Here is a 72089-nt window from a genome sequence, read left to right on the forward strand (position 1 = left end):
ACACTCCCGATGCGATGCGATGACGCTTAATGATGACCAGAACTCCTAAAAAAAAAGGGTGATTATTTCAAAGCATTAAAGTTATATTTAAATCCGATTTGACAAAAGCACAAATTTCAAAATGTCGTTAAGTAAAGGGATAAGGTAATGCATGCGTATTTAAAGCTTTGCCCCTTCGAATTAACGAGCAATTACGATTAGACCTTTGAAGAAATCTATTGCACGCTTTAAGGGGTCATTCGGTTTAATAACTTAAGTAATGGTCATTTATGGAGCTGCAGGCTGTAAAATCACCATCATTGCATCTGCGGTGCCCTCTCAAATCATTAGATCCGCAGCCACTTTTAGAATTAATCTCACCACGCTTCAAGTTATATATCTATCCTGTTATGGATCGTCATTGTTATTTCTTTGTTACGATTTCTCTTGCATTTGTGTAGAATTCAACCGAGAGAAGTCTGAATATGATGGGAAAGAAGTTCAAAAAGGTGGCAGGTTCTACTCCAACACCTGTCTCAGGCCAAGCTGCTATGGTTTCAAAGAAAGGCTTAATCTCAGATACTACATGCACTGGTCTTCCTGGTACTACATGGCAAGCTACATACAATTTGCTAGAAGCAGAACAACCAGAAAAGACAGTAACGGAGGCTAGTGTGGATGAACTAAGAAAGTCTAAGGCAACTCTCAAAGATTTGGCTGACTCCTTTCTGCACAGAATAGCAGCCAGAGAACAAGTCTTGCCTTATACTGATGTGGTACGTTGGGCAATTGAAGAAATTACTCTCACTGATAGAACCTTCCATACTAAGGATGGAAGGATTTTCGGTTCCTTCAAGCCTGATGACTTGAGATGGATGTATCATTTGCCTCAACCCGAGCTAGTCTATAATAGAGCTTTTTTGGAAAAATTCGCGAAGGAGAATGAATCGCCATCCGAACCTCTCCGAGAGTGGAGGCAGAATCCAACTAAACACAAGCATGATATGTCGGGTAAGTACTCCAATGCTTCTTTGGCTTCACCTTATTGCTACGCCGGGATTATGATGTGTAGATTGTGGGGATTTCATGACTCTGCAAATATTCATATTGATATGGTTCCTTTAATGGAAGCGGCCGTCAATAGTATAATCATGGATTGGGCCACTATTTTTTCTGATAAATTGGTCATAGCTATTCGTGAGTTTAGGGCCAAAACCAGAGTCACTGAGAGAAAAATCCCACCCTTCTATTACTCTGCTTACATTATGGATACCCTTTGTTTTAATTCTGAGTTTCCTGTCCTTGGTTGGAGATGGACAACCCATGACCCAACACCCATTCACTTGTACCATCGGAAATTGTGGAAACCCTCCCACAAAGACCATCTGTATCAAATTTGCAATGGTTTTATGGTTCCCGTTCACTATTCTATTTTTGACAGACCTATCCCTAGAATTTCCTATGAAGCTTCTTTTGATCTCCCAGCCGTAGCCCATTGGTTCGGCGAAGAGCATTTTACCTATATTAGAGTTTTTGGAAGCAAGGTTAGGCCACATGTCCTCCCCCTGTACGTCCCAGATAAACTGTTAGCCCGGGAAATCTCCTACCAGATTATGTCTGAGAGTGTCACACAAACTCTCAAGGAGGAGAAGAAGAGAGGATGGCCCTCTTTTCCTTTAAGAATTGGAGTTTATACGCTGCTGAATTATAAACACGCAGAAAAGGAAGCAACAAAACTCCAATTGATATCCCTGGCTTCGATTCCAAACAGACTTTATGATCCAAAAAAGACTGCTTTCATTGCCTTGGAACAGGCCAAGCTGTCAAAGGTTGTTCATCAAGAAGACCAGTTTGACGACCTGTTCATGAGTGCCGATTCAATAAGCCAAGTCAGACAACTCGCTTCACTAAGATATGAAGATGTAGAGTTAACTAAATTTAATAAACTTAGAAAGCAAAGGTTGCAAACTTTGCCTCTAGATTTATTATCTACAACCCCAACATCTTCCTCAAGCGAGTCTGGTCAGCAGCAAATACACCTATCTCCTGTTACAACTAAAGAATATGATAGACAACAAGAGGAAAGGCAAAACAAGCTGCAAGCAGAGAAGCAAAGAAGAGAGCAGATAGAAAGGCAGCAAAAAGCACAAATTGAACAAGAGCAAAGAAAGCAAAAGGAGTTAGAAGAACAGAGGAAAAGAGAAGAAGAAGAGAAAGCAAAGAAAGAACTGGAAGATAGGCAGAAAAGGGAATTGGAGGAACAGCAGCAAAGAGCACAGGAGGAGCAACAGCGGAAGGCATTGGAGGAACAACAGAGGATTGAACGAGAGAAAGAACAAAGTAAAGCTCAAACAGAACAAAGTGAGCAAGTCTCTACTGATCCTGAATTAATTAAAGAATGGAACCAATTCGATTCCATCATAAGTGGTAAGGAAGCCTCCAAAGACTCAGACGCCTCTAAGACTCCCAATATTACTTCTTCTCCGGTTCTAGAGGGAACCAGCGGCTCACCCATGGTACAGAATGTAGAGGTAATCACTCAAGACCCATCCGATCAAATTGATCTTCAGGTGGAGGAAATTCCTCCTCTAGACATTTTCTACAGCCCAAAGCATAGAGCCGTTGTAAGGCGCTCGAGGAAAAGGCAAAGGCTTGATCAACCTTCTATTTTACCTGAGCAAACAATCACGGGCAATGTGGTCTGGAAGGGAGAATTGGATCCCTCTGAAGATCTCACAAAGCTATCGCAATTTGCGGGAGCTTATTCAGCGGCAACTATTGACAAAGCATCCGAAGTAAGTCTTCTTTTGAAGACTAAAGAGCATGAGATATACGCATTACAAGCAGAAGTGATAGAGGCAAGGAATAAGGCAGCACAAGCAGAGGAACAATTGCTGGCCCAACAACAAGAGAATCATTTGTTAACCCAGCAAATTGAACAACTGAGGATAGACCAAAGTGACATTCAGAAAGCAAAAGAATTGTCAGAGGCATTATCCCAGTTGAAGGCATCGAATGAGCTGATGATACAAGCTAAAGACGAGCAAATAATTCAGCTATCAGCTCAGCTTGAAGGTATTAAGAGCGCCAAGAGTATCAATGATTTCAGAGCAGAGGCAACTCGAATAAACAGCGCACTGATATCTCAAATCAGGATCTTATGCCAACAACTTGTTGAAGCTGAATCACTGTGTGAAACATCTACAGCAGTGTGTGAACAAATCGAGAAAGCCAGAAGTAAGTTGGATCAGGCTGAAGACGATATAACAGAGTATATTGAATGGCAAGACACTCCAGAAGGGCAAGCCGCAAATTTCTCCCGAATCTGTGTAACATACAAGGACATACTCTTCATCGAATGGAACACACAGATGATGAAAGCAGAAAGAGCAGCCTCCAGATGCAAAATGATTGCCAGTAACATGATCAATCTAGTCAATGATACATTGTATCTGGCAAACATGATTTCACAATGCACACCTGGAAACATAACAACGGCAAATATGCTGGAGCTCAGGAATTACCCTGATCTGGAGAAACAAGGGCGGTTAATTACTGGAGTAAATACCTTGACCGCCGATGCATACTGGCTTTTCCTGATTAAACCACACTCTCAAAGGTCGGCTCTTAATTGTCTAACAGATGCTCTCCGATACCTGATTGCCGATATTCGAGATGCCACATATGATGCACAGCTGACTTCACGCCTCAATACTCCACCAGAAGTAGAGCCAATGCTGGCGATATGTCAGCAAAGGAGTAAAGGCAAAGAGACCTCTGACTGAAACATCGCCGCCGACTGCCGAATCACCAAAATACAAAATGATATTTGTTAATGCCGATTTAGTTGTTTTTCAGTTTTAGATATTTAGATATTTTAGATTAGCATAGTATTTATAGACCCTTTCATTTTTTTGGAGAGGGTCGTAAAATTTTGTAAAAGACTTAAAGGCTGAAGTTTGCACTATTGTGCTTCAGTCTATATTCTTTTTGAAACTCGACCACTGGTTCTTAATTTTACTTGGAAGGCTGTTTTAAGTAAATTGTGCACTATTGTCGTTTGCTTGGAATGCTTTCTGGTCTGAAGGAAGAACCGCAACATAGCGATTAATATATTGGATTGATCAAACAGCTTGCATGGTACTATTATCTGTATCTGTTCTCTTTTCTATTATATGAATTGCTGTGTTATTACTCTTGCTATTGTTGATTACATGTATGCAATATAACAGCAAGTCTGCATTTCATATCACTATTGAATGTTTTGTGATTTGTTATCTCTTTTAATCATGCGCGTAACAATGATATAAATGACTGAGTACAGTAATTCGCTATTATCGCTCTGCATAACTACTTATGCAGAGCAATCTTAAATGATTTAAACATTTATGCTTATTGTTAGTGTCATCTATATGCCTGCCAGTAAGCCTAAATTATCAAACGTTGTATTCAAATGAATTGATAAGTCCCGGGATTAGCTTATAGTTATTATATTTCTTTTGTAGTTTAGTTATTTATTTATTATCACCTTACATCATAAATCATTCATCCATCCCGTTTACTTATAATCTTTGGGAAACTGGTCCCATTATCCCCAGTCGGAGCCACTATTCCAAACGGAAAAGGAGCTGCACTAAGTTCCGGACCGGGTGGTTTCCCCGATGTTGTTGCAACGAATTTCAGGGCATCAACATTTTTGGCGCTAGAAGGAGGGCATGAACTGTGAATGGCAAGTAGGTCCAAATCTGCAAACCATTCTAAGAGTAATTCTCCCTCCAAATCCTCTTCCCCTTCTCAATCACATGCTGGTTCTCCGGCACACAATCGAGAAAAAGAGGAATCAACCACCACTGCTCATACCCATCATATTTCAGAACATTTAAGTCTTGAATCCCCTGAAGTTCAGTCTCTTATCCATAAACTTCAGAGCTTCTCGATTTCACCTCAGAAATCTGAAGTATCACAAAGCAGTGTGACCTCACAATTAAACTTATCCCATCCACTTACCAGACTTCAGAGCGAAAAACTCGGTATCGAACCTACTGAGTTCCCTTTACCGAAAAGGAAAAAGGCTAAGAAGATTACTGAAGTATCTGATAGTGAAGATCTTTCTTCCATATCTTCCATCTCAATTCCTCCTCTGCGAAGTCAACCATCCACTCCTCCGTTACACATTGTTGTTCATCAGGGAATAAGTACTACAGCATCTCAAGCTACTCTCTCTCCAACAACTTCTTCTCCTCAGTCATCTGGAATACCAATAGTAGTAACAACTATTATCGCCAGCATAATGGCAGATCCATGGACTACGCCAGGTGCAGTCAATATGCCCGGACCATTACATGATCTACCTGATGCTCCCGAAAAATGGTTGCCTAAATTTAATCCAGATAACGGAACACAAGCTGAAGAACATATTAACAATTTCATGTTAGCAGTTAACTTAAAAGGAGTGACAGAACAAGATGTTGTTGTCAGACTTTTCCCTTATACCCTGCAAGGATCGGCAGGATCCTGGTACTTCTCATTACCTTCTGGTTCTATTACCAGCTGGACCACATGCCAAGAGCAGTTCCTTACCAAATATGGAGATGACAGGTCTCTGGCGACTTTAATAAACGACCTCTCCAATTTGAGAATAGAGCATAGGGAACCAATAAAGGAGTTTAATGCTCGATTCAACAAACTCCTAAATAAAATCCCCACCGCTTCGAAACCAAGTGAACAAATTAGGAGCGAATGGTACATTACTGCCCTCCCTTCCAATATAGCTATTTTTGTTGACAGGGCTGGCAAACCTACCTTAGCTGAAAACATGAAGGAAGCACTTGCAGTTGAAAAGCGTATTAATGCTCTAGAGAAGAAAGCTGCCTTGGAGGATAGAAAATCCAAAAAAGTTTCATTTAAAGAAGATTCTAAGAAAAAGACCCCAAAGGACCCATACGACATGGAAGGTTTACAAAAGGTCCTTAAAACATTGTCTAATGAAATGGTTGAAATTAAAAAACAGGTGGCCGAAACTTCGAACAAAAGACCATTTAGAACTTTCAAGAAAACTGAAACAAAGCCACCCAATGTTATATCTAATGCAGACTCTGAACAGGAAGAAGAAGAAGAGGAATCAACTTCTCAAACGGATGATGAAGAAGAAGTAGTTGAGTGTCACGGCATGTGGGATTTCATACTCCCAAATTCTGAAACCGAGAATCAAGAAGAAGCTTTTCCTGTTACTACAAGAAGTAAAATCGCTTCTGAACCTACTCAAACAACTACAAAAAAGAGGAGTGCAGGTGCTGCCACACCAAAAGAAAAAGTTCTTCCAAAGAAGTCTCCGGTAGCAGCCCCTCAAAACCAGCCTCCAATTTCTAACTCTCCTTCAACATCCAAGACACTAGTGGTATCTGACTCCATGGAGTATAATATTGTTGATGATATGAAAAAGACTAAGGCAAACATTACCATGTTTGAACTAAGTAAGTTAAAACATCAGCAGAAATTGCTCCTAAGAGAATTTAACGCTGTCCCCTCTTCTCCTCTTCCCAGTTCAAAAGCTGCTAATGATTCAGGACAACCCCCTCCAGATATGGTCGAAGCTACCGATTCGGTTCTGATCGGAGATAGATCCAATTCTCATACCCCACCTTTCTTGCTCACCTATGAAATCTATAATCGAAATCTGCATAACTGTTTAATTGATTCAGGGGCTTCATCTAATATTATGCCAGCTTCAGTTTGTTCTAAACTGAACATAGAACCCAAGAAGTCTGCAATTCATATTGTACAGTTAGACAGAACCAAAGTGCAGGTTATAGGAGAAATTAATTTCGTGACTATCAGGTTGTCTGCTGATCCCAGAATAGTACAGAGAATAGATATTTTGATTGCTGACATACCTGAATTCTATGGTTTAATTTTGAGCAGAGATTGGTCTGAGAAACTGCATGGATACATTTCCACGGATTGGTCACATATGTGGCTCCCCTATAAGGGTAAGCCAAATCAAATAAGGATCGACCGTGAGAAACACATGACTCACACAGTAACCGATTTCGAACAAGAAAACCAGCCTGTGGCCTTCAACAACAACATTTTGGGAAATTATTCCTCAGAATCATTCTTTGGCAACTTTGTTGCCCAACCTTCCCCTTTTTTAGTTAACCATTGTACATCTCAAGTAGAAAATTTTTCACAAACCAATTTATCCAAATGCTTCAACGAAAATCAAAAAGATGTAAATATTTTTGTTGATTCTCCTTTATTTTGGTCTTTGTATTTTGATGGCTCTAAGTCCAGTGAGGGATCAGGAGCAGGTTGCATCTTGGTTAGTCCGCAAGGCGAAAAAACAATGCTATCCTGTCGATTAGAATTTGAATGCACCAATAACACGGCCGAATACGAAGCTCTAGTGCAGGGACTATATAAGGCAATTGACCTTAAAGTCCAATATATAAAAGTATTCGGTGATAGTGAGATCATTGTTAAACAGGTAAGAAATACAATTCATTGCCTTTCAAGCCACCTTAAGCATTATCAATCGCTAGTGCAAGATCTTACTTTGCATTTCTCATCATTCAACATTTCTTCAATTCCAAGATCACAAAACTCGGCAGCTGATTTACTAGCCAACGTAGCTTCCAAACTCCTCCCTTCCGAAGACTATAGCCTTGATAGATTTTCTATAGAATTAATTTTTAGACCTTCAGTTCCCGATAACATCACTAACTGGAGGGTTTTCAACCATGACGAGGACATCTTGCAATTCTTAACCTCTGAAAAGTCTTATGACAATCAAATCATTGAAGAGCATGACCATGATTCTCAAATGAAAGAAACATCTCAAGATAACGCGATTCCTAAGCCTGTAGTAAAGCTCGAAGACCTTTATGACATTAAAGATAGGTTCAAACCTGTAATTAATGCAAAACTCCAAAGCTCTACTCTTAGGTTTGAATCAATCAATTTGGGAACAGATCAAGCTCCTCAAAATATCAACTTAGGACTAGGACTTTCTATAGAAGAAAAGGAAGCATTCATCAAACTCTTAAGGAAAAACAAGCAAGTTTTTGCTTGGAAGTATGACGACCTCAAGACATATGATACATCTATCATACAACATACTATTCCTATGCTTCCCGATCAAAAACCTATCCAGCAGAAGTTAAGAAAAATACACCCGAATTTGGAGAGCCAAATAAAGTCGGAACTAATAAGCTCCTAAAAGCTAAGATTATCTTCCCTGTCCGACACTCAAACTGGGTCTCCAATATGGTCCCAGTCAGGAAGAAAAACGGCGACATTCGAATCTGTATTGATTTCAGAAACTTGAATAAGGCAAGCTTGAAAGATAATTTCCCACTGCCTACCATGGAACAAATCCTCCAATCAGTAGCAGGATCTGAATTAATGTCCTTTCTCGACGGTTTCTCAGGATATAATCAAGTGTTGGTCCATCCTGATGACCAACTAAAGACTACATTCAGGACAAAATGGGGAACTTATGCATATCAAAAGATGCCTTTTGGACTCATAAATGCAGGAGCGACATTCCAAAGAGCCATGGATACAGCCTTTAGAGGGTTAATTAATCGGACAGTAGTCGTCTACCTCGATGATATTACTGTGTATTCTAAAAAGAGATATAACCACTTGCATGATTTAAAACAGATTTTTCAACGATGCAAAACATATGGTATCTCTCTCAACCCGAAAAAGTCTTTCTTTGCTCTCAACCAGGGTAAGCTTCTAGGGTTTATTGTATCTAAAGATGGCATTTATGTAGATCCTGATCGAATTAAGGAAATTTCTGAAATTCCTTTTCCGCACAACAAAAAATCGATGCAGTCGTTTCTAGGGCAGATTAATTTCGTTAAACGATTCGTTCCAGATTTTTCACAGATTGTACTACCACTACAAACGATGATTAAAAAGAATTCAACCTTCAGATGGGGAATAGAGGAAAAGCAAGCTTTTAATGATATTAAGCAATCAATAATCAATGTCCCAGCTCTGAATACTCCAAATCTTTCTAATCATTTTATATTATATACCATTGCATCCGACTTATCTTACGCAGCAGTGCTCACCCAGTTGAATGATGACAATTTGGAAGCGCCCATCTCGTTCTTCAGTTCAAACTTTCAAGGCGCCGAATTAAACTATTCCGATATTGAGAAACAAGCTTTTGCTGTCTTTAAAGCAGTCAAACATTATCGACCCTTTCTTTTAAAAACCCATACTAAAGTGATAGTTCCTTTCTCAGCAGTTAGGCAACTATTAATCCAAAAGGAATTGGGAGAAAAGAGGGCAAATTGGGTCGCAGCTCTCCAAGAATTTGATCTAGAAATAAAGCCAGCAAAGTTTGTTAAAGGTCAAGGTTTTTGCAGGATATTAGCAGGAGCATCAAACATTCCGGAATCAAGTGATACAGAGCAAACCCAAGAAGTTAATCAGCTAAGTATTCCTGATTCCGAATCTCAATATGCAGATCTGATCTTTTATTTAAAGAATGGTTATGCACCTACCAATTTGTCCTACAAAAACAAAAGAGCCATTAGATTGAAAGCTAAGAATTTTTCAATTATTGGCGATGTGCTCTTCAGAAGAAACTATGATTCTGTCCTATTAAGATGCCTTGAGAAACCTGAAGCTCAAAAGGTTTTGCAGGAGCTACATGACGGACCAGCAGGAGGACATTTCGGAGCTGATACAACAGCTCATAAAATCATTCATGCTGGATACTATTGGCCTACTTTGTTTAAGGACGCTCACGAATATGTAAGGAAATGCATCAAATGCCAAACTGCCAGTGGAAGACAACAAAAACCAGCTTTCCCTTTGCAACCAATCAACATTGAACAGCCTTTTGAACAATGGGGATTGGACATCATTGGAGAAATTCATCCTTCTTCTTCCAAGCAGCACAAATATATTCTTACAGCAACTGATTACTTTACAAAGTGGGTAGAAGCAGTTCCGTTAAAAACAACAAACTCTGAGGCGATCATTGAATTTATAGATCAGTTCATCATTACCAGGTTTGGTGTTCCAAACGCTCTCGTCTTTGATAATGCTTCTTACTTTTCAGGTAATGCAATGATTGATTTCGCTATCAAAAGGGGATTTAAATTAAAGTATTCTGCTAATTACTATCCTCAGGGTAATGGCCTAGCAGAATCAACTAATAAAAACCTAATCAAAATCATTAAGCGAACAATCGAAGAGAATCATAAGAATTGGCATAAATCCTTGGTATTTGCATTATGGGCTGATAGGATAACACAGAAAGCTTCCATAGGGACCTCTCCATTTAATCTTGTCTATGGAAAAGAAGCAATCGTACCAACCAATATTCTTTTTCCATCTCTAGCCCTAGTGCAATTTATTGACGAAACTCCTTCTTCCTCTATCCAGTTTAGATATGATCAAATTCTTAAACTTGAAGAAGAAAGGGAAAAAGCCAAGGTTACACACGCTAAACATCAGCAAGTCATTAAAGCAGCTTTTGATCTGGCCTCATCTAGTCCTAAACAATTCCAAGTCGGAGATCTAGTCGTGAAATGGGACAAAGCCCATGAAGACAAAGGTAAACATTCCAAATTTCAAAAAATGTGGCTCGGACCATTTCAGATCTGTGAAAAAGTAGGCCATTCCACTTTTATACTGCAAAATCTATCAGGGGTGAGGGATTCTCTCCCTGTCAATGGTCTGATCTTGAAGAAATTCTTTAATTGAGGAGGTAATCCCTTCTCTATGTAGTTTGATAGTTTTTATATAGTTTGTAGGATTTCTAGAAATAAGGATGTGGGACATCTTCCATTGACCTTTCGCTGTAATTAAAAGTTGTCTCGCCACTACACTATTAATATTTACTTTTAGATAATAGCGTCTTAAACCAAGAAAGATCATTTCTAGGAAATTAGACATCTTTTTATTCTGAACATCACAGTCTAACTTTTGTAAACTTCACTCTGAACGAAGTTCTATGAGTCATCTTGAGTTTTCAAAATAAGTCTCCAAAGGTTATCTATATTAAAAGAGGGGCTAATCCATCTTCAGCATCTTTAACTCTTAAACCTGTCATCCGTTTACTCTTAAGAAGATAGTTGTTCATCCCATTCACTAAAAGTTTATGATTTCTCAGAGTGTAATTCTAAAATATAAAAGATCAAAGATAAGAGGTCTTATTACAAGCCTGCTTACCATGTTCATAGGAAAATAATTTAACTGACATTACCAAAACTGCATACCAAACAGGGTAATGGCTTGAAATTTCAAGACAAGGGGTCTCATCACGAGCCAGCTTGTTCAGTTTGATTACTACCCGTGAATGGCATTGTCGTTATCTGGCCACCAAACCAGGACAATGGCTTTTATCTTAAGCAAAGAAGAAAGTGAAATTCAAAAAATACAAAAATATCTTTTGAATTCATTCTGTTTAGTCACACTCTTAAGTGAATGGAACAATGGACAATGACATGGTTAAAAGGTAACCCTGCCGAGACTATGAACGTTTGCTGGCAGCAGAGGCTCTACCTGTGACAGAGGAGTTTATTTAAAAAAAGCTGATATGGAGAAGTTTTCTATTTTACTTTTATGAACCAATAAGGACTTGTTTCAAAAACTCAAAGTGTGTTTATAAAAAGAGGAAGTCAAATGAAGAAACCTGTTTTATTCAGAATCAATAGACATCTAGTTATATTAGAAGTTTCCTTTCTTTATAAAGATTCTATTTGAAAAGGTGTAAGTATATTTATTAGTCCAGAGATAACTGGTTCTACCAGCGAATCGCCAATTGTTGTGCCCTACAACAACCCCCCATTTCATAACATTTTTATTACAAACAATTAACATATGAAATGGGTCCCTTTTAAAAATTTTAATTGGCATTAATGAATTTGTTCGTAAAAGGTATGATAATCAAATGAATTTGTTAACAAAAGCCTTTTTGAACAAATAATAAGCAATTTTTGGTTAAGTCCGAAAAAGCAATCGCAAGGCCGTTTGCTACCTTGGTTCTTTCCGATGCGATATCGCTATCGGCCATCGGCGATAGCCAATGCACACACAGAAAAAGCACACATCTTTTCCCCGATGCGATATCGCTATCGGTAGTCGGCAGAATCCCATACATCTTCATAAGACGTTCAGATCGTTTTCCCGATGCGATGTGATATCGCTATCAGTAGTCGGTAAATCAATTGATATGCATTTAGGGATTATGTTCGCGCGCTAATATGATACAATGTCGCAATCGGCATTCGCCAAGATCTCTCCCAAATGATAATGTCACTCACACTCCCGATGCGATGCGATGACGCTTAATGATGACCAGAACTCCTAAAAAAAAAGGGTGATTATTTCAAAGCATTAAAGTTATATTTAAATCCGATTTGACAAAAGCACAAATTTCAAAATGTTGTTAAGTAAAGGGATAAGGTAATGCATGCGTATTTAAAGCTTTGCCCCTTCAAATTAACGGGCAATTACGATTAGACCTTTGAAGAAATCTATTGCACGCTTTAAGGGGTCATTCGGTTTAATAACTTAAGTAATGGTCATTTATGGAGCTGCAGGCTGTAAAATCACCATCATTGCATCTGCGGTGCCCTCTCAAATCATTAGATCCGCAGCCACTTTTAGAATTAATCTCACCACGCTTCAAGTTATATATCTATCCCGTTATGGATCGTCATTGTTATTTCTTTGTTACGATTTCTCTTGCATTTGTGTAGAATTCAACCGAGAGAAGTCTGAATATGATGGGAAAGAAGTTCAAAAAGGTGGCAGGTTCTACTCCAACACCTGTCTCAGGCCAAGCTGCTATGGTTTCAAAGAAAGGCTTAATCTCAGATACTACATGCACTGGTCTTCCTGGTACTACATGGCAAGCTACATACAATTTGCTAGAAGCAGAACAACCAGAAAAGACAGTAACGGAGGCTAGTGTGGATGAACTAAGAAAGTCTGAGGCAACTCTCAAAGATTTGGCTGACTCCTTTCTGCACAGAATAGCAGCCAGAGAACAAGTCTTGCCTTATACTGATGTGGTACATTGGGCAATTGAAGAAATTACTCTCACTGATAGAACCTTCCATACTAAGGATGGAAGGATTTTCGGTTCCTTCAAGCCTGATGACTTGAGATGGATGTATCATTTGCCTCAACCCGAGCTAGTCTATAATAGAGCTTTTTTGGAAAAATTCGCGAAGGAGAATGAATCGCCATCCGAACCTCTCCAAGAGTGGAGGCAGAATCCAACTAAACACAAGCATGATATGTCGGGTAAGTACTCCAATGCTTCTTTGGCTTCACCTTATTGCTACGCCGGGATTATGATTTGTAGATTGTGGGGATTTCATGACTCTGCAAATATTCATATTGATATGGTTCCTTTAATGGAAGCGGCCGTCAATAGTATAATCATGGATTGGGCCACTATTTTGTCAGATAAATTGGTCATAGCTATTCGTGAGTTTAGGGCCAAAACCAGAGTCACTGAGAGAAAAATCTCACCCTTCTATTACTCTGCTTACATTATGGATACCCTTTGTTTTAATTCTGAGTTTCCTGTCCTTGGTTGGAGATGGACAACCCATGACCCAACACCCATTCACTTGTACCATCGGAAATTGTGGAAACCCTCCCACAAAGACCATCTGTATCAAATTTGCAATGGTTTTATGGTTCCCGTTCACTATTCTATTTTTGACAGACCTATCCCTAGAATTTCCTATGAAGCTTCTTTTGATCTCCCAGCCGTAGCCCATTGGTTCGGCGAAGAGCATTTTACCTATATTAGAGTTTTTGGAAGCAAGGTTAGGCCACATGTCCTCCCCCTGTACGTCCCAGATAAACTGTTAGCCCGGGAAATCTCCTACCAGATTATGTCTGAGAGTGTCACACAAACTCTCAAGGAGGAGAAGAAGAGAGGATGGCCCTCTTTTCCTTTAAGAATTGGAGTTTATATGCTGCTGAATTATAAACACGCAGAAAAGGAAGCAGCAAAACTCCAATTGATATCCCTGGCTTCTATTCCAAACAGACTTTATGATCCAAAAAAGACTGCTTTCATTGCCTTGGAACAGGCCAAGCTGTCAAAGGTTGTTCATCAAGAAGACCAGTTTGACGACCTGTTCATGAGTGCCGATTCAATAAGCCAAGTCAGACAACTCGCTTCACTAAGATATGAAGATGTAGAGTTAACTGAATTTAATAAACTTAGAAAGCAAAGGTTGCAAACTTTGCCTCTAGATTTATTATCTACAACCCCAACATCTTCCTCAAGCGAGTCTGGTCAGCAGCAAATACACCTATCTCCTGTTACAACTAAAGAATATGATAGACAACAAGAGGAAAGGCAAAACAAGCTGCAAGCAGAGAAGCAAAGAAGAGAGCAGATAGAAAGGCAGCAAAAAGCACAAATTGAACAAGAGCAAAGAAAGCAAAAGGAGTTAGAAGAACAGAGGAAAAGAGAAGAAGAAGAGAAAGCAAAGAAAGAACTGGAAGATAGGCAGAAAAGGGAATTGGAGGAACAGCAGCAAAGAGCACAGGAGGAGCAACAGCGGAAGGCATTGGAGGAACAGCAGAGGATTGAACGAGAGAAACAACAAAGTAAAGCTCAAACAGAACAAAGTGAGCAAGTCTCTACTGATCCTGAATTAATTAAAGAATGGAACCAATTCGATTCCATCATAAGTGGTAAGGAAGCCTCCAAAGACTCAGACGCCTCTAAGACTCCCAATATTACTTCTTCTCCGGTTCTAGAGGGAACCAGCGGCTCACCCATGGTACAGAATGTAGAGGTAATCACTCAAGACCCATCCGATCAAATTGATCTTCAGGTGGAGGAAATTCCTCCTCTAGACATTTTCTACAGCCCAAAGCATAGAGCCGTTGTAAGGCACTCGAGGAAAAGGCGAAGGCTTGATCAACCTTCTATTTTGCCTGAGCAAACAATCACGGGCAATGTGGTCTGGAAGGGAGAATTGGATCCCTCTGAAGATCTGACAAAGCTATCGCAATTTGCGGGAGCTTATTCAGCGGCAACTATTGACAAAGCATCCGAAGTAAGTCTTCTTTTGAGGACTAAAGAGCATGAGATATACGCATTACAAGCAGAAGTGATAGAGGCAAGGAATAAGGCAGCACAAGCAGAGGAATAATTGCTGGCCCAACAACAAGAGAATCATTTGTTAACCCAGCAAATTGAACAACTGAGGATAGACCAAAGTGACATTCAGAAAGCAAAAGAATTGTCAGAGGCATTATCCCAGTTGAAGGCATCGAATGAGTTGATGATACAAGCTAAAGACGAGCAAATAATTCAGCTATCAGCTCAGCTTGAAGGTATTAAGAGCACCAAGAGTATCAATGATTTCAGAGCAGAGGCAACTCGAATAAACAGCGCACTGATATCTCAAATCAGGATCTTATGCCAACAACTTGTTGAAGCTGAATCACTGTGTGAAACATCTACAGAAGTGTGTGAACAAATCGAGAAAGCCAGAAGTAAGTTGGATCAGGCTGAAGACGATATAACAGAGGATATTGAATGGCAAGACACTCCAGAAGGGCAAGCCGCAAATTTCTCCCGAATCTGTGTAACATACAAGGACATACTCTTCATCGAATGGAACACACAGATGATGAAAGCAGAAAGAGCAGCCTCCAGATGCAAAATGATTGCCAGTAACATGATCAATCTAGTCAATGATACATTGTATCTAGCAAACATGATTTCACAATGCACACCTGGAAACATAACAACGGCAAATATGCTGGAGCTCAGGAATTACCCTGATCTGGAGAAACAAGGGCGGTTAATTACTGGAGTAAATACCTTGACCGCCGATGCATACTGGCTTTTCCTGATTAAACCACACTCTCAAAGGTCGGCTCTTAATTGTCTAACAGATGCTCTCCGATACCTGATTGTCGATATTCGAGATGCCACATATGATGCACAGCTGACTTCACGCCTCAATACTCCACCAGAAGTAGAGCCAATGCTGGCGATATGTCAGCAAAGGAGTAAAGGCAAAGAGACCTCTGACTGAAACATCGCCGCCGACTGCCGAATCACCAAAATACAAAATGATATTTGTTAATGCCGATTTAGTTGTTTTTCAGTTTTAGATATTTAGATATTTTAGATTAGCATAGTATTTATAGACCCTTTCATTGTTTTGGAGAGGGTCGTAAAATTTTGTAAAAGACTTAAAGGCTGAAGTTTGCACTATTGTGCTTCAGTCTATATTCTTTTTGAAACTCGACCACTGGTTCTTAATTTTACTTGGAAGGTTGTTTTAAGTAAATTGTGCACTATTGTCGTTTGCTTGGAATGCTTTCTGGTCTGAAGGAAGAACCGCGACATAGCGATTAATATATTGGATTGATCAAACAGCTTGCATGGTACTATTATCTGTATCTATTCTCTTTTCTATTATATGAATTGCTGTGTTATTACTCTTGCTATTGTTGATTACATGTATGCAATATAACAGCAAGTCTGCATTTCATATCACTATTGAATGTTTTGTGATTTGTTATCTCTTTTAATCATGCGCGTAACAATGATATAAATGACTGAGTACAGTAATTCGCTATTATCGCTCTGCATAACTACTTATGCAGAGCAATCTTAAATGATTTAAACATTTATGCTTATTGTTAGTGTCATCTATATGCCTGCCAGTAAGCCTAAATTATCAAACGCTGTATTCAAATGAATCGATAAGTCCCGGGATTAGCTTATAGTTATTATATTTCTTTTGTAGTTTAGTTATTTATTTATTATCACCTTACATCGTAAATCATTCATCCATCCCGTTTACTTATAATCTTTGGGAAACTGGTCCCATTATCCCCAGTCGGAGCCACTATTCCAAATGGAAAAGGAGCTGCACTAAGTTCCGGACCGGGTGGTTTCCCCGATGTTGTTGCAACGAATTTCGGGGCATCAACACACTCTCAATATGCCCCTCATCTAGGAGCTCTCCCATAATGAATGTCACATCCAAGTCAATCAATTATGGGAAGACTTGATAGATTTAGAAATCCACCAACTGAAGAAACTATCTAATGTAGAGAAGAAGACATGGAGAAAACTAGAAAATAAATTCAAGAGGTTCTCCTTCATACGCCAATCAGGAAAAAAATAATGACATGACATCCTTCGATGGGGATGTCATAATCGAGGTAGCTTCACAATCAAGGAAGCTTACCATGTTCAAATTAAATATCAAACCATTAAAGCATAACCTTTCTGGGAAGAGATATGATCCATGAAACTATGCCCTAAAATATCTAGCTTCATCTTGCTCCTAATACGTTGATGAACTCTCACATGGGACAACCTAATCAAAAAATGCTTCTAAGGCCCCTCCAAATGGTACATGTGTAATTCTCAATAGGAAATTATAGACCACCCATTCAATTCCTATCTAATGGTAGAGAATCTATGGAGAAAATTGCCCACAAGTTTCCAACACCCAACAAAAGAGACAAACAACATCTCATGGTCCATAAATAACTAGGCCAAGAGTCCATTATAGAGAAATCTAATCAATATGCTTTAGACTCTAATTCCTAGGTTTTCGATTTGGAAATTATGGAAAGAAATGAACTACACGATTCTTAGTGACAAACATAATTTATTGCAGGGCATATTGCAACTTTACCACACTTAGAAGAAACTCTATCTCTCACTAGCTAGGAAGACATGTTGGGTGTGTGTTATATCCTTTCCACAACTAGCCTAACACGGGGTGATTAGAGGTTGGGGTGCTAGCTCCCGCTTTGTTGCAATGGGCACAGCAGGGGGGGGAGGAAGCTCCCCTAGTTGGGGGATAGGGTCGAGGGAAGCGCCCCAGGGAATTTTGTTTTGGACCCTATATTAGGTGGGTAGACCTACCTATGGTTTTGTGCATGGGTTTCACACATGGTTTTGGGCATGATGGTTTTCTGCCCATGGTATTTTGTAGATCCGGTCAAGGTAACTATGGTTATGTTCTAATCCAAAGTTGATGGATTGGGGTTTATAAGTGCTTCGACATGTATATATATGTATTGTAACATTGAAAGGAATATAATGAAAAATCAATATGGTAGTCCCGGTTCTGGGATCCAGGGGAAAATCTATTTGTATATTTGTTTTATGTTTTATGATATTGCCATTATTTTCTATTTTTTATAATTCGTCTACAGATATTTTTTGTATAGGATTAAAACCTATGAGACAAAGAATTCTAAGAAAATCTAAAAGAAAATGAATTCTTGACCTAGTGGAATTTCAAATTCAACGAAAGGAATGTAGCATCCACTCATAATTGTATTCCAGCTCCCTCATTTGAAATATGGCATCCCCCTCCACAACATCACCACAAAATCTAATTTGATGGTGCTTCCAAGGGAAATCCATGGGGGTTGGTATCATAGGAGTCATACGTGATCACACTTGAGAGATCATTAGGCTCTACAAGGTATATATTTGGAAGAAAACAAATAACGCAACAAAGTTTGAAGCCTTGATCCAAGGTCTTTGAATGGACCAAATCAGTCACCTCTTCCCACTTATAACTGAAGGGGACTCCAAAATAATCATTCAAGCCACCCTCAACATCCCCATTATCACACCTCCCAATAGCTATAGATTGGAACATAGTATGCATCAACTAGCATCCATCATAACTCAACTAGAAGCAATTAGCTTTACCCATACCAGACACAAATCCAACTCTTTGGCTAATTTCTGAGCTAACAAATGAGTGGAAGATCACACCTACTTCTAGGACTAGTCTCCACTCTCCCCTCAATTCCGAGTATGGATCTCCAAATGCAAAATTATTTCCCACCAAGACCTGAAACCCATAGATCTAGGTGGCATTTGAACACGGTTGTCCTTTCGGCATTTATCACCTCCATGCATGCTCTCCACAATTGGCACTCATGATCCTTAAATCTCCCATTTGGCCAACAAATCCATCAATCCCAATGAATCTATCCTTTTTTTCATATCTTCCACATGATCTTCCTATACTTGTCCCTATGGCAAATTTACTTCACAAGCCCCTTCCTTGGTTGGAGAACCTTCTAGTTATTTCACTCTTTCCTACCTCTTTTCTGATGTGACTTTTTCTTGAAGTGGATCTACCACTCACCTTGCTATCCTCTCATTCCCCCCTAGATAATTGTGGTCATTCCCTCTATTATTCTCACCTCCACTTCCTCATCCTCCCGCTAGGTACAATGGTCCGTGAGCATGGATGTGTCAAGCGTGGAGGTAGTGGACATCGTCATGGACATCCTCATCATGTCATAAGATTTGATGATAATTTTTATCTCTTTTACCCTGATATCCCTATGGGAATTCGATGCCATGTTCCTTCTTTGGAAGTTTATGAAAGAAGGAACCTTGGTGATGGGAATCAGACCCTAAAAAAATTACTGGACAAGGCACCTATGGAAGTAGTAGCAAGCCAGAGAGGCTACCATAAGTAAAGTTATTAAAGCCAATGCTCAGGTTAGCAGCCTCCGCCAATTTCTATGTTAATTGGCCTTTTACTTTGGCATATCCTTCCATCTTGTCCCACTCTGCCCTTCCTCCTCCATCTCCCAAGATGACTCTAGATCCCTTTACATCTCACTCACTTGTCCCTCCCCTTCCCTCTGGATTGATGACATGCAACTACAAGGTCAAGCAAGCAGGGATGTTGAGAAGGAACCTACATATCAAGCTTCAAGCTCTTATGGTTTCCTTATCATAGAGGAGAAAACAAAATAAGCAGTAGTTTAATTGCATACCAACAATTCTCTAGATGCCTCTACAACCTCCAAGGGTAAGCACACTATTTAAACTATCTTTCTTAATGGATTTTGTGTTCAGCTCTTAGGAAAAACGTCGCATGATCCTTTGTATTTTGATCACCATTTTTGTATGTTGCTCTCTTTGTCTCTATCCATGGACTGAATTTTCCCTGACTTATGTTTTCATGCAAGGACCTTCTGGTTTCCCCTTGGTGTGCAGTTGGTCCCAAACCTGTTCTCACTGGCATTACTATGGATCTCTAATTTTTAATCATTTTTACTAATATGAAGTTCACAACTTGTTTACAAAAAAAAAGGTTAGTTCTTTGATTTAGCATGGTGTGGGGTTTCATTAACAATTTCCATTTTCAATGGACAACAAAAATGGTTAGTTCATTGATTATAATAATGTTATTATTGAATATATTTAATTGTGATAATTAGATAGTTTTAATGTTTGTAAATTCCCTTAATTTATTTAATGTTGGAAATATAAATTTCCCATTAAGTCTATTTTTAATATCCACAATTTCATTCTTTACATTAAACTGTAGTTTTGAAATTTTATTATTGATACTATTAAATTTTATTTTCACTTTATTTTTAATTATTTAATAATAATATAAATTTGATACATTATGTTTATCCATCTTAGACATGATTTTTTATATATCCTATATGCAGGGCTCAGTGTTGGAGAATTTATGATTTTTCTTTTTCTGTTTTAATTTTTTTTAATTTTGTAAGATTTATACTGTCAAACTTTTTCACGTTGAATATTTTTTCCATATAATGGAATCTGAATCCGAATTCATAACTATTATTATACCTTCCCAAGAAGGTACATAGCGATCGGTAGAGCATTGACCTACATTAATCTGAGTTGAACAATTTTTATCTATGTGATTTAACCGAAGTTCTAAATAATTTTATATTTTAATAATATTTTAAAATAAATTGAGTGTTTTGATTGGGTATCATATTCAATATCTTATTTCAGAGTGAGGGACAATATCCTATGTTTTGATAGGAATTAATCCACTAAAGTTAGGATAAATAAGATAAACATAAATAGAAGTCTCAAAATTAAGACTAATGCTATCTCAAAGTTAGCATTAATTCATGAAATTTTATGTAATGCAAGTAGTATGAAAAAATACTTTGAAAAAATATTTTACACATTTATAATGATTTCTCAATTACTCCCAAAATTAAACTTCCTACTACCAGCTTACACTTGCCATCGTTGCTTACACCTTCCACCATCTCTCTCCAATGCGTTAAGACCATCTGCCACTTGCACAAGCTAGGTTCTTAACCCTCTGTCCTCGCTGGTTGTTTCCTTCTCAAACTTCATAGCTCCCATGCTCTGCCTTGGCTCGAAATTATTCTCCATAGATAGGTTCTTAATACCCTCACTAGTTGTATCATTCTCAACCTTCATAGATCCAATTCTCTACCCTGGCTCAACATTCTTCTTCAATGTTCTTTAAGCTGCCATCTTCAAACTGACAATTGAATGAACATTTGGTGTCAAGAACAAAAGGGCATACCTAGAGTAATAATACCTGAGTATAAGTGCTCTTGCTTACATTTGACTTGCTGGGATATTGTTCTCTTATTCTAAATGCTCCCACCTTTATACCTGCCGGGATATTTTTCTCTTATTCTAAATGCTCTTGGAGGAGATGAAATGAGAATTGAGAATCTCTTTTATGTTTGGCTATATAGGTAATAAGAGGAGTAATAAGTATGAAAAGCATAATTGAAACAACAACAACATACAAAGAAAGATGTACATATGTGTGTGGCTACATAGGCTATAAGAGGAGTAATAAGTAGGAAATGCATAATTGAAGAAGAACCAACAACATAAACAAGAAGAGGTATGTAAAAATCATCCTTAGTGGCTTTGCTTCATGTTACCATATAGAACTAATAACATTTATTTGAATTAGCTTAGCTCAATATTTTGGTACCGACTCTACCTCATGTTCTTATATAGAAATATTTTCATATCTTTAAATTAGCTCAGAGAAAGCTCTAGTATCACCTTTGTTTCATGTTCCAATATATAATTGTTTTGATATAGAATTGTTTTCATTTTTTTGCATTGTTTTCATTTCCATCCCAGGTAACCTGGTCCCATTCATGTATTGAGAACTTGTAGTAGGACAAAGTTAGTGGCATAGATGCAACAATGAATTCCTCAACAACAATCTCTCTCCTTTCACACTCTCATTTAGAGGATGGCATAGGATTAAAAGCTAAAACAATTTTTATGTTCTCCAACATGAAGAATGCATGAGTAAAAAAAATTTGGTAGTATTGAAATAAAAAATCATTATTGAAAGAATAGAGATGTATAACTATAGTTTTGAATAGAGTTAACAACTTGGTACAATGGAAGAAGTGAATTATTAAACCGTGGGGGAAGCAAAAAACTTCAGTTTCCAGAACTGTCTTAACTTACTATTAGATTATGATTGATATAAATATTAATGTGTATCTTGGAGGGAAAATGATTCATACAATATAATGTATCACTTGTTGTCTACTTCTACCATCATATTTTGTATTTCCACGACATGACTGTTTACCTCGTGTGTGGTGCACATCTATTCTACAAGATTTTGAGAGCTAAAATTTCACTCTTGCGTCATCGGTAATTTGTTGTTATGTTATTAGTTTACCCTCGATATTGCTCTACAATTGGTGTAGGTGTTGATATTTCTACAAGTGCAATATTTTGTTATAGGCACTAAGTATGGTACTGACAAAAATATATGAAGTTTTAACTGAAGTATCCATGTATTGGAATTCAAACATCTCCAAAAAACACCTTTCACACAGGGAAATCACTTTTCAAATAACTAACATTATGTTATCACTCATAATTATCCTTAGAAGTTATCAAAAGAAGGAAGCATCCAAGGTAACCACAAACCAATCTTTTAGGCTTAGGCTCTAGCCAACCTAAGTCCAGAGAGGTCTCTCTATTTATGATTTAACTTTGTTTTTATGGGATTTTAGGCTAGTTCTTAGTGTTCATGGGGCTTTGATTTTGAATTGGAGGTTGGGTGGTGGAATTCTTTGAGCATATGGATAGAAATAGGTCTTCAAGACATTGGGCTATGGAGTCAACAAATGGATAACATAACTGGATCAGATCATTAAAGGGAATGTTCACAGGGCAGGCTAGCAAAGCAAAAGGCAAATCTTTAGGCATAATGGGTGAAATGATTCTAACTAGGGTGAAAGGGAACTTAAGAATCCTTGGACCAGGATCAGAATGAAGAACAGAGGGTGATCATGAACAAAGGATGATTAAGAATCCTTTGCTATAGACCAAAGGGGAAACTATGGAGGCTAAGGAGCAATTAAGAATTCCCTAGGTAAGATAGTTTAGGAGAAAACATTTAGAACGTAAAACAATCAAGACAGAGTGCATTCAAGCAATTTTTGAAATATCATTGTTTGTTATACATTTAGATTTTTAGAGAATAGATAAGATTATGGAAAAATCATAAGGAAAACCAACATGGAACATGAGAGAATACTTATTTGTATTTCACTTTACACAAGAATCCTGTAAAATATCTAGTATTTATTCCTCGATCCAGCAAGCCAATTTAGTCATTGATATAATAGAATTTTGATTTGAGAGAAAAAATCTATAGAAGTGTCTTGGAATCCACCCTACATACTTCGAAATGTGAAGTATTTATACAAAAATATTTACAAAATATATCAAAACAACGTGAGGCTTAATCTAGGGAATAAGAATATCTTCTTACATGAAGATAGGGATAGATGTTAAACTGCTTCATGTTGTCCCTTTTATTATGGTGTTTCTAGTTGTTTTTGTTGAGTTAGATCCCTTTAAGATGGTTGATATTTGTAGCATTTCTATGCTGGAATATTCTTTACTTTTATCTTTCAAATGATACTCTTTGACCCTGCTCTCTACTTTTACATTTTGCACCTAGCTACCTTCATTTACTGTGTAGTAACTTTCTAAAGTAAATTTATTATAGTAAATCTCTCATATTTTGCCACCGTTTCACATTAGGTAGTTTTACATTCATCATCCTCCTTTAGATTTCATCTGCCTATGTGTATTTTGTGAAATTTGGTTTCCTAAGAAACAAATGTTTCACTTCATGCTCTATTAAAAACAAGTTCTCAAATGTATCATATAATACTTTGCCTATTGGCAGAGCTTTAATATCTGAAGAGTTGGCTTGTTCCTTGGCCAACTTCCTGAGTCTATCGATATAGTCAAGCTGAGGCATGAGTTTTTCATTGATGACCACAGGATTGGGAAGACCCTTCCCCCTGAAAATCTAAAACTTAGCCATGAATCTATCAATGGTTACCTGCATGTTATGGCACTTTTCTTCTAAGTTGTGCATAAGGTTTCTTTTGGAAAGAACCTTCCTGATTTCCAAAATCGCTTCAGTCCTATCTTCTATGTTAAGCTCTTAGAGCTCATATCTATTCTTGCTATTTAAGAAGTGGATGAGTCGATTGGCATACTCTGGATTATCTCCAAATTCTTCCTTCACATTTTGGATAGCTTCAATGGCTATCTTCACTAATTCAATCTTCTCAAATATAACCTAAATTGATGGCCAAATATCATTGACAGAGTCAATGATACTGGCCCAAAGCATTTCTTTGGTTTGTCCTAGAGGTTTATGTAATGTTAAATTCTTCTCCAGGATTTTGATTCTTTCACCCATTCTCTAGGCCTTCTGTGTTTCTTCTTTCTGTTGGAGTTGGGCAAGTTTGCAGTCAGTTTCAAAACTTGCCACTTTTTCCTTTAATCTCTTTAGCTCTATACCCTAGATAGACATATATTCCATAGCTTTCACAAGTTCTATTGCTTTATCTGTTAATGTACCTATTTCTGTAGTAGATTCTGCAATTACTAGAAATGCTATGGCAGATGGATCTGTGAGTGCCAGTGATGTTGCTAATGTGGAAGGAACTATTGTAGATACTGTGGGGATGACAGTTCTAGAAGTTGTGGCCATGTCACTTTGTTTCGACTGAATTAAAGTGTCCAAATCCTTCTCTGTCTCCTTGAGTTGATCGTTTAGTTTCAGGATCAAGTCCATGAGCTCTTGGTGTCCTTGTTGTGCTTCTAGGACTTCCAGTGTTTGTGGGTGATGCAGCTGGGGTATCTTTAGCTACTTCTTGAGTGCAACAATGTCTTCATTTTTCTTCTTAATGAACTGTTCTGCAGTTTTTATATCTTTGGTATCGTGTCCCAACTCAATCGCTAAGTCCTCTAAGGATTTGATTCTATTATGTTTAGCATGTGAGGAGGCTTTCTCCAATTGAAATTGGGTTGATATATTGTTTAGGGAGTCCTATAATTGATGGGCAGCAATGGCCTTCCCTATTAATGTGGAGTATATCATCTCCCCTGTTTGCTTGTGCAGTTCAATCTGGTCAATGGGATGAATATCCCTTGCTAGTACTTCAAAGTCCACTTTCTTAAAATCTGATGTTGTCCTTGGCTACTGAGTGGTTGGCTTGATGAAAGTCATTTGCATTTTCCCCTCTTTGACATCAAAGGCTGACATTAGCCTTGTTTGATTGGTGGGGGTCATCTTCAGATACTGTGCATATGTTTGGGCCTTAAGCCTCTCATTCCTAGCCTTGATCTCTTTGTATCTTTCCTTTATGTCTTGATCTTTATCTGCAGGCATCCTGAAGGAAGATACTTCAATACTTTGTTGCCTTTCCAACATCTGAGTTTGTGATGTGGAAGGCTCTGGCATGCCTCCAGATGGAGTAGCAGGCCTGCTCCTATTTCCTTCTGCACTAGTGACCTCTGCTGTTTCCTCTGTGTATTCCTGTTCAGAGACAAGATTCACTCTCTGTCTTTTAGCTTGGCTTGTTTCTGCATAAGCTTGTGAAGTTGCTCTTGTTGAAGTGGTGGCCCCTTCCCTATTTCTCTTTAGGTTTTTCTCCTCATTTAGAGGAGTCTGTACAACTGGGGGGGTGCTCATGGTTGTCTCTGGTCTGTCTGATTGCTCTGGTATGTCTGATTGGTCTGGCACCTTTGATTTCTCTGGTACCTCTGATGGTTCTGTCCTGGTTGACTGATCTGGCCTATCTGATTGTTCTGGCACCTACAGGAAAGAATCCCCATTAGCTTTTTTTTCCATATCAATTAATGTGTTTTCCACAATAGCTTCAATACTATCCTTGTCCTCTAAAGTGTTTTCCACCCATTGTAATTGATTGGCATACTTTTCTATCTCAAGGATATGGTGATAGATATAGGGATCCATCTTGTTTTTCTGCCTTCTTTTGCAGATGAAATCCAAGGGATCATATCTCCAAATGAAGCTCTGTTTTATATTTAATCTCTAAAGGATTAAGTCTGCCTCCTTTCCAACTTCTCTGCTATTACAAATAAAGGGACCCAATTGGTCTTCAATTTTGAGTTGGGCTTTCTTTTTGGCTTTAAAAAAGTTTACCTCATCTGAATTTATTAGTTTCCTGTAGTACTCCAGGGCAAATAACCTCATTGGGAGGTATTTAGGTAGTTTGTATGGGGCCATATCACAGCCATAAAATTCTGATTTCAGTGTGGTTTTGGTACAAGTACCAAACTCCCACATGATGATTGATGTTTATATGAAGGACTTTGCTAATTTTAGGATTGATTCTTGGTGTAGGGGTTCCAGTGAGCATGGTCATCACAAGGTGGACAAAGGAATCAATGAATTCATTGTATGAACAGGGGGAGGGATTTTGATGAATCTATGGGGTCCATAAGATAACTGATCTTGGTTGGCCCTTTGTGTCCAATTTTTGCAAGGTAAGTGGGAATTTGTCGGACTAGTAATATAGGAAAAGGTGATACAAGACCGAGGATTATTTGAAGACTCTCTCATTACTCATTCTGAGGAACTTTTCATGCATCCTGGCGGATATGAACTGAGCATAGTCATATATGATAGCAGGAGGTTGTCCTAGAGTGTATATGGACATGAAGGCTAAAATAATCTCATCAATATATTCATTGGTGGTATAACCCAGGACCCTAGATATCATATCTACAATACTTCTGCCCCAAGGAGAAAATAAAGCTGCTACATATGGAGGGGGGTCTTTGGGGGTATACTTCTCTTCTAGGATGAAGGTTTGGATTATTTGGGCCAATCTTGCAGGGTTGAGCTTGGGAAATAAGTCCAATAGGTCTCCAATGGAGAGGGGAGTCAAGTTTTGGCCAGGCTGGAGTTGTAGCATCTCATTTATAGATTTAGTAGTGATAGTGAAAAGAATGGCCTGGTTAGGGGACATGACTACTCTTTGACTAGAGACATAGTTGGCATGGCAATAATGTACAATTTCTGGGAAAATGTGGACTTTGGGGAACTGGTACTTAGGCAAATTGGACTCCCACAGACCAATTTCATCAGCCTGGTTCAAGTATCTATCCCTACTTTGGCAATATACTTTGAGCATGGATTCATGGATAGTGGTGTCCTTTATATGGAAATCCCTATCAGTAAAGAGGAGGTGGTCTAGGTCTGAATGGGGTGTAGAGATGGGTCTCACATCCATGGCAATTGGGGCAACCATTCTTAGTTCTTGTGGATTTGAGAATGGGGGAGGTAATTTGTAGTGTTTTTAGGGCAACGGTGTTTAACACCGAGTGGGTTTAAGTCCTTGAGCTTCTTTGATTAATTTTTATCTTTTAACAAAGGAAACTCATTAACTAGTTTTGAAATTTACAGGGTTTCTCAGTGAATTGTGGCTTAAATACCTGGAATTGAGGTAAACTAACTCTGAACAGGGTGGCTAGTGACCGCAAATGGTCGAAAATGGCTCTGTGTAGGCTGCAAGGTTGTCTGAGTGTCTTTGGAGTGCAACTGGGCATGGGTTGATGGCTTCAAATGTTTGCAAACGACATGCATGCATGTAGAGGTTTTACCATTGAAATTTCAGAAAAATAAATGATTTGGGGCTTTTGGCTTTTATGGGCGAAAAAATCAATTTTGGTGGGTACGAGGTGAACAATGATGGTTTTGTCGTGTAGCGGGTGGGTGGTAAATGGTTTCCATTGCATCGCTTATGGGCACTCAGTGGTATTGGGGAGAGGTCGCCCGATGCCACTCATCGGTAGACACGTAGCATCAGGGGCTGGTGGCAAAACCACTTTTTCAGGTGGGTATAGTTTAGCGGATGGGTTGGCCTGATATAGATAAGGGTTGTCAGATGTTGATGGAAGTGATCGCACAATGATTGGGCGAGGAAACTGCATGGAGGGTAGTGGGGGACCCAACGGGCAATTAAGTGTAGCGGTATCGGGTTAATGACGGATTAAGGCGGGATTATGCCATCGAGGTGATTAATGAAGGATTTAATCAGGGTTAACGATTGAGGGCGGGATTTTAATATTTTTGAGGGATAAGGGGTAGCAATATAGTTTATATTCAAACTAATGGGTGGGGTTATTTTATATATAAGAGCTATATATATATGGGAAAATGGGTTTTCATCGGGATTTAATATAATAAATTAGTAATTAATATGAATGGGCAGAAAATGGAGAATCGCTAAGTACATGCTTTTTTCGTGAATTTGATGTTTTTCACATTTTAACATTAATACTTAGGGTAATGTATTTTTGTCGGTTTTTTGGGAAAAAGGGGTTTTCCGTGGGGATGATTACTTTCCCTTGGAAAATAGTGTTTTAACCTTAGGAAAAGGGGTTTTATTGGGGAAATGAGGGGGAATAGAGGGAGATGAATTTTTATGAGGGGAATTTAGTACTTGATACCCATAAATCATTGAGCCGAGGGTCCAGTGCCTCCAAAAGTCAGAGAAATGCTCTAAGCCTCTTTGACTTCAAGTTTTTAAAGTACTTTGAACTTTATTATTGGAAATTAGTAAAGTAAAGGGGTAAAATGACTAGGGGGAAATTAATTAACTAGCTTTGTAAATCATTTGCATGCTTGATTGTTCATTGATATCTGGAACTTTTATGATGAGAATGATAAAGATGGTTTTGTCTAATCAATCATCAGACTTCTGCAACCTTTCTTCTACTTACCCATATACTCATCCTACCATTTTTACCTCTCTTTATTAGGGTGCATTTGAGCTAGAAAACCCTTATCAAACATTTTTCTTTCTCTTTACAATAGTAAACTAACTAAATCTAACCTTCCTACATCCAAGGGCTCAGATTAAACAGTTGAGCTCCTTTTATTTACGCTATCTATCTACTTATCTGTCAAGGTTACACTGTTTGGCCAAATTTTTATTCTCTATCTATAGACATGAAATTGAAAATGTTTTCAATTTTAAACATTTTGACCACCACAGATTGTGGCAAGGATTACAAGCTACACACAATCATTTATTCTGCACAAAAGGTAAATAGTAGTGGCATTTTGGCTTGCTCACTTTCGTGGTATTTTTCCTTTTCTTGGGGTTCGTATTTTTCATCTTTTTTGACCTCCTTATTCTTTTTTTACTTTCATTATTCTTTGAGGACATACCCTCTTTACATTTTTTAATTTATCAATATGGAACACATTTGCAGAAAGCAAAGGTATGTACATATTACAAGTTTTAATATCAGTCGTTAAAAAATTATGACTCCTATTGGTATAGGAACCTAACACATTATATAATTTGTTTGAGAAGACTCAACAATTAAATAATAACAAAGTATAGTCCATTAAATTAAATCTATAACTATGTTTCAAGAAAAGTATTTTCAACTTTTCTACGACTTCCTCTTCTTAAAGCAGGTAGAGATCTCAACCATTGAATTCACCTAGTTGCTTTCCAACCTCTCCCCAAAGGCCATTGGAAAAAGAGTAAAGGCCTCGAGGTTTTAGTAGTTGATCTACAATGCTGATAGTGGCAAGGTGGTCATCATTTTCTACAAGGAAATTGTTATCACTTAAGAATTCTAATGCCAAAATTTCTCACATTAGTTTGATGGCAAAGGTCGGTGCTAGTCTAAGTTTGATTTTTGTTTGCCTTAGAGTTTGAGTCTTAGGAGCCTTGAGTCAACTATGCATTCTCATTCATCACCGATCATTCTCATTCATCACCAGTCTCATAACCATGTGTCAGTTTTGTTCAAAGGTTACTATGTGCCACAAAGCTCTTTAGGTGATTTCGTAGCACATAAATCCTTTTTAGCAGTTTCGCAGCGCAACATGTTTTAGGTGATTTCGTAGCACATAATCCAGATTTCACACTGGCTGCGCTACGAAATCAGAGATTTGTGCAATCTTTCAAGTTTAGTTATGGTTGCATCATTCACTATTAGCTTATACACTCCACATATCATGTCCAACCACTTATCTCCATCATTACAGCTACTAGGTACCTTGGTACACACAGATTGCAAGTTCCAAGAAAAGCTAGGTATTCATAGTCTTAATGATGATTGTATTCATTGCATGAGGAACAAGTCTGCAAGTTTTCAATTTAAATGCATTGTTATCAAGCGAGGCAGTTATCAAGCAAAGCATTTATCAAGCAAGGCATCCATTCAAGCAAGGCAGAGATTGAAGTTTGAGCAGTGACAGTGTTTCAAACCTTCATGGAGGGATCAACAGAAAGAAAAGACCACAGATCAGGCAAATGTCTGAGAAACGAACCTGAAGGTGTAGACATTATCTTGAAATGCAAAGAAGTTGAGCATGCATTCAAGCAGGTTGGATGTTGGAATTTTTGTGAGAAACTATAGGGAGGTCATGCACAAATCACCAAGGAATTTTCATTGAATTTCACAGGGCTGAATTCAAAGGTTGGGATGCTCGAATTTCAAGTCTCACCAGAGGTAATATCCACAGTTACTGAGATTCCAAGGGGACAAGAAACTTGGTTTAAGAATTTCAAATTTGATATGAATCCTTGCAAAGAGTTTCTGAAGCTAGAATACATTGACTCAGATTTAAACAAGTCTGTACCTAGAAATTATGTCAAAGACTCATATGCCAATTTGCTTACTTGTATACAGAGGTACCTTACCTGTGAAGGTAGATAAAAAGGTGTATTCATATCATTTCAAGCTTCTGCTACATTTCACAGGAAATCTATCAATTGATCTACCTTTTTACTTATTCCGTAGCTTAAGTAAAATGTGTGATAAGGTGCAGCTAAGGAAAGAAGCCTGTGAGACCTCATTGTTTCACCACGGTTTAATTAAGTTGATTATTCTGCATGAACTCCAGAGAGTAGGTAGGGACTGTCCCACATTCATATTCATGTCTAGTTTCAAGAGCGAGACCGGTCTCAGTCCTCAAGCTGCAAAAGATCTTCCAACAACAACTGGTCATCAGGCAGAAACAAGATCCAAGAGGTTTTCAAAGTTGAAGGATAGGAAACAAGTAAGAGAATCCACCAAGCCAATGACTATCCAGGATACACCCCAGCAGTCCCTTAAAGAGAAAACTCAGGTCAAAGAAAGTGCACATGAATCAAGCACAGGTGAAGGAGTTCAAAGAAGAAGGACTAGGAGCTAGGTACCTAAAGAAAAAGGCAAGTCAGTGATTATTGAAGAAAGCCATGTTTCAAAGGGAGACTTAAATGACTTACTGCAAGCCATTGATATTGGAGAATCTCCCCTAGTTCAAGCAGATTTGATAGAGTCAGGAAAAGACAAGGCTAAGAGAGTCGAAGCCTCGAAAAAACTCAAGTTTGATGATCAGGTTGATCAATTTGTCTTTAAGCCCAGAAGACCCATAACGAGGAAGTTTAAACAAATACAGGAGGTATTGCCAAGAGCAGATGAAACAGGGGAGGTGACACAACCTCATGAAGGAAAAGATAAAGAAAAAGTAGTTACCCTTCAAGAAGAAGATAATGTGGAAGAGTTGAAAAGGAGGTTATAATTGGCAAACTTTGAAATTGCTAGATTGAAGAAAGCTTCCAGGAAATTTGCAATCAAGGAAGCTTATTTCAACCAAATGCAAGCTCGGTGGGAGGACAAAACATTTCAAATACCCGAGGTGGTTGATTTTAATGTTCAATTGCGTAGCTGGACTGTCCCTGCCATAAAGGAAGCACAATTCATCAGAAAGGTCAATTCAAACCTGAGAGCTGGGATCAAAGTCATGAAGAAACAAATTGAGGACTTAAATATACAATTAAGCCAACAGAAAGAATCTCCTTAAAGAAGTCCCACATCAAGTAAGGTTATGTTTCAAATTTTGATGGTTTTCCTTGTTATAATCTCTCTTGAAGAATCATACATGTTCACTCTATTTTGGAAAGCTTTGGAGCAATGGAAAAGAATGAAATAGAAAAATTTGGGTTGAAACTGTGTTTTTGGAATTACACAACAGTTTCGTAGCTTTGGAGCAGTGGAAAAGAATGAAATAGCAAAATTTTGGGTTGAAACTGTGTTTTTGGAATTACACAGCAGTTTCGTAGCGCGCTACGAAACTGATGAAGATGGTGACTAATGCACATCAGTTTCGTAGCGCGCTATGAAACTACTGAAGCTACATAATTTAAACTCAGTCAACCAATTTTGAGAGACCGAGGGAAAAGCTTTGAAAATTAAATATCTTCAAAGGATAATCTAAAGGTATCAACTTTCAACAAGGTCAAGACAGGTGGAGGAAACATATATTCGAACCCAACTCTAAACTTTTTGATATAAAGTGATCATATTTACTATAGTCCATGATATGTTAGACAACTTGGAGGAGCTTTTGTATTCACACATGGACAAGGTTGACACCACATCAAGGACGTGGAATTCTGATATATTTTGCATAATCAAAGATTAAGGGCATGGTTCATTGGATTCGAATATCTTTGAGGAAAACCAAAGGCAGATAAACAGGGGCAGTTCCCTACTTTTCAGAGGCAATGGAGAAGATGTGACATTGAGGATGAGTATGAAGCTTTGAACGTCTACCACAGCCAAACTAAAAAAAAAATACCGCTTGTCAAAGAATGAGAATGATTGTAATTAAGGCTATTATTAGCATGATATGGAGTTAGACTCCTATTTGATTTAGATCTCTAAAATGTCTAGTAGCAGTTTGTTACATTTAATAGATAGTTAAAATTTGAATAGGTGTCATAAGAAGTAGAATTCGAGTTCCCCTCATGTTGGAGGAGGAATCTCAGCTTTGTAAAAGAACTCTATATATAGGAGAAAGAGCAATGTAACCAGGTTTGGAAATTTATAAGTAAAAGCTCTGATATTTGGCTTATGTAAAGACTCTGTTTTTTTGGTAATACAGTACTGGCTTATGCTTCTCAAGAATCATAAAGAGTTCAATGTAATGAGTTTCTTTTGTTGTCTTTTCATGTTATCTACAGTGTTATGAGTATCTGATTACTTAGAAATCGCTTACAGTGCTCTAATTTCCTTCATATACTCATAAACTGCCTTCTATGTGTTTGGTGTGTTGAAATCTGAATCCATTGACTTCTATGCAAAGCTAACCCTGCTATTAATACTAAATCATATATGACTCCATAAGCCCAATGGATACTTGTTAGTTGTGTTTCCACCATTTTCATTTCTTAGTTGTTTCACAAGAGTTAGCCATCTTGATCATAATCAAAAAAACCTTTAATCCTTTGAGAGAGCCCTCTCAGGTTGGGGAGGCTAAACCTCAGCCTAAAGTAGGTTTGAAACAGTTACTTGAAGTCTTCCTGGTCTGCAGCCTTCCATGGCCTGATTTTGAGACAACATAAATGTTGAATGTTCTATACTAGAAACGTAAGTAAACTAAAACTCATCAAATCTCATATTGTTCCCTTAGTTTGAGATATCATAGTGTGCCCTCTTGTTTGTCCCTAAATGAAAATGGAAGGATATAGAGAAGCAAACAAAGAATAATGGATTCAATCTAGGATGACAGACTTTCTGAAACCAATCAGTTCAGTTACTAGAACCCTCTAGCGGGAGTATGAGGGATAGTGAGAAGGGTGTTGGAAAATGTAACTATGTTCAGTCTTCATTAATGTACTTGAGTCATTATGTAATGTTCTTGTCAAAATAATAAAGAAAATATTTTTTTATTAATATTATTTTGACTTAGTAAAGCATGGGTTTCATGCTTGGGTCACCATGTTTTAGGTCAAATTCCCCATTGACGACTTCCAGTATTTATTCTAAGTCAATAGAGTCATTTAAATTTAAAAGAGATCCTTCTTAGGCTTTTGAATCATGTAAGAAGGTTAAGTATTGAGTCAAATATGAATTATGTAACCTCCAGACCATGTCGAGCTAGAAGAAGATCAAGACCACCTAAGGACCCTATTTGAGCTCATCTTGAGCCTATAAAAGCAATCTCATTGAATTCATTTGGAGCACCATTCTCACACACAAGTTCGATATATCCTGTAGCTGGGAAAAATTGCGAAGTTCTCTTGTAGATGGAAAAAGGTGCGAAGTTTGTTTTTGGGAAGTCGAAGTGAATGCGAGTTTGGGAAGTCTAAGGAGAAAGGATAAAATAAAATTTTGGTGCCTCTCTCTCTCTGTTTCATGGTCTGGGTTAGGAGATCAAAGTCTCCTAATTTTTGTTGTTATGGAAGCAGTCTATTGCTGGAAGTTGTTGCCTAGTCAAAGTTGTTGGAAGGGAACATAGATCTATAAGGTTGACTTGGTGTGGAGGGAAGGTCTGGTCTGGGTCTAGGGTAAGGAATCTCAAAGAATACTATTGAAATGAAAAATTATCTTGACTGGGTTTTCCCCTCGAGGGGGATTTTTCCCTGGCATAGTTCCTATATCTTGTGTCTCTTGTTTTTTGATCTTCATACACACATACTATGGTAATTGCTTGATGAAAAATAAGACAATAAAGAGGTCAAAGAAGAAAACACATTCGCAAGTAATTATCAAGAAATGAGAATCAAACCCTAATATAATTACTTTGATTTTCCAACATGGTTTCAGAGCTAAGGTTAGGAAGAGTTGAAGATCACTTTGTTAGCATGGATTCTCCATCTATGATGAACTACATAAGAATTTGTTTCAACAGCGTTGGAAGCTAGATAAAGAAGGTCATCTACTACTTTTCAACAAGGTTAAGAGTCAAGCATTTTTTACTGCTCTTACAAGTTCTCTTACTAATAAGTATGTCGTTAGAGGCTTGTGATCAACATTATTGAAGTTGGATAATGGATCAAAGCTGCATTCTATATGTTCTAGGTTTCAAAAATAATTTTCTTTTTATTGTCTAGAAGATTAAAGAGAAAGAATTCTTTTTTGTTGATGGAAATGTATTGGCTTTGGAAAAAGACTCTAGTATTGATAATGTTAGGGTTATTGGATTTTGTGAAACTATGTCTAAATAGACATTAGACCTCATCCATTCTGATGTGTGTCGGCCCATGTTTGACAAATCACTTGGAGGTCATCTCTACTATGTAACATTCATTGACGACCATTATCAAAAGACATGGCTCTACCTCCTCAAGACAAAATATGAAGTATTTGATATGTTCAAGGAGTTTAGGGCTAAAGTTGAAACCCTAACCAAAATAAAGATAAAAACTCTGAGGTCTAAAAATGGTATGAAATAAACTTCTATGGAATTTCTTGCATATTTTAAGGAAGTTGATATTAACAAGGAGCTCATTATTCCCTATTATCCCAAACAAAATGGGTTGGCCAAAAGGAAGAATAGGTAAATGAAAGAAGGCATTCGAAATATTCTATTTGATCAATATCTACCAATGTTCTTATGGGAAGAAGCAGTGATGACACCCATATACATTTAAAATATGAGTCCTCATAAGAGTCTTGATAATACAACACCCAAATAAGTATTCACAGGAAAGAATCTGAGTGTGGATCACCTCTAAATATTTCAAATTCCATCATATATTCATGTTCTGTAAGACATCTTCTATATATTGAATAAGTATGAAATCAAAACCTCTCAAGACAAGGTAGGTCGAGGGACAAATGTATTCTTTAAATACATTGATTTCTTTATACTTAAATGATTAGTAATTTGACAATCTATTACTAACATTATTATGTCTAGCTATACTTAATGATAATGATTTTTGTTATTGGGTGATTCATCTCTTAATAAATATACCCACTCCCCTCTCATATTTTGAACTGATTTTGTAGAACCCTAGATAGGTTTTGGAAAACCCTAATCGAAGGGTATGCTAATGTGAATGTCTGAAACCCTAAACTACTTAGGGATATTGTCAAATTCTATTTGAAGTCTAGTACTGTCATGTTGTGATTTTGATATGATCCGGAAAACCTAACTTGTTAGGGTTAAATGATAACATTTAAAATATCGAAGCTTTGAATTTTTGCTAATGTTCGGTTTTCTATGTTTCTACATTGAAACCCTAGATGATTAGGGTTTGGTGGAATGTGTGAGAGATACCCTAATATTTTCCTAGAAATGATTTCTTTGATATGGGTGTGTTTTTTTTATCAAAACCTAGTATATCTAGTTTGACTCTTACTTGATCTTTCTGTAAAGTTGGGTTTGACTAACACATGATATCAAATGTATTTGCATGATGATGAAATCTAGGCATGTAAAGATATGTATTTTTTATTGAAACCCTAGCTTGGTCTGGGTCAAATATATTGATTTTCTTGGACATATGATGTGATTATGAATGATTATGGATTCATAGATATGTGTGTTGACCTGGTTATTGATTGTCATAAGTCTTATGATTTAATGGAAGTCCTTGTCCAAGTTTCTAGGATGATGATATTTAGAAATCTAAGGTTTTGTAGCTAAACCCTAGTGGTAGTTAAATGTTTCTAGTATGTGTGATATAACAATCTAAAACCTATAAAATGATTGTTGAAAATGAAAATCTATGATTTTCCAATTAAATATAGTAGTAACATTGTCTAGTGTGAAATGTAACGATCTCAGATTTATGTATTTATTGATTGTTGAGATTGTGAAAATTGAATTATAGGGTTTTGAAGTTAAAACTTAGTCAAAGTAAAATCTCTGAAATATGATGATTTGAGATATGTGTAAGATGGTTGAAATTTGAGTTTTGGATGGATGTGATGATTGATCAGAAATCTAAAGTTTTCAACTAACCCTAGTGAAATATGGAAAGGTTAATGACTAAGCTGTGATTGACTTTGATTGATTCTCTTATATGAAATCTAGGATTTGTATGAATCCCTAGCAAGAAGTCTAACATATGAATTTTGAAATTTTGTTAGATGCCTTGTAAATCTATATTTGTGTGAACTACTTATAGAGTTTGAAGTAAGGTATGTCATACCTTTGGAATAAACATTAAACCCTAGATGGAATGAAAATTGTTATGAAGTAGTCTAGGGTTTGTAACTAAGTCCCTAGCAAGATGTTGAAGAGTATTTATCTATTGTTTTGGTATCTAATATGTATAAAGTTGAAATTCTTCCGTGATTTTGATACAGCTAAGTTCACGCTTCTATAGATTTGGTTGTACTTTCTATCTAAGTTGTGCAGGTACCCAATCTTCAATTTGGTGAAGATGTTCCTTGATAAGCATCATGGGGATGATAGTAACTCTGTGAAATGGTTGGAAGCCACAAAATATTCTCTAATGATGAAAATAAGAAGTAGAACTCCCTAAGTTAAGAGGGAGTATAGATGATATCTCCCTAGGTTAAGAGGGAGCTTGAATGGGAGTAACCTCCCTAGGATAAGAGGATGGTCGAAAATATTCCTTGTATATGAATGATTGGATCCTCTCTGTTTAAGAGGGAGTGTCTGACATGACTCTTTTCTTCATGTTTCATGCACTAGACTAGGACTAGTAGTTGTAAGTTTTAGTGAAGTCCATGAGTAGGAGAAGGAAATTAGAGAGTGCATTTGGAGGTGTTGCTGAAAGAAGTAAAGATGATACAATTGAATAATATGTTGTTTCATATGAAGTAGGAATAATAACGTATGATTGAGGATTCTTTTGTCAAAGATTCGGTTGATAATCCTACTATGGAAAGTTAAGAAGCAATATTTGTTGTCTAGAAAACCCTGGAGGATTGTATTTGATTATGTACACATGAAAAGATTATTAATTGGGGTTGTGTTTGTACAAGTGCATCTCTCAAAGGTTTTTATAGCATGTTGGTTACCAATTAGTTTGATTGGCAGAGATTTGTCATCCTTGATATACTAGATCAAGGGGTGTTAAGGATTTGTGAGTGACACATTACCTGGGAAGATATCTAGCTAGCACTCAGTGTTGATGTCTCAGTCCCAAAGTTTGAAAGGTGGTGTTGGTTATTGAGCTTTTTTTTGGATACACATTTGGATTTTTGGGTTGATAGTTAGCAAGTAAGGATGATGGTACTTAGAAGGGGTGAAAGCTCGAGTCCATCTTAATCCCTCCTAGATATGTTTCCTTGGTCAAGAATCTAGTGCATGGCAGCGTGGTGCCTAAAGTTCTTCATGGTTCATAGAGTTTGAGATCTTCCATTGTACTTGTACATTATGAATACCTCCTTAGTTAAGAGGGTGTGTTGGAAAATGTAATTATGTTCGGTTTTCATTAATGTACTTGAGTCATTATGTAATGTACTTTTCCAAAGAATAAAGAAAAGAATTATTATTATTATTATTATTATTATTATTATTATTATTATTCTAACTTATTAAAGCATGGGTTTCATGCTTGGGCACCATGTTTAGGTAAAATTTCCCATTCAAGACTTCTAGGATTTATTTTGAGTCAATAGGGTCATTGTATTTTTAAAGAGACCCTTCTTGGGCCTTTGACTCATGTAAAAAGGCTAGGTATTGAGTCAAATATTAATTATGTAACCTCCACACCCTGTCGACCTAGAAAAATATCAAGTTGGCATAAGGAAACTATTCGACCTCACATGGAGGCTATAAAATCAAGCTCATTGAATTCATTTGGAGCATAATTCTCATACACAAGTTCGATATCTCTTGTAGATGGGAAAATGTGTGAAGTTCTCTTGTGGTTGGGAAAAGGTGAGAACTCTATTTCCAGGAAGTTGAAATGAATGCGAGTTTGGGAAAGTCTACGGAGAAAGGAAAAATAGAAATTTTGGTACCTCTCTCTCTCTTTGTTTCATGGTCTAGATTGGGAGATCGAAGTCTCCCAATTTTCATTGTTGTTAGAAGTCCTCTATTAGCAGAAGTTGCTACCTAGTCGAAGTTGTTGGAAAGGGTCAAAGATATGGAAGGCTTACTTGGTGTGGAGGGAAGGTCTGGTCTTGGTATAGGGTGAAGAGTCTCAAAGAATAATATTGAAAGGAAAAATTACCTTGATTGGGTTTCCCCTCGAGGGAGTTTTTTCCCTAGCAGAGTGCCTATATCTGGTGTCTCTTGTTTTATGATCTTCATACACACATAATATGGTAAATACTTGATGAGAAATAAGATAATAAAGAAGCAAAATAATACAACACATTCACCACTAATTATCAAGAAAGGAGAATCAAGCCCTAATATAATTACTTTGATTTTCCAAGAAAGGATCAGATGTGAGTGAGCATGATGAACATGTATGGATATAGTATGTTGGTGTGGACAAGTGGTTTGCAAACGAGCCCATGTTGTGGTGTGTTTTTCCATTTGTGCATGTTGATAGGCCATTATTAATGTCCTGTGCGAACAAGTTGGAAGACTGACACATGTAGTGGTTGTGTGTTTTACATGTTTCTAGTTGTCTGGCTACCTCACAATGGTAGGCTGAATGCTTGTACTTGGCTATTATAGAGCGTCGATTTATATAAAGAGCCCTATTGTGGAAACAATTATGCCTCTTAACTGGGTAGATACAGTTATGCTCCTGGTTGGATTTATTGATTGGACTAATGAAGTGGAAACAATTCTACTCAAGGAAGCAACACCACCCATAGAAGAGGAAGTAGCAGTACCGAAAGAAACAGAAAACTAGCCAAGCTCTATCCCAATTATGATTTTCTAACCTATGAAAACTATGGTGAAATGGGAAACTAATTCTTTATTAGTCATGTGTTGTATGCTTCTTCTGAAATGGGTCAATCGCCTTCGCTTATTATTTCAATCCAAGTTAATATACAAGATTTTATTTGGTAGGTATGCCGTGTGCAATACAAACTTGTTAGATCTTAGTTGGAGATGAACAAAATCCACATATTTCAATGTGTCAATGAATACTACATCAAGTTCTATGTAGTTGTTAGAGATGTTATCTGATCACTGAAATAATTTACAGATGATCGCAAAGGATAAACCGTATGGCAGTTTGTGCCACTGCGTAAGCAGAGATAGTCCATGGTTTTGCACAAGCTAGAGATAATTGTAACAAGATTGAGATTTAAAGATAACATCGAATCACAAATTCTTCTGAGCGTGGCACCGAGTTGAGGGACCATATCTCTAGTTTTAGATTCCGTAATTTCATGGAAAAGGTTCCAATGATCGTAGTAAAAGAGGTGGCAAGTGAATATTGTATAAGGATTAAAAAAATTCATTGCATGGAAGTGACCAAAAATATTTGGAACAATATGTAACCAGATCGTGAAAATAGTTCTAGGAGATCAAAAGAAGAATACGTTTTTGCTCAAGGATTATTCGAGGATATCACCAAATCCTTGAATACGAGAAGTTTCTTTACTAGATGTGGAGTAGGAGGTGAATGGATGAAGGCATACTTTATAAAAAAAAGCAAAGAAGACAATTTAGTCAAGGGGTTTATGACCAAGGTATCAAAAAGGCATTTCATAGTGAAGATACTTAGTTTTAATTACTATATTTTAGTTATATTTGTAAAAGGATTTAATTACTATAGTTTAGTTATATTTGTATCAGGAATATTAGATTTACTTGAAGGGATCACTTCTTGTTGGCTCAACCACACTCGACCACGAACCTTGACCTTGAAAGTGTTGAAAGAATTAAACCTGACCTCTCAATAGTAAAGGTGCTTTAACGACGCCGACTCAACCTATTAAACTAACTCTTCGGTCTAAGTTTATATACTTAGTTCTATTATTTTAGTTTTAGTTATAATTTAATTTTATTCAATTTGTTATTTTAAATTTAAATTCAAATTTAATTTTGTATATTCGATTTTAGTATTTTTTAATTAATAATTAGATTAATTTATATTTATTTTGATGAGATTTTTATATTTTGAAATTTGATTTTAATATCTAAAATAATTTATTGTTTTGTTCGCAATTTGTAAATAAAAAATTTAAAGCCTAAAACCAAAGAGAAAAACAAACTCACATGATTATAGAAAAGGCATGAGTATATAAACTTAAACATGGGAAACTAAACCGAAATAAAAAGATCTTATGCTATCACAATATTTTCTTTTCAAATTACAATCTCAAGGAGGTCAAATCATCTAAAGAAGAAAAGTTGTGCACTATCACGCTGATTTGTGAAGGACTAAAGACCTTTGAAGTGGTGGTTAGCAAAAAGAATTGGGCTGGTGTGCTTTCATCATAATTATTTTTAATGTTGATGTTTTACTTAGTGAATCTAATATTGCATTTTGTATAAGGTAGTTTTAATTTAGTGAAGGATTTGAAAAATGTTAATCAGTGAAAAGAAATATTTTGCATTTCTTATAATGTAATTTTAATTTAGTAAAGGATTTGTAAAATGTTAATTAGTGAAAAACATTTTTTTTAATATTTGGTAGAACATTTTTTTCCAAATGATGATGTTTTTCTTAATTATAGAATCTAATATTGATGTTCGTATGGATTTTAAAACTGTTAATTAGTGAAAAGACATTTATGTAGATTGTTTCGACACACCGATTTGTGAAGGACCAGAGACCTTTGAAGTGGAGATTAGCAAAAATAATTGGGTTGTGTGTTTTTATCATAATTATTCCTCTTGATGTTTTACTTAGTGAATTTAATATTGTATTTTGTATAACGTAGTTTTAACTTAGTGAAAGATTTGAAAAATGTTAATTAGTGAAAAGACATTTATGTAGATTGTTCCAACACTTTGCTAAAAATATGTTATATTTTCTATTATGAAAATGAGATTATTTTCATTTATTGAATTGAATTATCTTTTACCTTTACACGTTGAAAATGTTAATATATTATTCTACATATTAGGTTATACATTTTATTTAACAAATTATTAAAACAATAAACAATTTCATGTTAAATAATTTATCTTCCTCTCAAGATCTTATGGTTAAAGTGTTTTTTTCTCCCATTTAAGATATATGAACTATTTCTTTATCCTAATTTGGATATTCAGATTTAAAATAGAAAGTAAATTTATATAAATTAGTTACTTTTATTTTTATTATTAAATTTGAAAGTCTCTTTTTGATGAGCAATTCATTTAAGGAAACCAGACACACATACCATGGACAACACGATATGAAACAAAGATAGAGTTAACTAGGGCCTTGATAGGAATTTTTCCGCTTATCGAGAAATGGTTTTTCCCATTTTACACTGTGTCAAGTAACAATAGTGAATAACATTTTGACACGACATATCGTTTTTGATTGATTCCACTTTATCAAGAAAACACATATTTTTAAATATCTATTTCTTTTGTTTTCAACGACTGTGATTGATTCCATTTTATGAGGGAAAACAAATATTTTGATTATACTCGATGATATGTTATATGATTTTAATAAAAATTTTAGTCTTGAAATTTCTAAATAGATTCTATAAAGTTTATTAATATTTAGAAAAAAATAAATATTAAATAAAATATTTTGAAAATTAAAAATAACTTTTGAAATTTTTTAAATTTGAATTTTTACTTTTTGATTGATTTATTTATATGAAATGATTAATTTCTTGGTTTTTAAAATTGAATTGCTATAAAACAAAAGACAAAAAAAAATCTGGTATGCAACTAAGTGTCATAACATTTAATAAAGAATATACCTATCAAATATAAATATTTATAAAAATGAATTGTCATTGTATGAAGTACCAAACCAAGTGTCATAGCATTTAATAAAGAGTACACCTATCAAATCTATTTTAATATTTATTTTTACTATATAGTTTTACTAATAAAAATAAACAAGACAATAAATATAGTCATTCATATATTATATTTGTAACACTCAACAACACAACTAAGCATAAAAAAAATAAAAAAATAAAAAAATTGTTATTTACCTCTCATAGTTGGCCATAGACAATTCAAGGGTGTTGAGTTGCTTTTAGTGAGTTGTGTTGTGCATGAATTATTCAATTGGGCATCTCAAACTCTTATATAAATTTACACCTTTCTCGTTACACACTTATTAATACATATCAAAGTTAGATTTATGGTCTATGCTCTCAATATTTCTTTCTCAAATGAGGTGCACAACTACTTTGAGTCGACGATGAGTTGTTATTCTGATTGAAAAAACTTCTACTTACCGCAAGGACGGGTTCTGGAGGTTTCCATGGCACATGGCAGTGTAGTTTCCATACATATGGTTGTAAATCCACCGTTGAGTTTTGATTGGCACGATCCAACTAAGGAAGGCTTCAGGGTGGTTTTGGGGTAACTACCCTACACCCCCTGTGATTCCATTGGCTCATTCGAAGCCCTTGTTCCACCGAAGCAGTTCTGCGACATCTCCTCAAACCCTAATCCATGCCACATTGGAATAATCACTACATTGGCCTAACAACATGTACTCTATCTTCCAATCTACAAGGTTATGTTTGTTGAAAATAGCAACAAGAAATGCTAAATATAGGAGTGCTAAAAATAGCATTTCTATAAATAGAATTTCGGGATACATTCTAATTTTAGTTAGTTCCTGAACTAAAATTGAGAATTAAAATTCGAATTTAATCTTAGCAGTTGTTTGAAAAATAATTAATCAATTCATGTTGAGTTAATTAGTTGGAGAAAATCAAACATGAAGTCTATGTGAAGACATGCAACAATTATCCCTTTGATTGAGGAAGTTATCCCTTAATTAAGGAGATAAGGATGAGTTGTATTTGAGTTGTAATTAGTTAGCTCAGTTAACTGAGTTAATTCCAGTTAAATTAGTTCCAAATAGTTGGAGGAACTAATTGTGAGTTCAATCAGTTAATGCATGCATGCATGCAACTAGTGTTCTCCAGATAACTGAATATTCTCTCATAAATAACTCATGCATGCCAGTTCAGAGAAAGACCCAGTTGAGATTAAAGGAAGGGACAATGTACTATCAGTTGGAGGAATTTTCCTATATAGGAAACTCATCCATGCAGAAGGAATTATCTCCTTCAAGATTGCACAATTATTTCAAAGGTCAGTGTTGTGTGTGAGGTGATTATCACACAAGTTGCAGCTGGAGGACCCAGGAGAAACTGCGTAAGGAAATAGGAGGCTTTGAGGACATAGGAAGGCATATGTTGTGTCTATTCAGTATATGAGCAGCATTGAGGGATTGTATTGGGAGCTGGATATCTTGTGAGCTAAAGCTTTGTGTAATCTCTGAGATATTTCCACTTGTATGTTAATATAGATAACAGAATTTTTAGCTGAGGCTTTCCCTAGAGTATTCTTCTGTGTTCATGTGTGATTGATTTCTTATTCTCTGCTATATGTGTTCTAATTGATCTTGCTCAAAATCAATTAAGCTTCCGCAAGTTTGTTTGTAGAAGTAGATCAAGTAGTTTGCTTTAGTATATTGCATTATCAAGTGATCTACAGTGAGAATTTCTACATGGTATCAGAGCCAGCTGATCTATAGAGAAATTTCTACATGGTATCGAAGCAAAGGTGATCAAAGCAGAGAATAATATACAAAGAAGTTCGAAGTTCATAGTTTGAGGTTCCAGATTATAGAAATCGAATTCTTATCACATCTCAAATTTCACTAATGACGTTCAACAATTTGAGACTCGAGTATGCCTTGGATGGAAACTAGAATTATATAGCCTGGAAGGATCACATGGAAGTGGTATTAAAGGACAACAGTTTGAAGGACTTCATTGATCAAAAAGTCCCCAAGCCAGTAGCTGCTAATGCCCAAGAATTGGCAGAATGGAAGAAATGTGTGGCTAGAGCGAGGAGGACTCTTCTGGAGGGAGTTCGAGACCACATTGTCTCGAGTCTCCATGGGAAGGAGATACCATTTTCAATGTGGAAAACATTGAAGGATCTATATTAGAACAACAACGATTAGAGGAAGATGGTGCTAAAAGACAAACTTTGGAAAATCAAGTCTGAAAAGGACGACCTGATCTCTACATATCTGAACAAGATCACCACTTGTAGGGATGAGCTTGGAAGTGTAGGAATCACGGTAGATGATGATGACATGGTGAGTCTTGCTCTCCTCAGTCTTCCTAAGAGCTGGCATAACTACCAAGACTCAGTAAATGGAAGAGAGAAACTACCAGATTGGGAACGACTATGGTCGGATCTGATGCAGGAGGAGATAAGCAGAAGCACGAGAGATGGATCTTCATTAAAGCATGATGATGAAGAAAATATAGTCTTGGAAAGTAAGGTGAGGAAAGGGAAAGGGAATGATTCCCATTCCAAATCGAGTTCTTCCCATGGTGGGAAGAAGATTGACAAATCAAAAGTGCAATGCTTTCTTTGTAATTAGGTGGGCCATTATGCTATGAATTGTCGACAGAAGAAATCCAAGAAGGGATCCTCGAAAGGATCAGATGGTGGGGCACTGGCCTCACAATTCGAATTGGATTTTACCCTCATCGCATGCATGGTTTCATCGATGGTGGGTTGTGTTTGGTACCTGGACAGTGGATCCTCATTCCACATGACCAGCGACAAGATTTTATTTAGAACCTTGGAGGAGAAGGACCTCTAGATGCACATAGAGATGGGTGATGATGGAAAGTATCATGTTTCAAGTGAAGGCACGGTTGTGTTTCAAAGGGAGTATGGAACTCCTCTCACCCTGACTGATGTAAAGTATGTGCCTAGACTGAAGAAGAACCTGGTGTTCGTCACTATGTTGGAAGACAAAGGCTATGATGTAGTATTTAGTAAAGGAAAGGCATTCCTAAGGCACATCGGCACTAGAAAGACTAAGAGGATTGGGATTCGAGTAAAGAATCTCTACAAGATGGAGGTAGATGACTGTGCTATATTTATTTCCAAAGAAAAGTTAGTGCAAAACCAAGATATTGGCAAGCTATGGCATAGAATATTTGGCCACTTGCACCATGGGGCCTTGAAGATCATGCAATAGATTTCTACCAGACATCCCAAGGGTAAAATGGAGCAAGTGGATACATGCAAAGGTTGTACCTTGGGTAAGTATGCAAAATCTTCCTTTTAGGATCGAGACAGTCGAGCTAGAGAAATCATGGAGTGAGTTCATACAGATGTGTGTGGACCATTCTCAACAACCTCCACCACTAAACAAAGGTACTATGTTATTTTTATTGATGATTTTTCTCGTAGATGTTGGATCTAATTCATGCTAAAGAAGGATCAAACCTTCTCAAGGTTTTGTGAGTTCAAAGCCTTGGTTGAGAAAGAATCTGGAAAGAAAATAAGGGCCTTGCGAAGCGATAATGGTGGAGAGTATGTCTCTCAACAGTTTAAGGACTTCTGTGTAGAAGAAGGAATTAAACGGGAGTTGACGACACCCTATAACCCACAGCAGAATGGGGTGGCCAAAAGGAAGAACAAAATTATTGTGGGAGCAACTCGGGTGATGCTGCATGACCAAGGCCTACCACTTCATTTGTGGGCTGAGGCATGCAATACAACAATATACTTGCATAATAGAAGCTCACATTGTATACTAGGGATGAAGACACCAGTGGAGGCCTTCTCCGGGAAGAGACAAGATGTGAGTCACTTCAAGATCTTTAGATCATCGGTTTATTTCCATGTGACCAAAGATTCCCAGAAGAAGTAGAGCCAACAACTGAGTTGGGGATTCTTGTGGCGTACACTGATACATCCCATGACTATCGGGTGTTCTTGCCTAACAGTCAGAGGACAATGGTATGTAGAGATGTGAAGTTCGACGAGCAGAAGGCCATGCGAGTTTCCCTTGAGAGGGAACTCAAGTTGCATGCAGAGGAGGAACTTTTGGTTCCTAAGGAGGAGGAGACTCAGACTAATGTGGAGCAATCACATGCAAAGGATCCAGGAGTGGAGACATCCACTCATGCAAAGTCTTCCAGAGATGGGCGGAAACACTCAAGGGAAACTGACATATTGATGATTGATGTGAGAGAGAATGTGGGACAACCATCCTCTTAGTGAAGAGAGAGGAGATCACCTGAGCGGTACACTGGTTACATGGCCCTTGTTGGGGAGTGTGTAAAGACCAAACCATCTTCCTTTGAGGAAGCAATGTAGCAGCCAGTCTGGGTTGATGTTATGGGAGGAGTACGAATCCATAATTTAGAACAGTTTTTGGGATGTTGTCCCAAGACTAGAGGACAAGTCAGTGGTGAGTTCCCGATGGCTTTACAAGGTAAAGCAGGCAACTGATGATAGTGTTGAGAAACATAAGGCAAGGTTTGTTGCCCGTGGTTTTTCACAAGTCGAGGGGATCGACTATGATGAGACTTTTACTCCTGTAGAAAGGTACTCATCTATCAGATCAATGTTGGAACTATCAGCACAGATGAGTTGGAAGATCCATAAGATGGAAGTGAAGACTGTGTTCCTCAATGGAAAGATTGAGGAAGAGGTGTACATAGAGTAGCCGGAAGGATTTGAGACCTTCGATCATGAGTCACATGTGTGCCGACTCAATAGAGCTTTGTGTGGGCTGAAGCAAGCACCTAGTGCTTGGTACACTAGGATCGACAACTATTTCACTGGGTTGGGCTTCACAAAGAGTGAAGCGGATGCAAACCTTTACCACATCATGGTAGAAGGTAAGCCATTAATCATTGTTCTTTACGTTGACGATTTGATATTGACAGGTGATGATCAGTTGATCAAGTCTTGCAAGGAGGATCTTGCAAGAGAGTTCGAGATGAAATACATGGGTCTCATGTACTACTTTCTAGGCATGGAAGTGTGGTAGAAGGATGGGGGAGTGTTTGTGTCTCAAGGCAAGTATGCCAATGAGATACTCAGGAGATTCCACATGGAGAAGTGAAAGCCCATGCAAACTCCTCTAGTAGGTAACTGGAGGAAGGAGGATGTTACTTCAGGTGAGGTAGTAGCTTCTACTGTTTATTGACAGCTTGTGGGTTCATTGATGTATTTATTGAACACACGACCAGATTTGTGATTTGCGGTGAACCACTTGATTCAAGCTATGGTTTAGCCTACCAAGATATTTTGTAAGGCAACGAAGTAGGTGCTGAGATACCCTAGATGCACATCGTAGTATGGATTATGGTACAAACAAACAGAGGGAGTGAAGCTTCAGGGCTTCATAGATGCAGATTGGGTAGGGAGTCCATCAGATTGGAAGAGCACTTCAAGAGGAATTTTCAACCTTGGTTCAGTTGCAATTTATTGGTACAGCAGGAAACAGAGGTCAGTTGCACTTAGCTCAGTAGAGGTTGAATACATGGCTGCCAGTTAGGCAACATGTGAGGCCATTTGGATGCTGAAAATTCTTGTTGGATTGTTTAATCAGAGGATGGATCCAACTATGATTTATTGTGATAATCAGAGTTGTATCAAACTCTCTAAGAATCTAGTATTTCATGATTGGTCCAAGCACATCGATATCATGTGTCTTCATCTTCGAGGCTATGTGGTGAAGAGGATCATGTTGTTGCAGTATGTTTCAACCGAGGAGCAGGATGCAAATATTTTGACTAAGGCATTGTCAAAATGAAAATTCGAGTTCAACAGAGATAGGATCAGGGTGATAGATAATCCATTTCTTATTGAGAGGGAGTGTTGAAAATAGCAACAACAAATGCTAAATATAGGAGTGCTAAAAATATCATTGCTATAAATAGCATTTCAGGATACATTCCAATTTTAGTTAGTCCCTGAACTAAAATTGATAATTAAAATTCGAATTTGATCTTAGCTGTTGTTTGAAAAATAATTAATTAATTCATATTGAGTTAATTAGTTGGAGAAAATCAAACATGAAGTCTATGTGAGGACATGCAACAGTTATCCCTTTGATTGAGGAAGTTATGCCTTAATTAAGAAGATAAGGATGAGTTGTATTTGAGTTGTAATTAGTTAGCTCAGTTAGCCGAGTTAAGCCTAGTTAAATTAGTTCCAAATAGTCGGAGGAACTAATTGTGAGTTCAGTTAGTTACTGCATGCATGCATGCAACTAGTGTTCTCCAGATAATTCAATATTCTCTCATAAATAACTCATGCATCTCAGTTCAGAGAAAGACCCAGTTGAGATTAAAGGAAGGGATAGTGTACTATCAGTTGGAGGAATTTTCCTATATAGGAAACTCATCCATGCAGAAGGAATTATCTCCTTCAGGATTGCACAGTTATTTCAGAGGCCAGTGTTGTGTGTGAGGTGATTATCACATAGGTTGCAAATGGAGGACCCAGGAGAAAATGTGCAAGGAAATAGGAGGCTTGGAGGACATAGGAAGGCATATGTTGTGTATATTCAGTCTATGAGCAGCATTGAGGGATTGTACTAAGAGCTGGATAGCTTGTGAGCTAAAGCTTTGTGTAATCTGTGAGATATTTCCACGTGTATGATAATACATATAGTGGGGCTTTTAGCTGAGACTTTCCCCATAGTATGCTTTTGTGTTCACGTGTGATTGATTTCTTATTCTCTGTTATATGTGTTCTAGCTGATCTTGCTCAAAATCGCTTAAGCTTCTGCAAGTTTGTTTGTAGAAGTAGATCAAGTCTTTTGCTTTAGTATATTGCATTATTAGGTGATCTACAATGTGAATTTCTACATGGTATTAGAGCTAGCTGATATATAGAGAAATTTATGCAATGTTCTCTCAAATCTATTCCTTCAGATTGCTCAAATTTACACTTATTTCTAGGGGTTTTTGACATAGAATGAAAGGGACAATGTTCCAACAAGAGCATCTTAAAACTTTCAACTTCCTTTCATGATGTCTAACAAGTAGTAAGTCTAAATGTGAAGTTCTTATTCAGTAGGATTTTACATTACTCCCTTTGGATTTCCTTAATTAAATGCATATTTATATCTGGAAGGATTCATAGTTACTATTGGAAGAGTCTTTTTTTCTAGGTGAGAAATACAATGAGGCCTTCACTTAAGAAGGGAATATCCCTCCCTTAATTTGACAGAGTAACTAAATATCTTTTTTTTTTTTAACTTTTATTGGTGCAGGTGATCCGAATAGGATCATCATATTTTTTGTCATACATCTCAATGCATTTAGAGTGGAAAAGGTGGAGGAATCAACTCACAGGATCGTTTTTACTGGTGGGACCCAGTTTGGCAAAGCGAGGTATGAAACCTTCCAGGAGCATTTTGAGACATCAGATGACATTAATTCGGGGTAAATTTTTTTTGCAAAAGTGTAGCAAATTTTAATTCTATTTTACATAGAAATATTTCCAACAATGCAAGAATTGCATCAACCAGAGTCCATATGAAAAAGTTATGCAACTTAGAAGTTGACCTTCTTGTTTTCACACCCATAGTTCAGGAGGATGCCACGTCAGCCCCTGTTATTCATGGAAAAGCAGTTAGGCATGTGTTTGTGATGTAAAAGAATTTAAAAGAGTCTATTTTGTAACTCTAGCTAAGAGTTTATGTAGTCAAAATTAACCACTAGTAGGCTATCGGGTTGTGTTATAACTGGACCACTAGGGGGAAGAGGCATTCCATTCTTTCAAGATAATTTTGCTCCATAGCTAAGAAAATATAGCCAAGAGAGATAGGAGGTAGAGAAAACAAAGAGGATTTGTGCACTATAGTAGCCCATAGGCCATAAAAATTACTTCTTTGTATCTGCAGCGATATTTCTAGACAAAGAAAGAGATTGAACAACCTCACCTTCCAGTTGGGTTTTCTCCCAAAAGGCTTTCCCATAGAGCATATCTTCTGCATTATAAGTCTGTGATCTTATTTTTCTTTCTCTACTTTTCTAGTTGATTTAATTTTACATGCATGCACTAATTATAGTTAATTTTACAAATCTAGAAATTAAATGGAACTGTAATAATGTAGAACCTCATATTTTTAATATAATATTATTCGATTTGTTGTGATGAATTGTCTAGTGCAATATCCATGCCATTTTATAGATAATTTGGTATTGGAGCGGGTTTATTTAGGTATTTTGTGGAGATTACAGGGATCTATATCAATGAGGCCAAAAAATGTAAAACCCTAATCATGGGCAACGAAATTGTAAACGAACCTCGTGATCCTATAGAGGTGAGATTTTCGCATCTCGAAGAACAAGCCGTGGGTATAAACAACAATGTCAACCTCCTCATGGCGGCCCTAAGAAATAAGGTGGGGATATTTGGAGAAGAAGGATGTTTGAATGTAGAGGACAAATCAGAAGGGGGATTAGGATATTGTGAAGATGAAAATAACCAACTGGAAAAAGAACCTGAAAAAGATCAACCCAGTTTCAGTGTCGTGAACCAATCCCTATTTAAAGTGGAAGAAAAACTTGATATCAATTCATATGATGAAGAGATTGATGCTCTGAAGTTGAACCAATGGTTGCATCAATTGGAAGTTTATTCCAGTGTCCATCAAATCGAGGAAGGGTAGAATATCTCATTCGTGTGGCTAAAATTAAATGGCCATGCACTCACTTGGTGGGAGAGCCACACAGAAACTGTGAAGTTGGAGGGAGAACCTCCAATGAATAAGTGGGAGTATTTCAAAACCCTCATTAAGTTGTAGTTTTATCCCATTGGGTACGTGGAAGACCAGTGGATCCGATGTAGGTAAAATTTTAAGGGCTAATATTCACAGGTGGGTTAATTTTCAATGTTTTTTCTAAAAACAATATTCGTCAATTTCCATTTTTTCTAAAGATGATTCGCCCAAATTTTCTAGTCTAAAATTATCTTACCTTAGAAATCGCAAAAATTTTACATAGAAAAATATGAAAGAGTTATAAATATATATATATATATATATATATATATATATATATATATATATATATATATATATATATATATATATATATATATATATATATATATATATATATATAATACAATTATCATCAAACATTTTACAATTCGTATATTACGGACTATTAAGATTCGCCAAAGTTTCTAAACTTTAAGATAAAATTCCATCTTTAAAATTTTCTTTGTGTTCCGATGGCATTACTTCACGCAAAAGCCAGGCCAAAGTGTGTAGGAGTACACCATAGAATTCATAAAGATGGCTATAATGTTGGGTATCTCTCCAAAGAACCGAGATGTACTCATCAAGTATTTGGAGGGTCTACACCACTATCTATGTGAGAAAGTGATGTTGTTCAAGCCCAAAAACAGTGGATGAGGCTTGTGTACAGGCACAAAACCTAGAGAACATAAGCCTTAAAAGAGCGCAATCAAGTGGATAAGAGAAAAATGAGAAACAAGATGCTTCTAAGGATGGGCAGAAGAAGTAAAAAGGCAAAAGATAAAAATATGGAAGCCATTGCACACCAGTGAAAAGATCCTAGAAACCATTGCAACATTGATGGGCATACATAGGAGAAGTGCTAGAAGTTGCATCTAGAGCTAAAGCTGAAGAACAAGAAGAAATATAATAAGAATAAGAATGTCATGGCCACTAATTTGAGAGACCAAGTTGAAAGCAACTCAGAAATTGATGAGAATATCACATGCAGATTAGTTAGAAGGAGGTGAATCTTAGTAGGCTTTAGCAACAAGAAAAGATAGAAATGACCAATGTATTCCATGTAAAGATACAGGTCAAGAAGATGAAGGTTGATGCTCTATTTGATTGAGGATCATAGGAAAATCTCATTGCAGTGGATCTAGTCAAGAAGTTGGGGTTGGAAGTTTGTGATCATCCAAACCCATATCCACTGGGATGGGTACATAAGGATGAAGAGTTGAAGCTAACAAACCAATGTAAAATTATATTTTCTATTAGTGCTGATTTTATTGATGAAGTAGATCTGGATGTGGTTCCCATGATGTATGTGGAGTCATGTTTGGGATTCCATAGATGTACATGCATGATGCAATATTCATGAGGATAGATAACCAATATTGTCTCATCAATGATGGAAAATCATTAATCAACAACACACACAAATGAAAGTCGAAAATTTCACTAGTAAGTGCCAACCTAGCCAAGAAATTGATCAGTTTCAGCAAGAAGTATGTTTTATTGTTTTTAAGAGAAAATTAGTCTGTAAAGGAGTCAATAAGAGGCAAGGTATCCCTGGAGGGGTGTACTAAGAAAAAAACAGAAATTGGAAGAGTTGTTACAAGCATACAAGGACGTGTTCCAATAGCCTAATGAGCTACCCCCTTAGAGATAAGTGAAGCATGAGATCCAACTATTTCCAAACTCCCCATTTCCAAATATTGGGCTATATAGGTAGTTTGTTATAGAAGCAAGCAAGGTGAAGAAATAGTTGCAACATCTACTGGAACAGGGCATCATTCGACTGAGTACATCACAATGTGGGTCACCCATCATCATTGTGCAAAATAAGGACGGGACTTGGTGGATGTGTATAGATTACAGGGCATTGAATAAAATCTTGCTCAAGATAAGATACCCCCTGCCCAAGATAGACAACCTACTAGATTAGTGGTAGCAAGCAAATTATTTCACCAAGCTTGACTTGAAGTCTAGATATCATTAAGTTCGAGTCAAAGAAGAAGATGCATGGAAGACCGCCTTCAAAACCAAGCAAATTTTTTATGAGTGGTTAGTTATGCCATTTGGCTTGTGTTACACACCAAATACATTTATGAGATTAACGAATGATGTAGTGTGCCCTTTTATAGATTGATTTGTTATTATCTATTTGAATGATATACTAGTATATAGTGCTACATGGGAGGAGCATATTTTACATTTGATGCTTGTGCTAGAAACAATGAAGAAGCACCAACTACTTGCAAATCTCAAGAAGTGCGAGTTTGCACAAGAGCCCTTGGCATATTTGGCATATGCAATTGGTGGAGGAGAATTGAAGATAGATCCTTCCAAGATGGAGGCCATCATGAAATGGTCGGTACCTACTAATGTTATTGAGGTTAGAAGTTCCATTGGAGCAGCAAAGTACCTGAGGAAATTCATAGCATCATTTTTAGTGGTAGTAGTACCGCTCCATGCCATAACAACAAGTGGCAAGAGTTTCTAGAGGGGAAAAGGGAAGTAAAAGGCTTTTGATGAGTTAAAGAAGAAGATCAATGAAACACCTGTCCTAGTATTACCAAACTTGCAATGACCCTTTTAAGTGGATGAGTTACTCTAGAGGCTATATAAGTTATGTGTTCCTAAATGTGAGTGTTTGTATCTGATTAGAGAGGCTCACACCTCTAAGGTTGCAGGGAACTTTGGTGTAGGGAAGACCGTGGTTAACTTGCAGAGGTATGTGTATTGGCCCAAGATGAAAGAACAAGTAACTAGGTTCATAAGAGGATGCATGCTTTGTTGTACCAGCAAGCCTAGCAACAGGAAACAGAGTCTATATCATCCCTTACCTATACCTACTCATCGTTCAGAAATCATTTCCATGGACTTTGTGGGAGGTTTACCGTCAACCAAGAAGGGAGATGACTGCAGGTTCATGGTAGTTGACAAGTTCAACAAGATGTGTGCTCTGATGCCATGTAAAAATACCATCAACGGAGAAGAAGCAACACACTTGTTCTTTGGATAGGTTTGGGTACACATTGGGATACCAAGGAGCATCATTTTAGATAGGGATAAACTATTTCTCAATGCATTATGGACTACATTGTGTGAGAAGATGGACACAAATTTGAAGATATCTACAACATTCCATCGACATGCAGATGGGAAGATAGAAGTAGTCAATAAGACTTTAGTTTATCTTCTAAGTGGTTACAACCAGAAGCATTGGATGACCTGAGATGAAAATATGATATATGTACAACATTCCTATAATAGAGTGTTGGAAATAATACTGAGAGGGGGGGTGAATCAGTATTATCAGATCAATCAAACTTTTCAATGCTCAGAAACATATACGCTACTTCAGTTAGGTGAACCAGCGTGTACACGCTACTGTGGTTAAGTAAAACAGCGTATAAGAAGAAAACTCATAATTTAGTTAGCTTATTCTTTAGTTAAGTTCATCAGGACATTATTCACCACATTAACAGTAAGCAGGTGCAGTATACAGAACAGATCAAAAACCACACACATGAACACCAAGATATAAGGTGGAAACCCAATGTGGGTGAAAACCACCTGCTGCAAGTTGTCTCTATCTTTCTTTAATAAGAAACTTCAGTTTACAATATTTTGTACTGGTGCAGCCTTGTACCAGTACGCAGGCTACAACCTGCAGAAGGCTACAACCTTCTCTCGTTCTCCAAACTTCCTTGGAAGGGAGCTCCAACCCCCTTTGCTCTTGTACTAGCCAAGATACTAGTACGTAGGTGCTGGCCTACAATCTTCTTTCTTTCAGGTATCACTTTTCATACATTTTCAGACTGGATATTCCTGAAGCACATCATTCAATCTGTAGAACCCAATTCATTCAACTTTCATAACAGATCCATGAAGCATAAAACAACCAATACTAGAATTATCAAACTTTGAATCACTGAACCACTGAACCCTGTCAATCACCAGATACCAGAACCCAGAGCAGTCTACAGAACTCTGCAATAACAGTCAGATCCAACTGCAAAACCCAAAAATAAGCTTTAAGAGATATACGCTACTTCAATGAGCGAAACTCGCGTGTACACGCGTTTTTACGTAAGCCAATCTGCGTACAGATCTAAAAATAGATTCTCTCAACTTGCAGCTGTACCAGACATCAGTTAGATCCAGAACATAATATTGCGACAGTATGCAGATCTAGAAATACGCATAATCAACCATATCATAATAGAGCATTTCAAACCATTAGATCCCGATTTATCCTTAGATCTAGTCTTCCATCCGCCGATGTGATTTCTCCTTAGCTCATATCAAGCAACCCGAACCCTGCATATCAGATCTCTTTCTCTCTTAGATATTCAAGCCTTGTCGAAAGATGATATTGCCTAATGATCTTCTTCTCCTTATATAGCCTTAGGCCTTTCTCAATACCAAGAGCCAAAACCATAATAACACAATACCATCAACTTTAAAACTAAGGATCGACACGCCCGTCGAGACATAATGGTCCGAAATCATAGGCACAACTTCCAAGGACTAACCACCATGGACCAAAGGAACCTTTCCACATACACGCGCTTTTTCTGAATCAAACTAGCGTGTACACGCGACTTGGGCTTAACGAAACGGCGTGTATGAGGTTCCTTGGCATGCTGTACTGAGATCTGTCTTCTGATTAAGTTGCCATCACCTGTACCAACTTCTGAGTGAGTTGCCATCAAGGACAACACTTAAATCATAATGCCAACAATCTCCCCCTTTGGACTTGATGGCAACCACCACACCAAATCACTCTCCCCCTTTGACATCAAGGGCAAAGGGCTGTGCTCCCCCTGAGGACATGCTGATACCTCTGCTTGGCTGTGCTGACTCGTGCTCCCCCTGACAGTAGGCCAGATCTGCAAAAGATGTTCTTCAACAAGAACCAAGACTTATACACCATAAGGGACCGTCCTATCACCAAAAGACTCAATACATACATCCATACTCCCTACCAAGAGGGGACATATCAGAAACAACCAATTATATTACAGCATTCATCCCAGGCATAGTGGGGAAACCAACATAGGCCGTTACATGACCTTGACACCATAAAAGAAATATGACAAGAGAGATACATGACATAGAGACAACAGATCTAGACCAAGACTTAGGAAAGGCACCAGCAGCATCTGATAAACATCTTGTTAGATCAGCAACCAGGATTTCTTTCTGAGCTCCTTCTCCTGAAACCAACAACCAAAACATCTGAATGCCAACAATGCTTTATGAGACTTTTAAGCTGCTCCCCCTGAACCTGTGCCTATTGCACTCCCTAAAACTGTGCCTGAAGAATTCTGACATTCCCATTGCTGTTCAGAACTCCAGAGTTTTCCCTTGCTGTTCAGAACTTCATATACACGATTTTTCCTGTATAAAACAGCGTATGTACGCGGATATACTTTCTACAACAAGCGTCCAACATATACGCGACTTACCCATCATGAAACCGCGTGTATACGCGCATATCCCTTCCGTAACCTGCGTATACCAACTTTTCTGTAGAACAAACAAACTTCAACAACAGGATGAAGCATCAACTACTCCCAGCTTTTGTCTGAGATATTCAAAAGTTTCCCTGGGCAGTGGTTTTGTGAGAATATCAGCAACTTGCTCCTTAGAAGGAACATACTCCAACTTGACCTTCTGCTCAAGCACTTGTTCCCGAAGAAAATGGTACTTGATTGGTATGTGCTTGGTCTTTGAGTGCATGACTGGATTCTTTGAAATGCTGATTGCACTTGTATTATCACATAAGATAGAGACAGGTGGAGTGCAAGTGATTTGAAAGTCCTGCAAGGTCTGCATCATCCAAAGAAGTTGTGTGCAACAAGATGCTGCAGCCACATATTCTGCTTCAGCTGTAGATAAGGCAATCGAACTTTGTTTCTTGCTGAACCAAGATACTAATCTGGAACCCATGAAGAAAGCACCTCCACTTGTGCTTTTCCTATCATCCACACTTCCAGCCCAATCTGCATCTGTGTAAGCATGAAGAGTGAGATCTGTATTTCTAGGATACCATAAGCCATAGTTTTGGGTCCCTTGAAGATATTTGAAGATTCTTTTGACTGCCTGAAGATGAGTTTCCTTTGGGTTGGCTTGAAATCTTCCAACCATTCCTACTGCATGTGTAATATCTGGTCGAGTACCTGTCAAATAAAGCAAACTCCCAATCATGGATCTATAAGTGGGTTGGTGAACTGCTGCTGATTCATCATTTGCACTGAGGCTGCATCCTGTAACCATGGGTGTACATACTGGCTTTGACTCTTCCATGCCATACTTCTTCAAGATCTGCTTGAGGTATTTGGTTTGAGACAAGAAGATACCTCCTTCATTTTGTTGGATTTGCAATCCAAGAAAATATGTCAATTCTCCAAGAAGTGACATTTCGAATTCTTTCTGCATAACCAAGGCAAAGTTTTGACTCATGGTCTCTTCATTGCTGCCAAAAATAATATCATCTACATAAACAACAAGAATTAGCAATTTGTTATTTTCAACTTTTATATAGAGATTGCTATCTGCTGATCCTTTTGAAAAGCCTTGTTGGTGAAGATATTTGTCCAACCGATAGTACCAAGCCCTTGGAGCTTGTTTGAGTCCATAGAGTGCCTTTTTCAATCTACATACAAGGTTTGGGTCATTCCCAAGAATGAAACCATCTGGCTGCTCAATATATACTTCTTCTTCTAAGTCTCCATTCAGGAAGGCTGATTTCACGTCCATTTGAAATACCTTGAAATTTTGAAAGCTTGAGAGAGCAAGGAACATTCGGATGGCCTCTAGTCTTGCCACAGGAGCAAAGGTCTCTTCAAAATCTATTCCTTCTTGCTGTGCATACCCTTTACAAACAAGTCTGGCCTTGTTTCTAATTACTTCTCCATTTTCATTTAATTTATTCTTGAAGACCCATTTTGTTCCTATTACATTCTTATCTTTTGGTCTAGGAACTAATTCCCAAGTGTTGTTCTTTTCGATTTGCTCAAGTTCTTCATCCATTGCTTTGACCCAACATTCATCTTTGCATGCCTCTTTCACATTTTGTGGTTCAATGGAGGAGAGTAGTGCCAAGTAGCTTGAAGCTTCTGCAAGTGTCCTTCTTGTTTGTACTCCTGCTTCTTTCTGCCCCACAATCTGAGTTTCTGGATGATTCTTTTGGACATATCTGGATGGAGTCTTCTCTTCCGTTCTTGTCTGCTCCTCTGGTTCTTCTTGAGATTCTTCTTCTTCTTGAGGTTCTTCTTCTTCATTATTTCGCCTTTGAGAGTAACCTTCATCTTCTTCAATGTCTTCATGATGAACTTGCCTAGGAATATATCCCTTCTCATCAACCACTATATCAATACTGTCAACAATTCTGCCAAGTCTTTTATTGTAGCACTTGTATGCTTTGCTATGTGGAGAATAACCAAGAAGAATGCCCTCATCTGCTCTAGGTTCAAGTTTGCCAAGTTGCTCATCAGTATTCTTGATATAACATTTGCTCCCAAAGATTTTGAAGTGCTTCACGGAAGGAGTTTTACCACTCCAAAGCTCATGAGGTGTTTGAGTGTTGTTTACTCGGACATTTGTTTTGTTAAGAATAATAACAACAGCATGTGCAGCTTCACCCCAGAAGGTTGCAGGAGTACCTGATTCATCGAGCATAGCACGAGCCATTTGTTGGATAGTTCTGTTCATTCTTTCCACAACCCCATTTTGCTGAGGAGTTCTAGCTGTAGAGAATTCTCTTCTTATCCCATGTTCATCGCAGAAATCGAAAAATTCATTTGATGTGAACTCCCCACCTCTGTCAGATCTGAGGCACTTAATTTTGTGTCCTGATTCATTTTCAGCCAATGCTTTGAAGGATTTGAATTTTTCGAATGCTTCATCTTTGTGCTTCATAAGCCCTAACCAAACAAACCTTGAGAAATCATCAATGAATAATATCAGATATTCTTCTCCTCGAGGTGTCCTTTTCCTAAATGGACCACATACATCTGTATGGACTAGCTCAAGAGGCAAGCTAGCTGATCCTTCCTTCTCTGGAAAGTTAGTTCTGGTTTGCTTTCCAAACTGACAAGATTTGCATATGGTGTTGTCTGGAATTTTGATATCTGGAAGATCGCGAACTGCCTGATATTTGCATGCTTTCCTTATTTGTGAGAAACTTAGATGTCCCAACCTTCGATGCCATAACCAGTGCTCTTCATCCTTGCTAAGATAGCATTGTTGTTGTCCTTCTTCAAATATGTACAGATTATTTGGAGTTCTTTTGCCCTTGAGAACTGTTTTTCCTGTATCAAGATCACGAACAAGACATCCATTCGATCTAAAAATAACCTCGGTTTTTTGATCACACATCTGGCTGACACTTAGAAGATTATGCTTCAATCCATCAACATACAAAACATTTCCAGCCTTGACCTTTTCTTTCAAAGGAGCAATACCTTTTCCTTTTATAGTTGCAGGAGTATCATTTCCAAAAGAAACTTTCTTTCCCTTTTCTAAAGTAGAATAAGATTCAAGTTTTTCTTTATCACCTGTCATATGTTTCGAACATCCACTGTCAATGTACCATAGATTTTCCTGTCCTTCTGCATAAAATGCTATCCCACATCTTTCTGTTTGAGGTTCCTTTATTCTCCATGTTTTGGTGCTTCTGGCTTGTTCCTTTTTCTCCTGAAACCTGCTCCTGCATTCAGAGTCTTTATGACCAAAATTATTGCAAATAGAACATTCAACTTCATTTTCAAGAACCGAAAAGTTGTTATAGGTCCTTTTTGTAATCCCTGTCATACTTCTTTGTTTTTGAGCTTCCCTAGTCATGATTGTTTTATATGCAACACATTGAGCTGCTCTGTGACCAAAGTTGTGGCAAGAAAAGCATTGTCCATTGAAGAAGCTTCTGCGGTTATTGAATCTACCAGCCAACTGATTGTAATTTCTATTTTCATCTATTCTTGAGCCAAACTGAGAAGATTTTACCTGTGGTTGGTTGTAGCTTTTGTTCATCCTTAAGGAGGATTGTCCCTGATAGTTTCTGTTTGTAATTCGTCCCTGCTTTACCTGATTATCTTCATTGTTCTTCCGCTCATTTCTTCTTGCTGCATCAAGATAACTTTTTGAGGTGGATGCTTGAGAGGTTTCTCCATTATAGCCCAAACCTGTCTTGTTTAGAGGAGACCGCTGCACACTGATAATCTCATCCAAAGTTTCAGATCCTTTGACAAATTTAAGATTAATAGCTTTTGTTTTCTCAATTTCTTTTCTGAGACCAACAATTTCACCTTCTAGTTTTTCAAGATGTTTTTCCTTTTCATCAATCTGAAATTGCAAAGTATCAATGATCACATTCTTTTCTTCTATGCCTCTCTTGAGTCTAGTGATTTCATTATAGAGATTATCCACATCTACAGCATCCTCATAATCATCATCTTCAAATGCCATTAACAGCTTATATTTATTACCTTGTTCATCTTCATCACTGTTTGATAAGCCATCACTATCTTCATGGGTGTAGTAGCTTTTCTTATTTGCACTTTGTTTCTTGTTCCATCTAGCAGGTTCTTTTCCTTTATCCTTATAAGGACATTTTGCAGCATAATGACCTACTCTCCCACAAGCAAAGCATTTGAAAGGTAGCTTACCTCTGAACCTTCCAGAACCCCTTTGAAGATTTCTGACAAAATTTGATTCTTCTTCCTCTTCTTCTGGAACATGGCTTGCTTCATAGTAATCTTCTTTTCCTGATGCCTTAAAAGCAGCTTCCCTTCTGTCAGATGGACCTCCCTTTCTCATTTCATAAGCGGTTAGAATTCCATGTAGCTGAGACATAGTGAGAACACGGAGATTTTCTTTTTCTTCTATTGCAGATACTTTAGATTCAAACTTGGGGGATAATGATCTTAGAATCTTTTGAACTACTATAGTTTCTCTTATTTCTTCACCCAAATTTTTCATACAATTAACAATCTCATCTACCCGAAGAAAATAATTAGCCACACTTTCATCATTATACATTTTGAGAGTCTCATATTGAATCCTGAGAGTTTGAAGTTTAGCTTGCTTTACCTGTTCATCTCCTTCATAGCTAGTGATCATTTTGTCCCATATTTCTTTTGCTGATTTGAAGTGCATGACCTTCATGAATTCTGTTTGAGATATACTTCCTAATAGAGTACTGACTGCTTTTGCATTTGTTTCATACTTCTTTTTCTCAGCTGGATCTGTAGGAGTAGCTGAAGGAAAAGCATAGCCTGTTTCTACAATGTTCCAAACTTCTGTACCAAGAGATTGAAGATATGCAGTAACTCTTACCTTCCAATAATTGAAATTTGTCCCATCAAAAATCGGTGGCCTGATTGATGCTTCTTTCTCGTAGCTGCTCATGATGAATGATCTACCTTCAAGCGATCAAGCTTCTCTGAAGGACCTGCTCTGATACCAATTGTTGGAAATAATACTGAGAGGGGGGGTGAATCAGTATTATCAGATCAATCAAACTTTTCAATGCTCAGAAACATATACGCTACTTCAGTTAGGTGAACCAGCGTGTACACGCTACTGTGGTTAAGTAAAACAGCGTATAAGAAGAAAACTCATAATTTAGTTAGCTTATTCTTCAGTTAAGTTCATCAGGACATTATTCACCACATTAACAGTAAGCAGGTGCAGTATACAGAACAGATCAAAAACCACACACATGAACACCAAGATATAAGGTGGAAACCCAATGTGGGTGAAAACCACCTGCTGCAAGTTGTCTCTATCTTTCTTTAATAAGAAACTTCAGTTTACAATATTTTGTACTGGTGCAGCCTTGTACCAGTATGCAGGCTACAACCTGCAGAAGGCTACAACCTTCTCTCGTTCTCCAAACTTCCTTGGAAGGGAGCTCCAACCCCCTTTGCTCTTGTACTAGCCAAGATACTAGTACGTAGGTGCTGGCCTACAATCTTCTTTCTTTCAGGTATCACTTTTCATACATTTTCAGACTGGATATTCCTGAAGCACATCATTCAATCTGTAGAACCCAATTCATTCAACTTTCATAACAGATCCATGAAGCATAAAACAACCAATACTAGAATTATCAAACTTTGAATCACTGAACCACTGAACCCTGTCAATCACCAGATACCAGAACCCAGAGCAGTCTACAGAACTCTGTAATAACAGTCAGATCCAACTGCAAAACCCAAAAATAAGCTTTAAGAGATATACGCTACTTCAATGAGCGAAACCCGCGTGTACACGCGTTTTTACGTAAGCCAATCTGCGTACAGATCTAAAAATAGATTCTCTCAACTTGCAGCTGTACCAGACATCAGTTAGATCCAGAACATAATATTGCGACAGTATGCAGATCTAGAAATACGCATAATCAACCATATCATAATAGAGCATTTCAAACCATTAGATCCCGATTTATCCTTAGATCTAGTCTTCCATCCGCCGATGTGATTTCTCCTTAGCTCATATCAAGCAACCCGAACCCTGCATATCAGATCTCTTTCTCTCTTAGATATTCAAGCCTTGTCGAAAGATGATATTGCCTAATGATCTTCTTCTCCTTATATAGCCTTAGGCCTTTCTCAATACCAAGAGCCAAAACCATAATAACACAATACCATCAACTTTAAAACTAAGGATCGACACGCCCGTCGAGACATAATGGTCCGAAATCATAGGCACAACTTCCAAGGACTAACCACCATGGACCAAAGGAACCTTTCCACATACACGCGCTTTTTCTGAATCGAACTAGCATGTACACGCGACTTGGGCTTAACGAAACGGCGTGTATGAGCTTCCTTGGCATGCTGTACTGAGATCTGTCTTCTGATTAAGTTGCCATCACCTGTACCAACTTCTGAGTGAGTTGCCATCAAGGACAACACTTAAATCATAATGCCAACATAGAGTGGTCCACACTTCTATAGGAAAGTCCCCATTTGAAACTTGTTTTTTATATTTTCTACCTTCACCTTTGGATATTGCATATGGGCAACGAGGAGGAGTGAAGGAAGACATTACATGAGATTCTTTGAGGGATGAACAATTTGTAGAGAAGACCAGGAAGATCCATCTATAGGTACAAAAAACACTACAAAAGTCACAGGTTAAGTATAAGGCTAGGCATGACCAACACATAAGAAAGAAATCATTCAAGGTGGGAGACAAAGTATGGCTACAGATGAACAAGGAGAGGTTGCAGGGACCTGGTAAGAAAATCAAGGCTCCAAGGTATGGTCCCTTTGAGATACTGGAAGAGTGGGTGATAATGTCTATCGACTTAGTTTACCACCATATATGAGCATTTACTCAATTGTAAATGTGGAAAATTTGAATCTCTATGAGCGTTCCATGATAGATCAGGAAGAGGAACAAGTCTTACCTTCTGTGGAGTATGTGGCATCAGACGCTCAGGCAGAGTTGGCAGAAGATACAATTTTACAGAAGTGGTCCAAAACTATAAGACAAGGGCAACAAGACCTTTTGGAGATTGGGTGGAAGGGACAACTTCCAGGAAAAGCTAAATGGTACACGAGAGAGAAGGTGGAGGAAAATTTTCTTCACCCCATTCAATAAAATATTTTGCGGAACAAGAGCCTCACAGAATGGGGAGGTGTGATTTGAATTGGATCATCATATTGCTTTTCATCCATATTTGTGCATTTAGAGTGGAAAAAGTGGAGGAATCATCTCACGGGACTGTTTTTACTTGCGGGACCCAATTTGGAAAAACATGGTCTCAAACCTTTTGGGAGCATTTTGAGGCATAAAACGATGTTTTTTGGGGGTAAAACGTTTCCGATGAAGCATAGCACCTATCATGCTATTCTACACAAAGAAAATTCCAATGATGCAAGAATTATATCAATTAGAGTCCGTATGCAAAATTTATGCCACTCAGACGTTGACCTTCCTGTTTTCACACCTACAGTTTTGGCAGATGTCACATCAATCCCCATTATTCATGGAAAATTGGCTAGCCATGTGCTTTTTATGTAAAGACTCTAGAAGAATCTATTTTGTAACTCTAGTTAAGAGCTGATGTAGTCAAAATTAACCACTAGTAGGCTATCAGGTTGTGTTATAACTGTGCCACTAGGGGGAAGAGGCATTCCATTCTTTGGAGAAAATTTTGCTCCATAGTTGAGCAAAGATAGCCAGGAGAGATAGAAGGTAGAGCACACAGAGAGGATATGTTCACTATGGAAGCCCATGGGCCACATACATTACTTATTTATATCTGCAACCATATTTCCAGACAGAGAAAGAGAGTGGAATGACCTCACCTTCTAGTTGGGTTTTCTCCCAAAAGGGTTTCCCAGAGAGCATATGTTGTGTATTATGTGTGTGTGAGATTATTTTGTGATTCTATACTTTTCTGGTTGATTTACTTTTACATGCATGCACTAATTACAGTTAAGTTTACAGAACTAGGAATTAAATGAAACTCTAATAGTGTAGAATCTCATATTTTTAATATAATATTATCATATTTGTTGTGATGCACTGTCTAGTGGAATATCCATATCAATTTATAGATCCAAAGGTGAGACTATACATTATGTGGAAAGGGAAACTCATGGTTGGAATAGAACTCCTGGGCTTCCTTCTTATAGTTCAAGTCTTCGATGACTCATGGTTCAACTGCTTCAACTATGCAGGTGCTCCTTCTTAACCAATAAATTTGGCTCTTCATTGAAGGGGTAAAAGTACCCAAGTTGCATCGAACTTCTCCTGGGGTTGTATGTTATTTCTAATATTCCCTAGAGGTTGGCTTCAATTCCAAGTCTGATACTTCCAGGTTGTTTAATATATGCAAAGGAATAACAAATTTAAGTTTTACATTGTCTCTCCAACTAATAGATTGTAATGGAAGGGTTATTCCTTTTTCTTACTTTACCAGGGGTTGATACATTGAAAATGTATGGTTATGTTGTAACGACAACCCACATGTGACTAGTTACTTTCTTGAAAAACAACTTGTTTATTTAATAATTTGTATATTTAAAAAGAGGATTTTGTTTTCTATTTGTATAATGTTGATAATCAGATTTTTTTGATCACTATAATTAGAACCAGACTAGCTTTTGGTACAGTTTTTCCTTTTGGTTTTCTTCATACAATGTTTTTATTTGTACCTGTATATGTAAATAAATGTTTCTTTTATAAATATGACATATTCATCTTTTACAAAGCTTGTCGACCCAAAGAATTTTTCTTACTACTAGACACTTTACCCAATACACGTGTCTACCCATTAGGTTGTTGGGTTTCCAGCCAGGCCTTATGTCTAACCTAGTTCCTTCAAAATTTACCAGTATTTTCCCTTTACAATTTCTTACATGTACCTAGGTGTTTATGCATGCTTTCATTTTGGAAAAGGAGTTCGTTCTTCTAATTTACCCTTAGTCTTTCCTTCACAGTATTCTTATTAGAAATGTTTCTTATAAGGAAATCATTTGATAATGATAGGTATAATTACACTTGTGCTGGGAGAACATGTAGGTTATGGACTCCTTTTTAGAGCCTATAGAATCCGATCCGCTCCTCCCTCTCTAGCGCCTAAACATGCATCTTCAAGAGTTCAAATTGTTCTCCGACAAACTCCTGTTTGATACAAAAATTAACAACCTCCACTTGTCTCCTCTAACCTTCTTAAGTTGTTTTAATTAAATAAATAAATAAAATATAAAACCACAACTGAATTATTGGCATCTAACAATAATTTCTCTAAGTGACTACCCTCATGGTCAACAGATCAAATTCCATTCATTTGTTTGATGACTTTTATAGTTCCGTCACTATTATATTTATTTTTAACAGACCTTGAAATCTGGACAACCACCTTAATGACTTTTATTGAATTTCATTCCAAGATTACAATCCTACATAACTCATACATTCTTTTGTATTGAGGAGTTATAAATGAAAATATTTATGGAGACCTTTATTATACCGAAACACAATATTTTCTTTATGTATAGATATCATGCATATCCATAAAGTTCATCTCTATTCATAGAGATAGGAATATTATCATATAATTTTTCTACTTCCAACTAACATTAGGAAGTAATCCATAAGCATGTCATTCATTACTTTCCATATGTACATTGATAAATTTATAAAATAAATCACACAAAAATTCTCTTAAATAAATGCACATATATGTTACAATCTAGATAATCAGGTAATTCATCCAAGGGAAATACCTCTCCTCCCAACCAATGATATCGGCAATCAAGTTCAATTCCGTGCCCCCCCCCAAAAAAAATCCCTTTCCATTTTCAGAACAGTAGATGTACACAAAACTATAAGGTATGTTCTCTAGCATCAAGATTATTTACTCCATCCAAGAACATATAGAATCTGCAGTTTGTGTCAGGGCTTCCACTGGCTCTTAGTCCAACTCAAGAAAAATCATTCTAGTAGCATCTTGCCTCTCCTTAACAACATCTTGTTACATGTGTTTTCCATTTCCTCTCCAATATGCCTCCAAATTTTTTTTCTCTCCTTCCTTGGCTTCTTTTCCTAGTGATATAGTTATCTCTAGGGAGAAAGGAATAATTTCCCTCTAACTATCTGGTAAATGAAAATTTTCATCTAGGTTGTTTTCCATGTGAATTCCAAAACTTTCCATAACTATTTTCATATAAATTTAAATAAACTTTAGATATTAAATCTCCCCACTAAGGCTTTCCACATAGCCCATGATTTACCAAGTCTTTGTGGTAAAAGTAAATCAAATACTTACTTTTCACCAAGGGGTGTTAATTCTCCCCCTCCCCCCCAAGAGAAACACCGCCCTCCGTGCTTCTTTTCCTTCAAAACAAGTGAGAATGGGCCTCACACATAAATATCTATTTCATATCGCTAGGTAGTCTCTCATAGCTGAAATAACCTAAGTGAATTCTTATTTCTGTAGCACAATTTTTCTCTGATTGATATTGCGTAAAGGTACGACCAGGATAATTTTTTCCAATTTTACCTACATTCACAAGCATTATTGTGATTATTTTCCATCTTGCATCATTTAAGATTATATATATATATATATAACTTGCACTCGAAAAGAGTTAGCAACATCATTGTCAACTCATCACTATAAATTATTTTACCTACTCAATGTCTATGTCAATTGATAAGGACTGCAGCATATGGCTCCATTACAAGTTCTAGTCTACAAAGTTACCACTCTTATATGCACCATTTTCTTTAGCAGTATTAATATGTTCATAAACCATTTATGGTTCTTACCTTTTATGAAAGGTTACAACTAGTGCATTTTATACTAAATATCTTTACTATAATTTATCTTAATTAAAAGGTTACATACACATTATTCATGTATGAGTAAGTGTAATATAAGTTATGTTCTTTCCATATTCAAGATGGCCATATTATTTTCTACTTGTCCAAGTAAACTTAGTTATGCTTAGCTTAGGCTGCTTTACTATTTTTCCTTAGTGCCAACCGAGGGCCAACTTATAGGGTATTTATTTTTAAGCTTTGGCCCCTTTTTCATATTATATTACATGTCATTAATGCAAGTTATACACAATTCTACTTCCACATATAGTGATGGGGTTTCTCTCTCTCATGCTCACATGCATATTGACTATTTTATACTTGTCATGTTACTATAGTATGATTCTTTCTTATAAATAAAAACAAATTCACTTACTTCAACCAACAAATTATTTTAACATATTTGATGTGTAAGGTTCGATGGGATGCTAATATACAATAATTCTATTCCAACCTAAGAATAATTTGGTTATCTATTATACTCCCACATAGTATCCATTCTTGTTATCATTACAGGGGAGGATTTCTCAACTTCCTCCCATGATGACTTACAACCCATGATATGTCCCTTAGATGCCATAATATTTTATGATATCAAACATGTCAAATAAACATATTTCCAAGTTGTAGGGTCATTACTTCAACATACCACTTTCACATAATATTATCTTTTCATAGTTGTAAATATACCACCCAACCATGATATTTTTCTTTTCCACTAGTTTGTTTAGGGTCATAAAATCTTCCAATTCTATTTGGGGTTGGCCCAGGGAACAAAATAAACTTTTATCATTTTATATTATACCAACACCTCAATCATTCTTTAGTTAACTATCACACCAATATGTACCCCATAGAGATCCAATCACCATTATATTGATTTTTTTTTTAAATATTCCCCTATTAAGAATGCCACATGTATGTAGCACACAATATACATATGCACATGATCAATTATACATTAAATTACCTGTTACCCCATATAGTTCCATAATTCATATCATCTTCGTTTATGCAAATCAAGCCTTACTGCCTAGTTTGCTCAATGCAAGCGTCTGGTTAAGTAGGATATTTTTTTGTTGGATTCCTTTATTAATTTTATTTAACATATGGATTTGTTTGAATTCTATCTATAAGTAGTCACCTTTTAACCATGTCAGCATAATGACACTTCCATATATATTTATATATATTCAACTTATTATTTTTTTATACATAAATACATGTGAAATTTTTAAGTTAGGGTTAAGAGAGGATATTTGGATTTCACCTTACTACTTCCACCCTTAATACTGGATTTAATCATTATCACTTCACCCAAATTTTGTGTAAAATTATCATTTATAGTTCTTCTCATTACTTTTATAAGTGTCTCCAACTTTTCTGATTCTGGAAGCAACAAAAATATTATTACCACTATCACTTCTAATTTGGTAGGCTCCAAAAGCTTCACTCATTGTGTTATTTCAATCAATCATCATGATTATTATACCTCGGTTTACTAAGCTTCTTCATGTTTCTGTAGTAGTTTTAAGCGGGGACTCCTACTGTAGAACCTAAATTACCTTTTTTTTTATCATCATTCTTTAAGTTATTCAATATATGGAGCTGAAGATTTTTTTTGTTGGAATTTTTTATTGTGTCTTTTTTAATAAATATCTCTTTTCCAGAGAGGTGTATCTTTATTTCTTCCATTTCCATCAGTTCTGGCAGCTAGATCAACTCCTAATAACCATGGGGATTAGTCACAATTGCAAGTTACAACATTTAACAACCTTATGCTCATGTCGTGTGGCTTCCTTATATGTTCCTTCATTGATGCAGATATTCCCTTCATCGAGTTTAGGTGTAAACACAGGTTAACATTGCATTGTGTCATACTTCATTCTTCCAAATATAATGTTTTCCACCCTATCCTCATTACTTTTCACTAATATTTACATCTTTATCATGTAATTATAATATGAACCAGGGTATTTAGAGTGAAGGTTCCCAAAAATGAATTCTTATGATCCATAGTTAACTTACAGACTCTGCATCTACCATTGTTTACCTCAAAGCCCCTAATGCTTCCCTAACCAAATTACAATACCTTTTTTGGTTCTTTCATAATTGTAGAAGAAAAATGAAACCACTAATTATAATTTAATTATATATATATATATATATATATATATATATATATATATATATATATATATATATATATATATATATATATATATATATATATATATATATATATATATATAAGGTAACCTCAACTTCCAGTCTTTTTGTGTCCAATTTCCTACCTAACATAACTTTTGACATAAGACTATCATTTAAATTACTCGTGACATCTTCTTCTCATGTTTATCCATGGTTTTTATCCACACTCAACTATTTCCCACTATTTGTTAAAACTTCTTAAGGGATTTATGCATGCACTAATCCGAGCATTACTTTTTCATTTATTAGATTTATCGATTACTTCAAAAATCTTTTTTAGATTTTTATTTTTTTACCACTAGTTAATTTTCCATTTCAACTCTACATCACAGATGATCATTTCTCACATGCACAGGATGGGAAATCCCTAAGGGACCACCTCCCTTTGGTATACTTTTTTTTGAAGTTTTTTTCTCTTCTAATTCTAGAATTATGTTGATGCAAATGTAATAACTTAAAGTGTTTTCCTTCTGGTCAACCTTGTTTCCATAAGGAATTACATATTGTCCAAATTATCTTCATGAGATTGGCTCCTAGTATGGGTTACTCTGCACTCCTACAACTAACTATTTTTTACTCACCCAGATTATATAAATCAAACAACAACAATGATTTTTTCCTCCATAGACTCAACAAAACCTTATGGATTCCATAGAAAGTGGCACCTAGGTCTTAAATAAGCCTTAAATTTATGTAGGTTTCCAACTTGGATGGAGGAATATTTTTTATCTATTATGCTAGTGCTACTGTTTTTATTTCTTTCCAGTGAAAAATAGGGAATTTTATTGATTTATATGAAAATCCATAGAAAGGAAGTCTTACAGTCATTAAGAATTATACATATTTTGGTTCCAACACCCTCATCCCCTTCAGAGATCTTAATCAGGTACATCTTGAGTAACCAACAATCTGATTCTCACTTCCAGTAACCATTTTGTAGGAAATGACACTTCATTCCCCTAAATGCGACCCTATTTAATCTCCACCACTAGCGGCTAGCAAATTTCTCTTCCCTTGATGTCTTCTCTGTCTCTTAATTCTCTGTAATTTCAATAGTAATTTATCAAAATTTTCAAGTCCATGTTAGCCCTCAGGCCTCCGAGTTGAACCTATATCTTTGCTACTACTTGTAACACTCAACAACACAACTAAGCATAAAAAATAAAAATAAAAATAAATTGTTATTTACCTTTCATTGTTCTCCATGGAAAATTCAAGAGTGTTGTGTTGTTTTTAGTGAGTTGTATTGTACATGAGTTATTAAATTGGTCATGTCAAAATATTATCTAAATTGGCACCTTTCTCATTACACACTTATTAATAAATATAAAAGTTAGATTTTTGGTCTATGATCTCAATATTTCTTTGTCAAATGAGGTGCATGACTACTTTGAGTCAGTGATGAGTTCTTCTTCTAATTTAAAAACTTTGACTTGCTGCAAGGATGAGTTCTGGAGGTTTACATGGCACATGGCAGTGTGGTTTGCATACATGTGGTTGTAAATCCATTGTTGAGTTTTGATTGGCACGATCCAATAGTTGGCAGGCTTCAGGGTGGTTTTGGGGTAACTACCTTGCAACCACTGGTGTTCCACTAGCTTATTTGAAGCCCTTGCTCCACCTAAGTGGCTCTGTGACATCTCTTCAAACTGTAATCCATACCACAACAGAATAATCATTACAATTTCCCAATAATGGGCACTCTATCTTACAAGCTATAGGGTTATGTTCTATCAAATATGTTCCTAGATATTTCTAAATCTTTCGCTTATCTCTAAGGGTTTTTAACACAAAACGAAAGGGATTATGTTCCAACATGGGCGACCTACATTTTCTACATTCCTTTCACGACGACTGACAACTATCAATTCCAAATGTGAAATTCTTATTCAATAGGATTTTACTTTACTTCTTTTGCAATTCTTAAAGTAGATACATATTTATATCCAGAATGATTCAGAGTTAATGTTGGAAGTTTATTTTTTCTAGGTGATAAATACCATGAGGCTTTCACTTAAGAAGGGAATCTCACTCCCTTAATTTGTCAGAGTAACTGAATATCTATTTTTTTTTTTTACTTTCAT

The sequence above is a fragment of the Pinus tabuliformis genome, chromosome 9, assembly GCF_031772625.1.
Source record: "Pinus tabuliformis cultivar Carrire ecotype Pingquan chromosome 9, CPIR1, whole genome shotgun sequence".
NCBI classification, from domain to species: domain Eukaryota; kingdom Viridiplantae; phylum Streptophyta; class Pinopsida; order Pinales; family Pinaceae; genus Pinus; species Pinus tabuliformis.